Source organism: Electrona antarctica (genome assembly GCF_951216825.1).
Source record: "Electrona antarctica genome assembly, chromosome: 8".
Lineage (NCBI taxonomy): Eukaryota > Metazoa > Chordata > Actinopteri > Myctophiformes > Myctophidae > Electrona > Electrona antarctica.
In genome coordinates this window covers 40146770-40218858 of record NC_136789.1, presented here as the reverse complement: position 1 = coordinate 40218858, position 72089 = coordinate 40146770, and the positions used below count along the sequence as shown (strand labels likewise).

Here is a 72089-nt window from a genome sequence, read left to right as displayed (position 1 = left end):
TTCGAAATCGATGCAACTCAAAAACATCTCACAGATCCCCGCTGTGTACAGTGTGATGGACAGGGCAAATTAGACCCGAGCCTTTCAGCACAATGAGACAGAAGGCAATAACACATCTATCAATACAGTGTAGGAGGCGTAAGCATCTAAGTGTGTACACACACACACACACACACACACACACACACACACACACACACACACACACACACACACACACATTATCGCGCTCCAGCACTCGGAAAATTGTACACAACCTCCCCCAGTAGTCGCATGAATTGACCGGCTGTGATTTCTCCCTGACAGACTGTCTTTGTACATTATCCTAACTGGCCTTAATAATGTCTAATAAACGCATCATTTATGGAGCCAAATAGAGCTGCACATCAAAACGTCAGCTCAATCTGTTTTAGTTGCTATGAGACCCAGAGGTGAAAACAAGGTGATAGTTCTCTCTCTTCTCTCTGACGAAACGGGAGAGCAGATGGAAATAGAACAGCTGTAAATGAGTGCCTCATTAAAAGCAAAAGACAGAAAAACAATAACTTTATGTTGGTCTCGCCGAGCGAGGTGTTGCTTCCTAATCAGTCTGGGTTTTGCGTCGCTGTGTGTCGTCGCCGTCCCGGGAATTCTTCATCAGCTACTAACTAGCTTCAATAAGGCAGCGAGGCAATAAACAAGCTTTGTGTTAATCCAGGATTAATTCTCATGAACGTTAGATCAAGACGAGGGCTTTTAAACTGGGGAGAAATGTAAAAAAAAATGCTCTGCCGAGACTTGATGTGAAGTACATTCAAATTCACAGAGCGAGGGTCTCGTCGCTGGAGATGTGCCACTTTGTAGACCCGTCTTTGAAGAGTAGCCTACCGTTTAATTTGTTATATAACGTTTACAATTTAGGCATTTGGCAGGTGCTCTTATCCAGAGAGACAACAACAGGGCAAATTCTTGCTTAATTAAAAGAGATTAGCTAAAGTTCCACCTTTGGGACAGTGATTGCTGAGTGTGTAGACAACTTAAAGCATTTTGGTATGGGACGGTGAAAGGACAGATTCATATATGTTGCCTGCTCTCCTCTGAATTCGGCACAGCACAAGATAAATCATGAAATGCATAATTTGAATAGCCCTGCTTGTTTGCAATATGCCCTAGACTTTAGCAACCAGTCTCTGTTGTATAGGGTGAATCAAATGGCTTTGATTATTGCTTGCAGCCAGGAGCACACGTACGGCTCAAGAAGCTGGCAAAGCTATTAACTCCCTCCCTCCTACGAGAATCTATACCTCATATAAGACAATCATCAGGGAAAACCAGAGGGTTTTTCTGTGATCCGTACACTGAGTCCGTGCAAGAATGAAAATATACTGGTCAGATGGTGCTTTTATACACCACGATCTGTTGTGTGCAGCATAATGTTACCATGGCGATGTCTAGGGGTCTCACGATTACACATTTACGATTAATTGTCACCCAAATATTTGCGATTAACGATTGTATTGTGTTCTTTTGCATTGAACATTGGGACGTTACAATTCATATCTCTAATTTGTATACATTATTTTTCTTTCCAATTTAAAAATAAAATAAGTAAATAGTTGATCTACAAGCTTAGTTACAACACATCACGAAAGCTTGTAGATCTGCTATTTCTGCTATTTTGGGGGGTGCCCAGCAAAATGACTTACAGCAGCATCAAAATCAGTTCAAACACTTTAAACCATACAATATTTATAATGTTTTAAAATAATCTACAAACTCACAATGAATTGTGATGCGACACATTATGAGTGAGCTTGTAGATCTGCTAAAGCGATCGCACTAAATCGTTTCAAGGTTCAGATGCAGGTCTGCGAACTGCGGCCAAACGTATATTAATATTGAGAAGCACTGTGCTAAATATTGCCAAGGACATTGGCAGAGACACATTTATAAAACATTGGACAACACCATCAAATATTTTATACTGTGTATGCATATAGGCCCACACACACACACACACACACACACACACACACACACACACACACACACACACACACACACACACACACACACACACACACACACACACACACACACACACACACACACACACACACACACACACACACACACACACACACACACACACCCCCTAGCCCTGTTTTTAGGACTCGAACTTCGGCAGGAATTTTCGAGCGAACATCCAAACCATTCGTTTCTAATTGTTTCAGGGGGGGCGGCTGTGGCTCAGGAGGTAGAGCAGGTCATCCAATGATCCATGGGTCGGTGGTTCGAATCCCGGCTCCTCCTGTCTACATGTCGAAGTGTCCTTGGGCAAGACACTGAACCCCAAATTGATCCCGATGTGCTGGTTGGTACCTTGCATGGCTTCCGCCACCATCGGTGTATGAATGTGTGTGTGGGTGAATCTATGTAAAGCGCCTTGGATAAAGGCGCTATATAAATGCACCATTTACCATTTACCATTTAATTAATGAATTTCTCCGAGTGCTTTTCAGACTGCAATTCATAAATAGATCCTATGGGGGGTGAAATTGCATAGACTATCAGTGAAATAAGGGTTAAGTTCATCAGGGGTTGAAAAAACAAAAAAAACAAAACAAATGGTTCAAACCCATTAATTAAGATTCGAGTGCCAACCCTAACGAGCGAACGTTCGAACCCTGAATGTTCGGGGACAGCCTTAACACACACACACACACACACACACACACACACACACACACACACACACACACACACACACACACACACACACACACACACACACACACACACACACACACACACACACACACACACACACACACACACACACACACACACACACACACACACACACACACACACACAAAGTTGTCATTGTTATAACAAAGCATTAAAGTATTCCATATTAGTTTCAAGCCAGAACCCGGTTGATTGATCATTAAAACAAACGCGGCCCACCCATCTGACCACTTAAGACGGCAGCCTTTCAAGATTTTCAAGTGGGCCAGCCCTGACCCAGAAATGGCTGCCACCCACTGACCTATCCCCCAAATCCAGCTCTGTGGTACAGGCCCCCGGAAGACCAGGAAATGTCAGCAAGTTTCCCTCGAGTAATACTGTCCAATAAACAAGCGACCATTTCAACTGCATGACATTTGTTTACATATTTGGTGCGCTTGACAAAGTCTGAACGCTAACTGAACCGAACAAAAAAAATGCAACAATGTTGCAGCTTCAGCCCTGAATCCTATACCAAGTCTAGCGAACTAACAGGCTGGGGTGTTAAAGTGACCTGAGATACACTGTAGAATGACAAACACAAACACCACCTTACATAAATACAGGGACAGCTCTTTCTTACCACAACATGGTCTTAACTTTGCTGGTGATATCATCTGTTTCTCAACAATAACTTTCACCTGTCCCTTGTTGATTAGGTCGTCCTCGACTTGACTCACACACAGCTGACCTTCCCAATTCGATTTGATAAGAGGGTGTTTCTCAAAGCGGGTTCCGGGGACCTCCAGGGGTCCTTGAGAGAGTTTCAACTAAATGGAATTGATAGTTAGGAACCAAATACACTCTGACAGGGTCCATTTGGTTCCAATTGTGCACTCTCAGAGTCTAATTAACGCTCAAGGATTGTACAGTGTAGATTAGGCTCCCAGTCTCAGAGACAGAAATCATATCAAATGGGGTCCTTGTACAGCATACAATGGTGTACAACCTTCACTTCCATGGTGTACAACTTGTACAACCTGTACAACTTCACAACAACGCAATGAGACATGTGTTATGAACTTTTTGATCTACTATTTCCATAATTATGTTATGACATGCCCAGGATAGGAATGCTATAAGGTGCATGTGGTTAACCCCATAGACATATAAACGTAGACGACCTACGTACATCTGCTATTTTAATGTTTTAATCTTCAAGGTGTGAGAACTACTGATTTAGAAGGCATTTGTAGAATCGACCTCATGGTCTTAATGGATAATACAGCGGACAGGGCAGGAGAGGAGAGGAGAGGAGAGGAGAGGACAAGAGGAGAGGACAAGAGGAGAGGACAGGACAGGACAGGACAGGACAGGACAGGACAGGACAGGACAGGACAGGATGAGAGGACAGGAGAGGAGAGGAGAGGAGAGGACAGGACAGGACAGGACAGGACAGGACAGGACAGGACAGGACAGGACAGGACAGGACAGGACAGGACAGGACAGGACAGGACGAGAGGACAGGAGGAGAGGACAGGAGAGGACAGGAGGAGAGGACAGGAGGAGAGGACAGGAGAGGACAGGAGGATAGGACAGGAGAGGACAGGAGGAGAGGACAGGAGAGGACAGGAGGAGAGGACAGGAGAGGACAGGAGGAGAGGACAGGAGGAGGACAGGAGGAGAGGACAGGAGAGGACAGGAGGAGAGGACAGGAGGAGAGGACAGGAGAGGACAGGAGGAGAGGACAGGAGAGGACAGGAGGAGAGGACAGGAGAGGACAGGAGGACAGGAGAGGAGAGGACAGGAGGACAGGAGGAGAGGAGAGGAGAGGAGGACAGGAGGAGAGGAGAGGAGAGGAGAGGAGAGGAGAGGAGAGGAGAGGAGAGGAGAGGAGAGGAGGACCTCTCTGCCTCTGCAGTGTTTTACTCCCCGTGACCCGCAACTTTCTGGACCCATAAACTAAAAGTGACGCATCTAGGCATCCGTCGCAAGGGCAAGATCACCATCATATAATTGGTTTTACATCAAGCAGGAAGCCCTGGCCAGCGGGCGAGCGGTTCCAGGATCAATCATGAGAATCACTGACAAGACCACCAGGATAATACCTACAGTACTGTTACACCAAGCAGTGGTTCTGCTGCTGCGAGCGGGGACACACCAACGCTGTCACATCACATCCTCCCGTTCCTCCCTGGAGGCAGCCAGTTGGTTCCCCCCCCGACACCCTCCGTAATTGGTTTCCTCCACTTGAGGACACGGCTGATTTACCGAGGTATGTGCTTCATTACAGAGGTCGTGTCACTTTTTTTTTAACGCGGTACATACCGTATAAAAGTGGATGGAACATGTGTTATATGGCATGTAAAACACTTACGGTAACGTTATGATGGGGGTTTTTTTAATCCATTTCGGGCGAGGTGTAGTCAGAGAGCCAACCCATTTTCTTTCTTTTTTTCACCTGGTGCCAATGACTAAACTGTAATCCTGGGTGCTAATCTCCCTCTGCCAACCTGGGGACAGTCCCGAACTGAGCTCATGCTTCCTTCAGTGCATGAGGAGTTAAGGTGCTTCTTATCACCCCAGTAGGGTGTAGTGCGTGGAAAGAACATGGTATTCCAACCAGTTCCTTTCCCCTCCATCAGCCACAGCTGACCAGGGGGAGGCAGTATAGAAACCAGCATTACTGCATGTTTGTGAGGGCCCCTCCTATGCCCAGCTTTGTGTGTTTGTGTGTACCCCATACCGATGATTTGATTGGCTGAGCACCCCATAGTGATGATTTGATTGGCTGAGCACCCCATAGCAATGATTTGATTGGCTGAGCAATGTACATATTGAGGATTAAAAGTGAGGATGCCGCAAGTGATTAGCCGGATTGGATAAAAAGTGAGGACAGAAAAGTGAGGGTCACGCCAATTGACCACATTGGTACCCTTGCATCGTTTTAAAACCTTGGTGAGCATACAGACCCCCACAATGTGTAACTGTTTTTAGATAATTTTGAAATTTGTTTTAGCTTTTTATTTGTAATATGTAATTTCACATGTATACCCTTTGTTTTTATTTTCCTGATCTTCTGATGTATTGTGATGTTTTTCTATGTGATTGTATTACTCGACGACACTGAAAATTGTAACACAGTGTAATTTCGAGAATAAATACAACTTTAATGAATTGTGATTGGCCGAAATGTGACGATGATAAGAGCGCCTCTCACTTCACACGGGTGTGATTTTTGTAAACATGCCTTTTGCATGGAACCAGTGTGCAAAAGTGGGTAAACTGATTCAGAAGGCAGGCTGCAATGTCCTGCTCATCGTCTATCCTCAGATACTAGTGTATACAGAGACAGATACTAGTGTATACAGACAGATACTAGTGTATACAGACAGATACTAGTGTATACAGACAGATACTAGTGTATACAGACAGATACTAGTGTATACAGACAGATACTAGTGTATACAGACAGATACTAGTGTATACAGACAGATACTGTCATGAGTCATCAGTGAGCTTAGTTTGCAAAGCAACGATCATGGTCATCAAGGACATTGAAAGGGAAGACTTTGCGTTGGAACCAAGTTGGTACACACCACCGGTCCCTTGGATGTACTGGATGTACTGCAGCCACAGTGGCGCTTTACCAACCACCAGTTAATATGCAGCATAAGGTCTATTTTATACTTGGCTATTCCAAAATAGACGTACTACAAGCTCAACGCGCCTAGGTTTGTGTCACTCCACCATACGATGAAGTATAAATAGGGCTTAAGTGGATTCAATAGGGGGAGGTGATCTATTTGGAGTGAGTTTGTGCTTTATTTTAATTTAGACTAGCCAATCATTTTACTGCCCCACACATGTCTGTGTTGTCACTGCTATTGAAGTGAGGAGGCCCCACAGGGAGGACGTAGCACCCGAGTTTGTCACTTGCACTCTTAACAGAGACTTTTCAACTCGATGAGATGGACCAACACAAAGCAGCAAAACACTTAGGACAAATACTGCAGCCTTACAATTAGTGGCTCAGCGTGACATTGGGTGACATTGCTTTGTGCTTTAAATGGGTCAAAAGCAACTTTGTCTCCTTTCCTTTTCTTTTCATCTTAGAATGCCAACCAAACCAGTGAGAAGCCGAAAGGTCCCTGTGTGAAGCATCCAGGTGTATAATTTCATCTGTCCTTGTTCTGTCAACTGGCCCAAAGTGAAAGTGTTACTGGTCAACGTGTCCTGTCCTAATTACTGCTGGAGCACCGAGGAGCGCAGGACCAGATGCACTGGGAGAGCTCTGGATGCAAGAGGACTGATCTTAGACCACTCACTGTCCACACACACACACACACACACACACACACACACACACACACACACACACACACACACACACACACACACACACACACACACACACACACACACACACACACACACACACACACACACACACACACACACACACACACACACACACACACACACACACACACACAATTTGACACGTTGTGAGCTTGTTGATCGGCTAATTGAACTATTATAAAACGTTTTTCAAAAGGCAAATCAATTTAGGGATAAAACAACAGTGTCTCTTGTTGTGAAGGAAATTGTCTTCACAATGTCTATTTCAGAAATGCTACTATTGTGGGGGAATTTGGCCCTCACAAGTATAGTAATACAAGTACGCGCACGCACACACGCACACACAGGTCCATATGCAGAGGGACCGTGCATCCTTCCAGGTCATTAGCGGCTGGGTGTCAGAGGCAGAGCTGAGGAATGAGAGGCGACATGCTGTCTCCAGCCCTGCCAGATGTTGTGCTGACACTGCAGACAGACAGGTGTGGCACCAGGAGGCGCACGCACGCACGCACGCACGCACGCACGCACGCACGCACGCACGCACGCACGCACGCACGCACGCACGCACGCACGCACGCACGCACGCACGCACGCACGCACGCACACACATACACACACACGCGAAAAACGCACTTCAACCCACTTAAGCCAAAAGCCCTATATAGTGTATATATAGCCTACTTAGTCATATGACCAATAGCAAAAGAAATAGCTGATCTACAAGCTCAAGTAGGTTGGCTTTTTTTATTGCGATTCCTGAAAATTGCTGTGAAATCTACTGAATGTTTTGATTGATAATTCATATTTTAAGTATTTCTTACATTAATAGGATCAGTGCCAGACACATCAATTCCATGTTATTTATATACAGTAGGCTACATAATATACCAGTAAGACGCCTGAGGTCACGTGCACGCATCTGCCTCGTTGACGGCAGACTGCTCGGCGAGTGCTGGCACTTTGGCATGGGGGGGCATTCTGTACTGGCCATATAAGGAGCATGTATTGAGTGTACAGGGTTTGATGAGGTCAGAATCAGATCAACATATGGAATGTCAGAAGAGGTATGGAGATCTAAGGGTAGTAGTGGGGACATTCTCTTGAGTTTACAGGGTTTGATGAGGGCCCAGGTAGGGCCGGGCCTTAATTTTCGAGCCTGTTGAGAACTTTTCGCCGGCCACCAAAAAGGTTGCATTTACTATGGAATCGTGCATTTCCCGTCATTGTGTTCTCCACCTCTCCACTGCACCACCACAGTACTCCACACTTCTCCACCTCTCCACTACACCACCACAATACTCCATACTTCTCCACCTCTCCACTGCACCACCACAGTACTCCACACTTCTCCACCTCTCCACTACACCACCACAGTACTCCATACTTCTCCACCTCTCCACTGCACCACGACAATACTCCACACTTCTCCACCTCTCCACTGCACCACCACAGTACTCCACACTTCTCCACCTCTCCACTGCACCACGACAATACTCCATACTTCTCCACCTCTCCACTGCACCACCACAGTACTCCACACTTCTCCACCTCTCCACTACACCACCACAGTACTCCATACTTCTCCACCTCTCCACTGCACCACGACAATACTCCACACTTCTCCACCTCTCCACTGCACCACCACAGTACTCCACACTTCTCCACCTCTCCACTACACCACCACAGTACTCCATACTTCTCTACTGCACCACCACTGCACTCCACACTTCTCCACCTCTCCACTGCACCACCACTGCACTCCACACTTCTCCACCTCTCCACTGCACCACGACAATACTCCACACTTCTCCACTGCACCACCACAATACTCCACACTTCTCCACTGCAACACCACAATATTCCACACTTCTCCACTGCACCACCACAATACTCCACACTTCTCCACTGCACCACCATAATACTCCACACTTCTCCACTGCACCACCATAATACTCCACACTTCTCCACTGCACCACCATAATACTCCACACTTCTCCACTGCACCACCGTAATACTCCACACTTCTCCACTGCACCACCATAATACTCCACACTTCTCCACTGCATCACCATAATACTCCACACTTCTCCACTGCACCACCATAATACTCCACACTTCTCCACTGCACCACCATAATACTCCACACTTCTCCACTGCACCACCGTAATACTCCACACTTCTCCACTGCACCACCATAATACTCCACACTTCTCCACTGCATCACCATAATACTCCACACTTCTCCACTGCACCACCACAATACTCCACACTTCTCCACTGCACCACCATAATACTCCACACTTCTCCACTGCACCACCACAATACTCCACACTTCTCCACTTCAACACCATAATACTCCACCCCACTCCACTCCACTGCACTGCCACCCATATAATGGGTCCCCATTATTTTCTTGTTTCCTACATTTTTAATTATTAATTCAAACATTTTCTAAAGACATTCCCCCAAAAAGCTAAACTTTTCAATTAAAAAAATATATCATTATAATATATTTTCACTAGTTTGGGTCCCGGCCGGGAGAATGTTTAATTTCTGTTTTGGGTCACAGTCTAAAAAGTTTGGGAAGACAGTGTAAAACAACGGTACCAATCTCACAATCGGCCATTTTCTCATTTCATTCTGAAAATAAATGTCACCCATGATGAAATGCCAAGCAGGTTCAATGTGGTTAGAATGCTCTTTGTACACTTCTAGCAGTATGGGGTATAGGGAACAGACCACGTGTCTGTTCCCTATATAGAGAAAGGCCAACAGAAACCCAATACAAGGCCAATCAGAGAGTTTGGCCATTGCAGCTTGCAGCCTGGTGGCCACAGACAGTGCTGCCTCTCATCTGGAGCTACTGTATGTGCTGGCCACCGTGTTTGATGTGGAAGCCAAAGCACTATCAGGTCCAGCAGACCTGTGTGCACCACTGCAACATGTCCATTTCACTGTTTATACTGTAGCTCGTCTTCAGGATGATAAAGGTGACACACATAGTATTAAAGCCTGGGCAAAAATATGTTTGTATAATATTGATATTTAAATAAATATTAATACAAAAAATTGAACAAAAAGCAAATGAAATAATGACTGTTAAAGGACAACTTCACCCATTTTCAATCTGTCTTCATCGGTCCTCTCATGATGCTCATGATGAAATGGTACCATTTTCTTCTACTCGGTCTGTGCCTCATAGTAAAATGGTACCATTTTCTTCTACTCGGTCTGTGCCTCATAGTAAAATGGTACCATTTTCTTCTACTCGGTCTGTGCCTCATAGTAAAATGGTACCATTTTCTTCTACTCGGTCTGTGCCTCATAGTAAAATGGTACCATTTTGTTCTACTCGGTCTGTGCCTCATAGTAAAATGGTACCATTTTGTTCTGCTCGGGCTGTGCCTCATAGGAGTACCGTGGACATTTCGGAAACCCGCATACCAGTGACATCATCATTAGACAATAGACATAGTGTGTATTGTCTCCTTTGAGAAATAAGGTGTCATGTAGTGACTGCAGTGTTTGGTAAGTGTAAAGTGTTGGCTGGAAATCCTCCCAGGCATGAGTCACTCTGTGTGCTGCAGTGTGTTCATCCTGTACTACACACTCATGCATCTACAGCAGTGGTTCCCAAACTTTTTCATGTCAAGGACCCCCAGTTTGACATGAATTAGGCTACGGACCCCCATTTAATGGCATTTCTATATCTGGGACCCCAATGTATATTGTAAAATCAAAGTTAATTTAACTCTGAGAGTGTACAAATAGAACCAAACGGACCCTATAACTACTCTCAGAGTTACAGACCCATAAGGGTCCATTTGGTTCCAAACTATCATTTAGCTGGGGACCCCCTGGAACTCCCTCAGGGACCCCTGGGGGTCCCCGAACCCCACAATGGGAACCACTGATCTACAGTATGCACACGTGCACTGACACGTGCAGCGTGCACTAGATCGTATGCGTATGCAGGTGCATAGATATGCAAATACAATACGCCTATACATATGCGTGCACACATGGTGGGGAGGTGGCGTGTGATGGTATAGTGATCCAGAGCTCACAAAAAGGTCAGCGAGTCATCTCCATCAGGGTTGGTGTGTTGCGAGGTGTAGTTGTTTCATTACGTCCTGTTCCAATGACCTAATGGAGCAGTTATACTTTCACTAACTTATGTGTTTTTTTCCATCTTCAGTTGTGGCTGCTGCTCTTTTTTTTTTGGGGGGGGGGGGGGGGGGGGGGGGGGAGTCTGCATCTATTTGATCATCTCACCTCTAGACAGGCGACAGCACGATTGTAATTAATTATTACGTGATAAACATACAGCGTAGAAGATACGCCCCGTTTATGCCGAACAGATGGAAAAAGGTACCGTCCCGTGGCTCACACGGGATCTCGCACGCGACGTGGCTGTGCACTTTGTTGTTCTGTTGTTTAGAGGCGCGTTATCTTTTCCTCATGTCATCTCCAGGGTTTTAGCGGCGACGAAACATCAGGTGCCACCGCCGCCATCACAAGGTCCCATCGATACCGACGCAAATACGCCGTGTTTGTTGACGTTAGTGCAGCGAAGGTGTGATTTTCACACAGGCACCACTGACGCGCCGCGCACGGAACGTTGCACAGACGCACGTACGCCCCCCCCACGCAAACACAGACGCACACTTTCTTTCACCCACGCACTCGGCGTGCAGAAGAGTGGTTAGAGAATGTAATTTTGAAAAAGCAAAGCCCCACCGCTTGTTTGGCAAATCAACCTTCCGTGACTTTCATGCCTGCCTGTGTTCGCTCCAGCCCATGTGGGCGTGGGTGGATATTTCACCAGTGAATTTTAAGTATATAACGTTGCTGTCGGGTGGAATCCTCATATGTTTTGTTTTTTTAGTTTAGTTTAGTTTATTTGAACATCTTCACAGAACAGATTCAAGTGCATGGTTTACATCAGCAAAAGAAAAAAAAAGAATGAAGACCCGTGAAGGTGATCAAAAGGCATGGGCTGAACTCAGCTTAAAAGCTTATAAAGCTTATAAGTGCCTACTCACAGCACAGCATTAGAGATACTCAGCATAGTTATCAGTTTAACAATACATTAATCAGAGACACAAAAAGAGAAAAACAAATCCTCATATGTCTCAAACAGTTCCTTTTTTAGTTATTATAATAATATTATAATAATATTATAATATAATTAAAATAGTGCGAAGAGCTGATTGGCTATTTTCACTACTTTTGCGAGACTCTTGACACTCTTGTATGAAGAAGTAGGACATTCATTTAAAAAAAAATTGAAATATATGGAGATACAAGGTTTCTGCTTAACAGCAACAATACATGTTTGCGCACGCACGCACGCACGCACGCACGCACGCACGCACGCACGCACGCACGCACGCACGCACGCACGCACGCACGCACGCACGCACGCACGCACGCACGCACACGCACACGCACACGCACACGCACACGCACACGCACACGCACGCGCACGCACACACACACACACACACACACACACACACACACACACACACACACACACACACACACACACACACACACACACACACACACACACACACACACAGCCATTATTATTCTCACCTTGTTTCACAGAAAGGACACAATGGCACGAAACAAGGAATGAAGCCCATGGGTCAAAAAGGAAATGTCTTGTGGAGCCAGCTGGTAGTGACCTTTTCAGGACTTTCTCCCCATTGGCTGTTCTAAGCCAATGGGGTCCCCAGACCCCACTTTGAGAACCACTGATCCAGATACTATCTATACTTTCCACAAGTCTGTACACGATTTGTGCATAAATAATATTGAGATGACTGACATCATCCTTTGACATTTGACCTTCAGTGGACCCTGTACTGTAGATCTGTCATTGTTGCTGCTTTTGAAATGGAAGCCTGAAAAGTAACAGTTTTGGACATATGAGGTTTCCACCCGACAGCGACGCCCATATAATATAAACACGCACTGAGTCAGTCTATAGTCTGTTTGTGTCTCTATCTGTCAATCTGAGCTCCTCCCAGACTCCTGCTGTGCCCGCACGCACGCACGCACGCACGCACGCACGCACGCACGCACGCACACACACACGTGCAGTTATGCAAAGCTGCGCGGAGTGTTTGTCAGATCTAATTACAGCTTCAGGCTGCTCAGTGGAGGGGTTAACGACACATCAGGGTGTTTAATTAATACTCTGAAACAGACGCCACATAGTGACAGCCTGACGGGGCGGGAGGAGAGAGAGAGAGAGAGAGAGAGAGAGAGAGAGAGAGAGAGAACACTGCGCTGCGAGAGAGAGACCCCCAAATTGATTAATGTGTATATTTATGTGTGGACCAACATTTTTGAGAAAGGATTTGAAGGTTTTCAGAAAACTTTAGGTTAGGTTTTAGAAGGCGTTTTTAGAACCGTCCTCATGTCGTGTTTTTAGAATCAGCCTAAATGGGTTAAATAGGCCTATACATATTATGAATGTTTCACGTGTTTCAATATGGTTTTGGAAATGAACGTGAAACGCGTATATGTATGTGCTAAAGTGGTTAAACTAATGAACGTGAAACGCATATATGTATGAGCTAAAGTGGTTAAACTAATGAACGTGAAACGCGTATATGTTTGTGCTAAAGTGGTTAAACAAATTTTAATGCTATATTAACTAATTTTGCGGGGGACCCCATAAAGGGACCACCTCAAGGACCCCCATTATGGGTGTCCCGGAAACCCCATGCACTTTGAGAAGTAGAGGAACTAACTAGACAGGGGTGGGGGGCACACCGTGAAGGAGGGGAGGAGAGAGAGAGAGAGAGAGGGGGGGGGGGGGGGGACACCGTGAAGGAGGGGAGGAGAGAGAGAGAGAGAGGGGGGGGGGGCACACAGTGAAGGAGGGGAGGAGAGAGAGAGAGAGAGGGGGGGGGGGGGCACACAGTGAAGGAGGGGAGGAGAGAGAGAGAGAGAGAGGGGGGGGGCACACAGTGAAGGAGGGGAGGAGAGAGAGAGAGAGAGAGAGAGAGGGGGGGGGGGGGGGACACCGTGAAGGAGGGGAGGAGAGAGAGAGAGAGGGGGGGGGGGCACACAGTGAAGGAGGGGAGGAGAGAGAGAGAGGGGGGGGGGCACACAGTGAAGGAGGGGAGGAGAGAGAGAGAGAGGGGGGGGGGGCACACAGTGAAGGAGGGGAGGAGAGAGAGAGAGAGAGAGGGGGGGGGGCACACAGTGAAGGAGGGGAGGAGAGAGAGAGAGAGAGAGAGAGAGAGAGAGAGAGGGGGGGGGGGGGGACACCGTGAAGGAGGGGAGGAGAGAGAGAGAGGGGGGGGGGGCACACAGTGAAGGAGGGGAGGAGAGAGAGAGAGGGGGGGGGGGCACACAGTGAAGGAGGGGAGGAGAGAGAGAGAGGGGGGGGGGGCACAAAGTGAAGGAGGGGAGGAGAGAGAGAGAGAGAGGGGGGGGGGGGGGCACACAGTGAAGGAGGGGAGGAGAGAGAGAGAGAGAGAGAGAGAGAGGGGGGGGGGGGGGCACACAGTGAATTAGAGAAAGAGAGAGAGAGAGAGAGAGAGAGAGAGAGAGAGAGAGAGAGAGAGAGAGAGAGAGATGCTGAGAGAGAGATGCTGAGGAAACAGAGAGAGAGAGAGGAGACAAGGGAAGGAGACAGAGGAGGAGTCTAAGATCGCTCCTGGACGCTACAGTGCAGCAGAGGAAACGGTGCGAGGTGTAGAAAATGAATTGTTCTGCATGAAGCATTTCTATTTGTGTGCCAACCATGGCACAGACCTACGGGAGGGACGGCCAGAGAAGATTTTGTGTGTGTGTGTGTGTGTGTGTGTGCGTGCGCGTGTGTGCGTGCGTGCGTGCATGCGTGCGTGCGTGCGTGTGTGGTATTTACTGCAGATATGAACCTGCATCTGTGTATGCATGTGTTCGTGCACGTGAATGTGTAGTACAGGATGAACACACTGCAGCACACAGAGTGACTAAAGTCTGGGAAGATACATCCCATAATCTAACACAGCCAGCACTTTACACTCACCAAACACTGCAGTCACTGTGTGTGTGTGTGTGTGTGTGTGTGTGTGTGTGTGTGTGTGTGTGTGTGTGTGTGTGTGTGTGTGAGACAGACATTACATGGTCACTTTATTTAAATTTGAATAGCTAAGTCTGTCTATGGGTTTTATTAAGTTATTTTTAGACACACACACACACACACACACACACACACACACACACACACACACACACACACACACACACACACACACGCGCGCGCGCGCACGCTCTGCCGGGGGGTGTCGCTCCATTCTTCTGCATGGCTTTATTCGTTTTGTCATGAAAGCAAATTCTTGAAAATTGACACTTGCTGTAACGAGCATCTGTTTTGGCCATCTGCGGGCTATGCAAATCAACTCCATGAATATTCACGCAGAATCTTTTGGTTTACGGCCCTCCGCCACTTGGTGCTTGGAGGAGAGAACAGAGCGGGAGCCGGTGCTGCTAATTAATAAATAAATAATGACATGAATTAAAAACAACAACCTATACAGTTCTGTCACTGCGTTGCCCGTCTCCTCTCCCCATCCTTTCTCTTTAAGCAGGCAATATGTTCAATGAAAGCAGCGCTAATTTGGGACAATATATGAGGCGACAGACGCACATGTTGTTACTCTTGGGGAAGTGTGTGATCGTGCCAATCCGTCTTACCTACCGTATGCGGCGCAGGCGACTGCCACAAGACCAATTTATAGTCCGTTAGTACAACGACTGTGCGTGTCACTTGTCAAACACAACAGATCTGCAAGCTATTAATGTGCGTAACAATGTGTCGCAATGTGATTTGTTGTCAGCTTGTAGATCTGTTCATTCTGGCAAGTGACATCCCCGCGTAATGGAGTATAAATATACTGGTCCCTCCTGCTTCCCACCGCAAGCTCTTCTTGCTAATCGCTCCTCTCATCCTTTCCTCACCTGTTCTCCTCCCCCTGGCGTTCATCTCCTCTCTATCCTCGTGCCTTCTGTTGTGTGTGTGCCCCCCCTCCTGCCTCCTCCTCCTCATCTCTCTAAATTCTCCGCTGGCTCTCTTCTCCCCTCAGATTCCACCACTCCATCCTCTCCTCCTTGTCTGCTACAAGCTGCCACAAAACATACAGGCACTATAATGGACGGATTGACACAAAACCTGCCGAGTGCATTCATGCTCCCCCTGGAGAATGAACCCCGGTGGTGACCTTGTGGCCGTTCCTCTATCCTATGAACCATGCACCTTCAGTCCTCAATGCAGTAAGTATATACGGGGGCACGGTTCTCTCCTCCGCCTCATCAGCGCCCATACCCTATAGGTGGGGTTGGCGAAAGGTCCTGTATGTGTGGAGTTTGCATGTTCTCCCTGTGTACCCTAGGGTATTTACGATCACAAAAAACATGCAGTATTTAATCCTGGTCTCTATATTGCCTGATGGAGGGGAAAGGAACTGATTGGAATAACGTGTTCCTTCCACGCGCTACGACCTACCGGGAAAACACACCCCCCCCCCCCCCCTGTCAGGTGATGAGAAGCTCACTGCTCACTCCTCATGCATTGAAGGAAGCATGAGCTCAGTTCGGAGCTCTCCTCTGGTTGGCACTTGGCAGAGGAAGAGTTACAAAATCGAGGGGTTAAAAGAAAAAACACTCCAGTAAGTAACAGAATTCAGCTGCCCGCGCCTGCTCAGCAGTAGCCGCTCCGGAGACCATATTACACCTGTTCTCCATGACCTACACCATGGCTTCTGTCAAACAAAGAATCCACTTCAAAACACTGCTCACCACCTACAAGGCACTCCACAACCTCGCTCCGCCCTACCTCTCCGACCTCCTCCACCCTCATGTCCCCTCCCGCTCCCTCGGCTCTGGTGACGCCAACCTCCTGGTCGTCCCCAGCACTAAGCACCGAACCTGGGGCCACAGGGCTTTTTTTTCTCCACCTCCTCGTGGAATGCGCTCCCCAACCATATATGATCAGAAACACCCCCCCCCCGCCCTTGCACCTGTCAAAGCCGCTCTCAAACCCCATCTCTTCAATATTGCTTACCCCCGCTAAATGCTCAGCCCTTGTGTTATACCGTTTTACTTTTTATTGATTTTATACGCTTAGACTGCTTTTTCCTGAAGCCCAAAACAAGGCCAGGAGTGTGCGGTATACCGTGCGGGTGGCTGAAGACGAGAGACAGAGGGAGACAGAGACAGGTAGATGGGAAGAGACAGAGATAGATACAGGTATAGACAGAGAGCGACAGACCATGACAGTCTCCCCCCCATCACTGATATAACACTGTTTTCAGGAGTCCTCATGGCCAAGTGTAATTGCAAACAATCCAATACCACTTATTGACATTGCCTTCATAGAATTATGCTTGGTTTTGCATTATAGTGTCAATTAAACCTGTGCTGGTTCGGTGAAAGTGAAAAGGGGAATAATTCGCATAACTTCTGTTAAAGTGTGCATAAATGTTTTCTCCTTTGGAACATTAGCAATTGAGATTAGCGTTAACTCTAATATATGCTCTATTCAGAGCATTATGTTTAAACAGGAATTCAATGCCTCTCTACAGAGTCCAAGTACACAAATAGATAGATTCAAATACAATGTGAACCTTTCAGCAGTATCTTTTAAAAGACGCCGCACTCCTCAACATTCAGAACATAAAGGGGTAATTTTATCCACTGAGCACACTTCCTCATCAGCTGATTGACTTTGTACCCGAGCAGCTCACCGTCGCCCCCAACTGAATCAAATGGTAAACTTCCACGGTATGAACTGTACTGTAATCAGGGGTGTTACTTTTAGAACTAACACTACACAGAACTTTCCATTTAGTTTTTTTTTAGTTAATCAATTAACCAAAACCGAAAATCCTGTTTTTAGAAGTGGGGAGCGTCACTCCTCTGCGCTCCCCCTCCACTACATTTATTAGGACCACAAGGGACTATGGATTTATTAGGACCACAATGGAAGTCCCCAGCAAATGTTTGTTTTTGTCGTTTTAGTCTAAATGTCTGACTATACCTCGTGCTGTTTACACTTTGATAAAAGTCAATCAATCATGTTATTTTACAGACCTTTCAGCGAGTGCTGGGCATTTGAGGTCCAGCATTTGTGCCCCTCAAATGCGTTTGATGTTTGTCTGCGGTGCACTGAGCAGTGGGCACTCAACATGTGAATCAACAGTGTGCAAAGGTAGTAGTGCACGGAACAAGTAGATTGAAGGCTATGAGCGTTCGCCCACGGCCGTATAGTCTTGTTTTTCCACTCTCCTCCGTGCACTCTTCACAGTTCACCATGAATAATTCACGAGGAAGGTGGAACGATAATGGAAGATTAGAGGTGACGTGTGCATGCGCATGCACGCACGCACGCACTCGCTAATGCATGCGTGTGTGTGTGTGTGTGTGTGTGTGTGTGTGTGTGTGTGTGTGTGTGTGTGTGTGTGTGTGTGTGTGTGTGTGTGTGTGTGTGTGTGTGTGTGTGTGTGTGTGTGTGTGTGTGTGTGTGTGCGCGCGCGCGCGCGCGTGCGTACCAGCCAAGAGGTGACTATAAGGAGCTCTTTATCCATATAGAAGTGACACTTCTGTTTAAAGTTGCAGAGTGAGGATGCGTGACAGGCAATTTAACCGACTGGGAATGACGGAGTATAGCGATTACCGCTCAGTTGTGTCAATGTTGTCACTCCCTGTCATTGTGATTATCAGTTAAAGCTGCTTTCTGGGCAGACAAAAAGGAGAATGTCCCAATGTAACCCGGTAGCCAGGCTGTATATATAGGGCTGCAACAATCCACTGATGATCAGAGATCTCTTTTTTCAAAATGAGTTAGTAAGCACAGGCAGCCTCTTCACATACTAGAGCATGTCTGAAATAAGTGTCAGTCAGAGATGAAATCGACATGTAAATATGAAATAAATGCTTAAACATGTAGCTAGGTGTAATGTCCACCGAAGTGAACCTTTCAAGCCTGTTTTCTCAACTCGCTGTTTTCTGCAAGACATTACTCTATAAGCCATATCTCCAAAACTGGTGGGTCAAACTGAACAACCAATATGTCATTTTGATTCCCTGCTGAAAATTCAAAAGAATCCAATGGCAGTCCCTCAGTAAAGTTTAGTCACATATATGGGCATGAAAGGGACAGGACAGACAGACAGACAGACAGACAGACAGACAGACAGACAGACAGACAGACAGACAGACAGACAGACAGACAGACAGAGGTTGGGCATGCAATGTGCATTACCACCTTGCATCGTTCCGAAGTCGGCAGTGGTTCCCAAGGCTTCTTTCTGTTATACTGATAAGGAGATGTAGGCTAGAGTTAATGCGTCGTAGTGCCCATGGAACGATGAAAATATTGCCACATACAACTATAAAAGCAGTTTATTAAACGCATGATTTTGTGTGTCACCAATATGCACCACCCTCACTCACGTCATCTCCATTCAGCCCACCCCAGTGTCAGAATCCCTCCTCGATATCCCTCGGGTCCTCCAGCAAGGTATGCTGAATCTTATTCAGAGCACTTAGTTCATTCATATCTATTAATTATTCTATGGGCCATAAGTATTTAAAATATCGTTTGTTAATTCAATAAAGTAATTCTTTACCAAAAGAATGGTGGTCGAGGTGCGTGTAAATAGGTATTTAAATAGTATTTAAACCCAGCAAGACTTGCCTAAGTAGGCTAATTGCATATTAGACACACACAGCATTATAGACTAGACCAGTGGCTCTCGAACTATTCTTTGCTAGTACCCGCGCGACAATCATTCTTCAGCAGTAGCAACTTCACCAGCACAAAACATTCTTCATGAGACTGATGAGCCGGACTAACAATGGAACTAGGTGGAGCTTAAGCGCCAGGGCCCGAAGCTTGCAGGGCCCGGTACGAGCAAGGGGCCAGTGAGGCTATTCAACGTTGAAGCTCTGGGCCCTAGTGGTAGGAGGAGGGACTACAGGCGGACCCGTGGATTCATGACCGGGAAACCCCGTGCAGCTGGGCTTTAACATTGAGCGCTCGGTTGCACTTCCGCATTTGACCACCAAAATTTGGTGGGCAGTCGGCTTGTCGGCTTGGGGGGGTTCCCGACGGCTGCGCGTCGCTTCCAGCGACGCCGTCAGAAGCCCCCTCGCTCAGGAAGGCCCCCTCTCTCAGACCGACCAACGTGTGTTGTTGCTGCGACAATAACATAGCCTACAGCCTACAGTATGTAAGAGGAATATAAACACAAGACCTTGGCGCAAAACTTCATATTTACCCTGCTCTAATGCAACAAAAGTGTGTTCTTACATCCTCCATTTCACGATTTCAGCACTCGTGAGTAAATTATTGTAATTGCTAATTTGCTATTATGAAAGTTTTCAGTGACGTTGCACCCACAACTTGGTTGCATTGTCGTCAAAAATTAATCTGTCTTTAAAACGTTCTAATATTAATATAGCATATTGGCATTGTCTGTTGGTGCACACATGTTATATGGACCAACAGCACTGTTTGCAAATGTAGCTACATTTGTTGGCCACAAAGACAATTTAGACAAAACATGCTGCTGCATGTTTCCTGTTAATGACTGTATTAATAACCATAAAGTAATCTCCTAGTCCTTACATAATAGTTTAGCAGAGACTGAAGTTGGAAAGGCTGTGCCCAGTGCGGCTGTGTCTTGTGTGTCAGCGGGCAGTGCAGGCAGTAGTGGATATGCGCTAAACGGCGAAACGCATGCATGCATGTTAATGAATTAATTGGCTGAATCTGTAGGGCCTTTTGATTTGGTGAAGCGCCAGGGCCTTGAGAGGGGTTGATCCGTCACTAGAAAATCTAAGATGAAAACTATCATCACTGAGTGATGATAGTTTTCATCTTAGATTTTCTTCTGTCTAGGCGCGCACGCGCACACACGCACGCACGCACGCACAAATAGGCATAGTGTCTATTTTACGTCATGATGATGTACGATGATAAGAGCGCCCCTCACTTCACACATGTGTGACTTTTCCCTCATTAATAGCAGTATACACTGATGAAATGTCAGGAAGGTATGAAGGTAAATCAATAATAATACAGAGTACAGACACACTGTTCAGACTCAGCGTCTAGGCTGCTCCATCAACGTGAGTCTGAGGGGTCAAACTCCCACTGCATGTATCACTGCTGGCCATCAGCCAAATGCTGCCTCATCACTACACACCCTAGGGCAGTGGTTCCCAAATGCTGCCTCATCACTACACACCCTAGGGCAGTGGTTCCCAAATGCTGCCTCATCACTACACACCCTAGGGCAGTGGTTCCCAAATGCTGCCTCATCACTACACACCCTAGAAGGTCCAGGGAAAGTCCTACATTGTAGGACTAGTAGCATGCCAAAGTTTGTGCTATTGCCATTGAGAATGCATTGGGCGTTTAAGTTAAATAACTCAGAAACTACAAATCATTTCAAAGTAAAAAGTTCCAGCATTTGTCTTCACAGTAAGCTGAATTATAAAATGTGTGAATAGAGTTTCTAGGTGAAAGTAATTTTTTGACGTGTCATAGAGCTGCCATTGAGCCCCATTATAAATTTCTCAAATTTGAAAGCACTATATTTCTAAAACTATGAAACATTTCAAAGATTTCTTTTCAGGCAAACATGTCCACCGTAAGATGAACCTAAATAGGTTTGAATGGGGTTTCTAGGTGTAAGTATGTAGGACTAGTAGCATGCCAAAGTTTGTGCTATTGCCATTGAGAATGCATTGGGCGTTTAAGTTAAATAACTCAGAAACTACAAATCATTTCAAAGTAAAAAGTTCCAGCATTTGTCTTCACAGTAAGCTGAATTATAAAATGTGTGAATAGAGTTTCTAGGTGAAAGTAATTTTTTGACGTGTCATAGAGCTGCCATTGAGCCCCATTATAAATCTCTCAAATTTGAAAGCACTATATTTCTAAAACTATGAAACATTTCAAAGATTTCTTTTCAGGCAAACATGTCCACCGTAAGACGAACCTAAATAGGTTTGAATGGGGTTTCTAGGTGTAAGTATGTAGGACTAGTAGCATGCCAAAGTTTGTGCTATTGCCATTGAGAATACATTGGGCGTTTAAGTTAAATACGGGGAGGACATATTTTGACAGCAAACTGCCTGTCATAATTTCTCCCTATTCCAAAGCCCCCCCAGGTACATTATATATTTAAACTATTTTCAGCAATGGTACACTTATTCTTTTCAGTGGGTAGATCTTGTTGAGCTGGTCCTTTTGAAAGTAGATATCACGTCATAAATGTGTGGGCACCCATGTTCTAGCCCCTAGGATGACCCGAGGCCCACCACTTAAAAACCACATGCTACAGTGCCCAAATCTGAATTTAGGTGCTCAAATGAACTCAAACTGAAGCAATTCAGTAAAGGTCAACACTTCCTCCTGGGGTCATTTTAGGGGCTGGGACCTCCAGTAAAAGGCCTAAATACTCTCCAAGAGTTGGGGAACAACACATCAAGAGAGTGGAGTGGTAGGCCCTTGGATTGACCCAGGACTCACTGAAAAATAGCAGATCTACAAGCTCGTAGCGTGGCACTCGGTGCCGCACTACGAGCTTGTAGATCTGCCCAAAGTTGAAGGGCTTCAACCTTGGGTACTGGGTAGCTGAAGTTGAAGCTCTGCCCTTCAACTTTGGGCACTTTTACATGTAGGCTGACCCAAAGTTGAAACAGTTGCCAGGGGGACATCTTTGGGCCTGGGGTCCTCATCGTTGGATATGTTGTTCCCACAACCGAGAAGAGTATTTTACCCTTTACTGGAGGTCCTAGGCCCTACCATGAGGAAGCGTTGACCTTTACTGAATTGCTTCAGTTTCAGGTAATTTGACCACCTAACTTCAGATTTGGGCACCCTAACATGTGGTCTTTAAGTGGTGGGCCTGTGGTCATCTTAGTGGCTAGGAGGTCCAGTGAAAGGCCTACATACTCTCCCAAGATGGAGGAACAACATTTTACAATCTGGGAACCCTAGGCCTTTGTATGGCTACAGTGCGACTGGTTCAATCCTACCCTAAATCTAGGCCTAAGACGTGACACCTCAAAGTGGGGTACATTGCATCCACTGGTCAATCCAAGGGCCTACCACTCCACTCTCTTGATATGTTCTTTCCCAACTCTTGGAGAGTATGTAGGCCTTTCCCTGGACCTTCTAGCGGCTAGAAGGTCCAGGGAAAGTCCTACATTGTAGGACTAGTAGCATGCCAAAGTTTGTGCTATTGCCATTGAGAATGCATTGGGCGTTTAAGTTAAATAACTCAGAAACTACAAATAATTTCAAAGTAAAAAGTTCCAGCATGTGTCTCCACAGTAAGCTGAATTATAAAATGTGTGAATAGAGTTTCTAGGTGAAAGTAATTTTTTGACGTGCCATAGAGCTGCCATTGAGCCCCATTATAAATTTCTCAAATTTGAAAGCACTATATTTCTAAAACTATGAAACATTTCAAAGATTTCTTTTCAGGCAAACATGTCCACCGTAAGACGAACCTAAATAGGTTTGAATGGGGTTTCTAGGTGTAAGTATGTAGGACTAGTAGCATGCCAAAGTTTGTGCTATTGCCATTGAGAATGCATTGGGCGTTTAAGTTAAATACGGGGAGGACATATTTTGACAGCAAACTGCCTGTCATAATTTCTCCCTATTCCAAAGCCCCCCCAGGTACATTATATATTTAAACTATTTTCAGCAATGGTACACTTATTCTTTTCAGTGGGTAGATCTTGTTGAGCTGGTCCTTTTGAAAGTAGATATCACGTCATAAATGTGTGGGCACCCATGTTCTAGCCCCTAGGATGACCCGAGGCCCACCACTTAAAAACCACATGCTACAGTGCCCAAATCTGAATTTAGGTGCTCAAATGAACTCAAACTGAAGCAATTCAGTAAAGGTCAACACTTCCTCCTGGGGTCATTTTAGGGGCTGGGACCTCCAGTAAAAGGCCTAAATACTCTCCAAGAGTTGGGGAACAACACATCAAGAGAGTGGAGTGGTAGGCCCTTGGATTGACCCAGGACTCACTGAAAAATAGCAGATCTACAAGCTCGTAGCGTGGCACTCGGTGCCGCACTACGAGCTTGTAGATCTGCCCAAAGTTGAAGGGCTTCAACCTTGGGTACTGGGTAGCTGAAGTTGAAGCTCTGCCCTTCAACTTTGGGCACTTTTACATGTAGGCTGACCCAAAGTTGAAACAGTTGCCAGGGGGACATCTTTGGGCATGGGGTCCTCATCGTTGGATATGTTGTTCCCACAACCATGCAAGAAGAGTATTTTACCATTTACTGGAGGTCCTAGGCCCTAAAATGACCCCATGAGGAAGCGTTGACCTTTACTGAATTGCTTCAGTTTCAGTTCATTTGACCACCTAACTTCAGATTTGGGCATAATTACACCATTGCTTCAGTTTCAGTTCATTTGACAACCTTCTTTCAACTTTGGGCACTTTTACATGTAGGCTGACCCAAAGTTGAAACAGTTGCCAGGGGGACATCTTTGGGCCTGGGGTCCTCATCGTTGGATATGTTGTTCCCACAACCGAGAAGAGTATTTTACCCTTCACTGGAGGTCCTAGGCCCTAAAATGACCCCATGAGGAAGCGTTTACCTTTACTGAATTGCTTCAGTTTCAGTTCATTTGACCACCTATAGGGCAGTGGTTCCCAAATGCTGCCTCATCACTACACACCCTAGGGCAGTGGTTCCCAAATGCTGCCTCATCACTACACACCCTAGGGCAGTGGTTCCCAAATGCTGCCTCATCACTACACACCCTAGGGCAGTGGTTCCCAAATGCTGCCTCATCACTACACACCCTAGGGCAGTGGTTCCCAAATGCTGCCTCATCACTACACACCCTAGGGCAGTGGTTCCCAAATGCTGCCTCATCACTACACACCCTAGGGCAGTGGTTCCCAAATGCCTCATCACTACACACCCTAGGGCAGTGGTTCCCAAATGCCTCATCACTACACACCCTAGGGCAGTGGTTCCCAAACTTTTTCATGTCAAGGACCCCCAGAATTATACTCATTAGCCTGCAGACCCCCATTTGAAAATATATGCCAAGGACCCCCATAAGAGAAGGTTTTTACGGCTCTAGCAGTGATTCTCAACCATTTTCATTTCAAGGACCCCCCAGTTTGACATGCATTATGCTACGGAGTACGGACACCCATTTAATGGCATTTCTATCTCTGGGAACCTAATGTATATTGTAAAATCACTGTTAATTTCACTCTGAGAGTGTACAAACATGCCCTCTTCTGATTGGCCGGGCCCAAAAACCTGACCTCTGCTGATTGGCTGGGCCCAAAAACCTGCCCTCTTCTGATTGGCCGGGCTCAAAAACTATTATTTAGCTGGGGACCGCCAGCTAAAATCTGCACCTTATATGGGCATAGTGATGGCATCTTCATATATGGTCACCACACAACAGGGACACATGCAGACAGACAGGTATTGGAGGGCATGCATTCACTATTTTCATCGTTCACAAGTCACGACTTGCATCGTTCAAAAGTAGGTCTAGTTACAAAACTGAGTATTATTACTCAAGTGCTGCTATAGCCTACTATTCTTTATCTCAATAATTAATACTATTTTTTGGTAACGTGTTGCTCCACACTCTTGACTCTATTGTGTCTTAATCCCAGTCCTCCTCTAAAAGGTCTTGTGCATATTGTCAGGCCATCAATATTAATGAGGGTTTGTTCGGAATTCATTAGCCTTGTTAAACACAAAAATACAATTCACAGGGCTTGCTGCGTGCCTCCGAGGAACATTTCCATGTCAAACTCACCTCTGAAACACTCTCTCTCCGTCTCTGCATTGGCACTGAACACCTACATGCGTCTTTTCCCAATGAGCAGGTTGGTGTTGAGTCACTTTGGATCAAATCACCGTTTTCTTTTATTGTTTGTTCGTTTGTTGATAACATGCTGCATCAACCTAGACCCATGACAATTAAACTGAGAAGGTTATTTCTATATATTGTGTTACAGTCCAGCATCTCCTTCCTGTATAAATACAAATCAATACGGGTACAGACACACGGTTCAGACTTCACGAGACAGCGTCTCTGCTGCAACATGAGTTTGAGGGGTCAAAGATGACCATTCCTCCCATGTATCACTGCTAGGCACAGGCCAAATGCTGGCTCATCACTACACACTGTGTGGGCTATAGTTGAAGTGAATAATAGAATATAACATAAACGACACATTGTAAGCTTGTAGATCGTCTATTTTCAAATAGCCGATTTTGATACTATATTAAGTCATTTTGTTGGGGACCTCCTGGAACCTTGCCAAGGACCCCTGGGGGTCCCCAGACCCAACTTTGAGAACCACTGTTCTGCAGAAATGGCTGCCTAGTGCCTACCGATAAGCATGAGGCCCACCAGGAGTATACCTGCCATGTTCCCAGCTATCTCCCTCCCCACACTGTCGACAAATCCCGGGACTACTGACATTTCGTCCGCCAGGGCAGTTCCACGCTGGCAGAAATGTTAATCTATTTAATTAACTTGGAGTGATCAAAAGCCATGTTCTTGTTGTCTTTGTAAATGAATAAAGCTATGGGTAGGCCACAACAAAATGTTAACATTATCAATTGTTCTGTGATGATAACTCAGTTTAGTTTAGTTTCTTTCAGTAACTCAACGACTATCATCACTAATCCCATCCACTTTCAACCTGGCAGAAGTATCAGATGTTGCACGATTTGCGATGCGACGCATTGTGAACTTGTAGATCAGCTATTTTCACCATGTGACAACGTCACGCAACAACGTATAAAATAGGCCTTACGGTCAATTCTTTTGCATCTTAATTGAATTCTGAATTCTCAAAGACGCATGCACTGTGTGGAAGATTTTCATCAAGGAGTTGTTTGCAAATCGTTTAGGGTCTCTAGTATAACCACTACAGCAAAACATCAGCTGTGATGTTTTGTTTAATTACGTGCACAGACGGAATTCATCGTTGGCCCGGTCCCTATGTGATTCCTGTCCACCCCAAGTGTGAAGGAAAAGCATCCTGCGCTCTGTAACACACTGAATAGAAGATAAGTCTTCTTTATTGGCTGCTTTGGAGAGCTGGGTCTGCTAGCACGCTCACTTGCAGCCCTTCAGGGCTTCATTTAGTAAACTTACCGTCTAAGCCGCAGAAATCCATCCAGCTGGACGTGTGCAGGAGCCCAAGCAGCTGTCGTCCTGGTGCTCGCTTCTCTGCTCTCCTGCTACACCCTCCAGGGCAGCAGCCCTGAGAGACAGAGACTAACTGTCATACCGGAGAAGAGAAGAGAAGAGAAGAGAAGAGAAGAGAAGAGAAGAGAAGAGAAGAGAAGAGAAGAGAAGAGAGCAAGTGTTTAATTCATCAATAGTTTAGGTCAATCTTTCAAAGTGAAACTTTGAGCCACAAACATTTTTCAGCCACAATATATCTGCTCACATACTGTACACAGGACACATGTATAATGTGGTTCAATTTGCGTGGAATAGCCCCTTGAATTGTGTTAGTTATAAACTCTGGGTGTGGGAAGCAGACATGCAGGGAAGGCTGTCACTGGGAAGCCAGACTTGACTGTTAAGCCTTCCAGGGCTGTAATTCAATGTGTTGGAAGCTGCCCACTTGACAACTCCAACAACAAAATGTGTATGTTCTCTCGCCCAGCCTGCTTTCCCCCAATCGCCCAAGCCAGCTTTACTGGCACAAAGTCAAAGAAGCCCATAAAATATAGTTAGCATAGTTAGAGAGTTAGTTTTGGTTTCCGTTATTTAAATATTGTATACAACGCTGATACGTAATATAAGATACGTTTCGATGACATCAAACTGAAGTGTTGCTCACGTCCGTAAGCCATCATCCCACTCCAAGCTCTGTCCTCAGGCGCTGATTCATCGTCAGCTGCCTTTGCTCCTTAAAGATATACTTGACCCCCATTGACATTTTTCTATCAATTACAATCACTTAAATGTTAATGACTTCAATATACTCTCAGAGTCTAATCCAAATCTATCTTGTGTTCACTCGTATCCTCAATAACACCGGGCAAAACTGTCTCATGCAGGAATGACGCACAAGCCTGTGTGAGCACGTGCGTGAGAAGAACTCTTGCTCGCGTTGAACCCCATGGGTATGACCAGGCGTGTTCCTTCCTCATGCATTATATGGTCTACAGACACCATAAGTGATTTAAAAAGTAACAGTTTGGCCCGGGCCGGCCTAGTGGTCCGAGCACCTATGCTGGGAATCCAGCCTGACAGCATGTCGCGGGTTCGAGTCCCGACAACCTTTGCTGCGTGTCTTCCCCCCATCTCTCTCCCTGTTTCCTGCCAACCTACTACAGTATGTATCTATCAATAAAAGCAAAAAGCCCCCAAAAAGATATAAAAATCAGGCCCGTCTGAACTGAGTGGTGGTGTACTACTGTACTGTACTGTACTGTACTGTACTGTACTGTACTGTACTGTACTGTACTGTACAAGCCCTCCCTGGCCTCTCACACCCAAAATCATGTAATGGCTTCTAAAAACTCAGCTTCTCATCATGCACCTGTGCACAGTGTGAAGCTCAACAGCGCCACTTTGTCACCTGTTGGTACTCTAAAAACAGACAGACTGACATACTGGGACCCTAAACAGACAGACATAGGGAGGGACACACATTGCTGTTCAATGGAGTGGTTGCACCACATAAAAAATAAAAATATTTTCTGTTAAAAATCAGACTAACAAGACACTTATCCCATTTAGACCCAAGGCCGAAAACGCCTTCTAAATCCTGACCTATATAGCTTGAAGAGAGATGACGCAATCCAATCCAATCCAATCCACTTTATTTATAAAGCACATTTTTATACAACAAAGTTGAAACAAAGTGCTGTACACAAAGAAATACTAAAATATCAAAGAAAAAACAACAATGCATAAACAAGGCAACATAAGGACATAATGCAGTGGAAGCAGCAACTCTTAATCAGTATGTTCAAATGCCAAGGAGTACAAGTGAGTTTTCAGACGTGATTTAAACACAGGCAGATCTAACATGAGAAGCTCTAACATGAGGTGGAAGTTCATTCCACAGTGTGGGTTCTACAACGGAAAATGACCTATCCCCCCGGGATTTCAGCTTTGATTTAGGGATCTTGAGAAGAGATTGGTCAGTCGACCTCAGGGCCCTTGTCGATACTTTGGGAGCTACAAGTTCCGATATATAGACTGGTGCCAACCCATTTACAGACTTAAAAACAAACATTAAAATCTTAAACTGGATCCTGTAACGCACAGGGAGCTAGTGTAGGGAAGCAAGGATCGGATAGATGTGGTCATACTTCCGTGCCCCTGTTAAGAGGCGAGCGGCCGCGTTTTGGACTAACTGTAGTCGTGACAGACAGGCTTGGGTAACACCAACATAAAGTGCATTACAGTAGTCAAGTCGGGTTGAGATAAAAGCATGTATAAGACGTTCAAAATCATTAAAGGTTACAGACTTACAGACTTGACTTTCGCTAAAAGCCTCAACTGATAAAAACTGGATTTAACCACAGAATGTATCTGTTTGTCCAAATTAAAATCACACTCAGCTGAGTAGTTCACAGTATAAGAATATCGGGTGCACGGTTCTGGCAGGAATAATCTATAGAAAGGAATACCAGCACTCACTTTTTATCCATTTAGGATTCTTTGTTTATTATAGGTTCACCCCCAGCAGCAGAACAAACTGAACCGTACGCTACATACATCTAATGTTACAAAAAGGGGTTCCCGGATTGAAAGGTACTAGAGCGGTGCCCGTTGGGCACTGGCCTACTTGGAACGATGCAAGTTGGAAATGTAGAACGCGTGTGTCGAATTTGAAGTTGGTGGGGTGAACGGTTCTCGAGTTACGTGGATTACAACAGTACACACACACAGTACACACACACAGTACACACACACAGACAGACCTGGTGCATTTATACTTAGATAACTAAAAGGGGTTCCCGCCGCCGGTCTAAATGGGTTATAATCCAAGAGCTGTGAAAGTTGATAAACAGATTTTTTATATATGACAACAGCAAATATTTATTTGCTGTTGTCACTGGGCCCCTATTTCTTGCAATTCATCGAGCATTCTCTACTTAGTTGGGTCATATCTGATACTTCCGTGACCGCGGAGAGCAAAGGTCCGTTTCTCAGATTTATCATCTATGAAGGTTAAAAAACGAATTGGCCTAAAAAACTAATAGGGCCAGCATCAACAACCTGCAAGGCACAACAAGGCAAAATTACCTAAAATTCATTCTGCTTTAAGTAGCATGTGACATGTCAAACTAGGGGGTTTTCATGATTCTGAATCCATTCCAAGAATTCGTTTTGCACAAAAAACACTCCTTGGGCTAAAAACGGCCATAGCCGTCATCACAAATGTGATGAGGTCAGCACATTTGAGCACAATTGGGCAAGTACTATTGTGCAGCGAAAATAGCGAAAATGAGGCTTAACAATCGAGTCGTCCTCACAGAGTTCAGTGACAACAGTGACTCAGTATCTGTCTCAGGTTGAAGACATCATACCACTCGCAGCGAAGACATAGACATCTGTCAAGATGCTGAGCTGTGGTGTCAGAGTAGACACACACACACACACACACACACACACACACACACACACACACACACACACACACACACACACACACACACACACACACACACACACACACACACACACACACACACACACACACACACACACACACACACACACACACACACACACACACACACACACACACACACACACACACACACACACACACACACACACACACAATTTCTACAGGGGCTCAAACCCCATGGTGATGGAAAGAGAACAGTGTTGTAGAGCCAGAGCCTCATTCACTCTGGGCGCACGCACACAAAACCCTCCAGAGGTGGCAGTGCCACTATCCTACAGCTACCGCACTGCATAATGACCTCCAGATGAGCGTGTCAGTGTGTGCTTGTCCCCACAAACGCTGTGACGGCGTGACAGAGCTGTGAGTCATCCTGACAAGGTGGCAGCACCACCTCATCACCTCGCAGCGCAACAGATGGAGCCATCAGCCTCTACTTCTCCTCTCAACCACTCACAAGGATATATGACATGGCTTGAAATGAGCCATCTCACGAAAGCATCGCAAAACTGATTACGCCTTTTATGACCCGACAACTGAGAAGAGAATGAAAACGAGATGATGCAGTTTATCCGCTAATTGTAATTGAAATTATATTTGGGGGGGGTGGGGGGGGGGTATACTCTACTCCTCCCGCCCTGTGCCGCCAGTGTCTTCTAAATGATAACAGTTTTCTGAAAAACATAATGTTACTATACCAGCAGTGGTGCTCAAACCTTTTCATGTCAAGGAACCACGTAAAATTTAATTAATTTGTCGACGTATCCTCGAGTGATGTATCCCAAGGTCATCAGGGTTTCAGGGTTTTTTTGCACAAATTGTCAAGATTTTTCCAAAATAACAGACCTACAAGCTCATAGCGCGGCATGAAGTATCGCTTGTAGATACTTCTAGATCTGCCATCTTTGAATAGCCAAAGTATAAAATAATAGTTAAAGTCGTTATACAGATGCCCGTTTTTAATGGGTAAAAAAAAAAGAAAAAAAACTTCACGTCACTTAATTTGTCACACCACACGTTTACAGCTGTAAAACGGCGAATGAAATTATATTTTGCACATGCACAACGTGTGAATTCAAAATGTCTTCTCCCTGTTCGATTTAAAACATAAAAGGATAGTGATTAAAACATAAAAACTGCCACACAAGGACATTTCTTGTCCCAGATTGCAGATGAATATTCATGAATTCGCAGCCTCTGTCGGAGCACAGGCCATCAAAGTGTAGCGGTAATTAATCTAATCAGCTAAAGCATGTTCTCTTTGGCATTGAATGGACGGAGCGTTCCATCTTCCTTTTTCTGAAGAGAGAAAAGGAGTAACAGAGTGGGCGACACACATTACTATGCAGAGAGTTACATCCGTTTAAAACTTTAAAGCTTTTTTTATATGAATACAGACGAGTAGGCCCTCGCGAAAGCACTTGTCAAATGCCGCTGCTCCCCTTGGAGATGTTTCCAAAACAACAGCAAGCTCATTGCACACTCCCTGCAACTTCGATGCTGTGTCCTGCTCCATCAGGACTCTCTGCCTGGGGGAGATATCCAGTCTACGGTGCGCCCGTTTCTGGTCATGTAGGCTACTATTTTCAATATCCCTACAGGTAGGTAGTCTAAGTGTAATCTACAATATGAACTGTCTTAGTCGGAGCTGAGCCACACGCAAACATTTAATTTCCTCGCAGAAGTTGGACTGTGTGTAGATTTCAGACTCACTTCACTTACCCTTCCCGCTCAAAAATGCTGATGGCGATGAAATGGCATGCTGGTTCAAAGGTCCCTGCACACATCATTAACAATTAGCACCGTTTAAACATGGGGAAATCAGCCAGCCATCCAGCGAAATTAGACAAATATTCAGTCAGGCCCGCAAGGTATTCACTTCTACATGCCTTTAATAATTCCATTTCTATCCTTCATGCCCTCTTTCTCGAACTCTGGTTTATTCTATATTTCTCTCTCATCCTTTCTACCACCATATTTCGACCCTACCCCTCTCTTCTCTTCATCCTTCTTTGTGGAAAAATATGAATTTACATTAACATTAACATGAACATCAAGGAAGTGCAGCTGCCTCCGTCTTGGGGAAAATAATGAAAAATGAGAGCCAGGGTTGCTGTTTACTGTTGCCTGTGTCTCATGGTTATAAAAGAGGCACAGGCAGACAGATACAGAGATCTCCATAATATGGGCATACAAAAGGACACAGACAGACAGGTGCAACGGGTATTGCATAGCCGGGTGGGGCATGCATTCAACTTGTATTATCCCGACTTACATTGTTGGAGTAAGCTGGCATCCAAAGGGCACCGGGCTAGTTTCACTAAATTTGTCAAACTTGTTTGAAAATAGCCAGTTTTTGTAGATCCGTTTTTGAAAGTATGAGGCTTAGTGCTTAATGTATTTTTTTTAGTTTTCTAATAATCATCTAAATCTGCAACTAAAGCTATCAAATAATTGCAGTGGAGTAAAAACAAAGTTTTAAGCTTCGTTTTTAAACCTAAAACTATAGAGTATCCTATAAATGGTCGATGAATGGAAAATACTCAAGTAGAGTATACTTTCCAGCACTGTTGCAGTCCAGACAATGTGTATTCATTCACCTGAGCGCTGTGTCACTGCCCAGGCCTGATGAGTTTATTCAGTGTGTGGGCGGGTGGCACCGACCCCTCACAGAGGCAAGGGACTGAATGGGCCACCGGTGGCACGCAGGAATCTAAATGCTAATAGAGTCTGTATCTCGCCTCTGAATGCAGGACACAGTAGAAGAACGGGCGGGGAGTGGACAGACATTGTCGCTGTCGGGTGGAAACCTTGTACGTTAAAATGTTGCTTTTCAGGAGAACCAAATATATAAATACAAATAACCTGTGTTCCGGTGGTATGTGGTTATTTAGTGGCAAGCTCTTATTAATACTTTTTATTGCTTAAATATTTATGAAACCAACAGACACATTTAAAAAAATGTTTAAAAACATTTAAACATACATTAAATCATACATCGGCTATTTTATTTCGCCACTTTGGTGCAACACTGTCTTACGATGAAGTAAGGTATTAATTTATGAAAAACACATTCGAAAAATATTGAAATACAAGGTTTCCACCCCAAGAGCGACGATACGATTACACACAACTTTCACGGTAGAAAGCACACACGCAACACAGCCGTTTTTCCCTCTGTGCACAAATACACTACACACACGCACGGATGTGTAAACATAAAGACACACACACACACACCCTGTCCGTCCGGGTTAATTCCGTCTTCAGGGGGAGAGACAGACTAGTGTAGTGGCGGGGTACCCGCTACTACGTGCTCGGCTCGCATAAAACCATGGGCCGGTTGTTTGCGAATGCTGTATCACACAGTCGCCGACCACACGTTGGGTGCAGCTGGCCATTATCTGTTTCAGTGGGTTTGAATTCCACACAGCTAAAGGGAATTGGGACAGACCATGGAGTGAAGGAAGTTATCATGAATACAGATAGTTAATCCATTGAGACCTGGAACACATCCATGTCACGTTAGCGTTTAACCACATTAACCATTAACCCATTTTGGGTGGGAACCCCTTTGTGTTTTCAACATTATGTTATAATTTAGCTATTGAAAAATAGCAGATCTACAAGCTCATAGCGCGCCACCAAGTGGCGCGCTATGAACTTGTAGGTCTGCTATTTTTGAAAAATCGTTAAAATGTGCCTCAAATCTTTCCGAAAATTGTCATTATTTAGAAAACTTTTTTTTTTTAATTTTGACGTCAGGCCTGAATGGGTTAAAGCGCAGTGTGTGTGTGTGTGTGTGTGTGTGTGTGTGTGTGTGTGTGTGTGTGTGTGTGTGTGTGTGTGTGTGTGTGTGTGTGTGCGCGTGTGTAATTTCAAAGCCATGTTTGTTCTGTTAGGCCTATGATAGGTTTTTGGGTATGTGGGTTTTATTTAAATTTTTTGGGGGCATGTTTGGCATTAGCATTACTTTAAATGATTTTCCAGGGGCTGCCCTGAGGGTCCTCTGTGCCATGGGGGCTTTGTGCCGTACCATCTCTACAGCACTTTGGAGTTGGTGTGTACATTCATATTCAAATACAGTAGACTCTCAGGTGTTATCGATGGTACACTCATGTTTTGACTGTACAAAATGTAAATATGGTGGCCGGATTTTAACCACTTAAACACATTTACTAGCCGATCTACAAGCTGACAATATGTTGCACATTATTGTAGACTGTAGAGCAGCTATTTTTTGCCATGACAATTCTGAACATTGCCTATAATAGGACCACCAGTGGTTAAAGTATGCTCACATAGGCCTTCTTCTGACAGTTAATGGTAAATGGCAAGTACAAACACCAAGATAAAAATGTACTGCCAACGCACACGCTCATGCACACAAATCACTTGTGTGTGTGTGTGTGTATGTGTGTGTGTAGTGTAGAATACATGAGGGTGGTTCTCAACATTGTGGTCCTCGGGCACATTTAAAAAAATAAAAAAAACACATATTGCACGGCACACTGAAATATCGATGGCTCTGAGCAAAATGCATAAAATATTAGCAATAGCTTAGAAATATTACACAAAAGTTACATGAAATTGGATCACACCAGAAGGCCAAAAAAAACTATGGTAACAACAGGGCTAAGTAAGTAAGGGGCTTATTGTCGGTATCAGCCAGGGTGCGGGAGTCTATCCCCGTTTCAATACGCTAGACCTCTGGGAGATGGAATGCTGAGGTGGAGCACAACATCTACCATCAGCTCCCAGTACTTACCGCACGACATCAAGCTGTGCTACCCATACGTTGAGTTGGCGGTGCCCGGGATCGAACCCATGATCATGCGGTCGAAAGGCGACTTTGCCTACAATAACATGCCTAATATAGAGATGCCAGGCTGAAAGTGTTCAGCTGATGGGTGGATGTGCGTGACTACTAAAGATGCAGATGTCCCACGTACTGACATTCACACCTCACATGTGACAACATGTGTCCTGGGCGATCCCATTCAAATTGGACAGCACTAGAGAGATACCAGTTTTTCCTTCCCGATACCAATTCCAATACTGAGTACCGATTCAAAACAATCTAGGAGGGCAGTGGTTCTCAAACTGGGGTCCAGGGACCATCTGGGTTCTTTGAGGGGGGTTTCAAATGGACCCTTATAGGTCTGGAACTCTGAGAGTGTACAAATGGAAACAAATTGACCCTTATACGGGTGCATTTGGTACCGATGCTGGTATCGGTATTGGAACAACTCTGGATAGCACCGAGAAACCCTGGGTCTGGGTCACGGCACCAACGTAACGGGCAGGATTCGAGGTCGGGCCTCCTGCGTGGGAAGGGACCAAACATCTCATCCACTTCGCCGTGGGACGTTTTAGGTCATCAGGCAGATGCTCTAAGCCACTCTTCTACTTGGTCCTCACAAGTACACACACACGTGTCAAATTGTGTGTGTGTGTGTGACGTTAAAGTCTAATGCCAGGTGTAAAACAAAACTATACAATTCTCCCGTCTTGGCTTTGTCTCACACGTCTTGCATGGAAAGACTCCTGGCGCGGTGCTTTTTTCAGATCCCAGCTCCTGGACGTCACGGGGAAAGTCCATTCATCAACGCCCCCAGAGTGGAACACGCTGCCCGCGCTATGCCAAGGCTGTCGGTCATAAATCTGAAGCCTGGGCCGGCTGGCCGTGTTTCACCCTGCTGAAAGAACCCAGTCAGAAAGCACACGCCACTGCACTCGTCCTGACAGGAGCACGTGCACTGCAGACGCAGATAGGAGAATTTGATTTTCAACTGGAAAATGCAGAAATTTAATAAACATTCATACAAAAAAGAAACTAGCTGAATCGATGTAAAACCACGACTGTCCCATATAAAGCTGTGTATAATACTCGCGGTAAGCAGTATGTGGAAATGCCCATGCTGCCTCCATTGCATGGTCTTGATAAGAACATATTGGTGATTACCGGTTGATATAACATTCGAAGCGGGTGGAAAAACAGGTATGAAGGGTACATTAGGCGAAGGATGCTGAACTTGAAGAGAAGATGGCGCTGCCAGTCACAACGTTAATGGATGCGGTAAGAGAGGACATGCAGGTGGCATGAGTCACGAGGAAGACACATAAAACAAATCCAGAAGGAAAAAGATCGCAATAGGAGGCCAAAATAAGAAGATACTTCATAAATAGGAACTGCATTGTTACTACGTTGATACTACATGGTTTCCATTGTTCCAAGGTGGAACACAATCAATTGATTGTCATTGCTAAAATAACTTTTTTTTTTAATAAACATCAATTAAATCAATGCAATTAACTGTTGCACCAGTATAGTACAGACCTCAGTGGGCAGTTTAATTTGTTTTGTTTTTTTAATATAAAAACATGATTAATTCATCGTAATTGAGGCAAGGGATTGAAATAATTATGACATGGATTTGAAGTCATATGGCCCAGTCCTGCCCTCCATCACTGGCACGCATATAACTTAAAACAGTGGGTCTGACAACGTGAGACTATGGGCTCCATTTCCGTCACCACTAAACCCTTTATCCCTAAACTTCTTACTATTTTTTTTTACTATTTTGAAAAACATTTTTGAATAGTTCAACTAGCCAATCTACATTGACACATTGTGAGCTTGTAGACTGGTCATTTTAACTATTCAAAAATGTTTTGCAAAATAGTAAAAAAAGGCAAAGAAGTTTAGGGATATTAAAGGGGTTTAGCGGTGACGAAAATGGAGCCCTATATATGGACAGCTGAGACGGGCTGTGCAGCTCATCAAGATGTGTTTCACCATGTAAATGATTTTTTTCAGACCTCTAGTTCTAGGATACACAGAATGGGGGGACTTTTTTATTATTTCCACACAACAGCTCTAAGGTATATTAATGACATAGTAAAATGTTGAAAATGAGTGGAATGCCCCTTTAAGTGTTTAAAAAGCTCTTTGAGAACAGCCAACAGCATAAGTGCTTAGTCACGAGCGCAGGATTAAAACAGATGAGTTCAATGTGGGCCCGCCATCTGAAGTGAGACACGGTGAACATCAAACCATCTGGGGAGTGACAGTCTCTCAGTCACGCGTCAACACACACACCACAACACATTCTGCTTGTCTGAATATGTGGTGGGCGCATTAGGTCCGTCTGATGTTGACCAAAAATAATTGTTTGTTTTAGGATAATTAGCCTATTGTATATTTTTCCAACTCAGAACAGAAGAATATCAATATACTGTTAAGAGTGAGGCATATAAGGGTTGCACAAATTAGAATCTGGGTATTTTCCACGTATTTGAAAACAAAAAGTATTAGCCTTAGTTGCATGGTGGACTAAATTCACTGAGACCAGTTTGTTAATAACTCAAGGGAATTTTGACCTGATGGTCAAGAAGATTAAATCTGTTCCTTGAGCAAGCAGGCAGGCTCTATTACAGGGATTCTCAATCTCGGGGGCCCTGCAAATAATCTTTGGGGGGTCCCCAGTGTTTATTAAAGATAATTTTTTGAAACTGAATGGCTGGAAATTTGAAATTAAGAGTTTACATAGTACATGCTTACATAAACTTAATTTCAGTATTTATGATGTATTTTCTCCATTATTGAGATTATTGTAGCGGTCAATTTGTATTGGGGGTGGGGAGGGGGTCGCGAGACATGGCCAAAGCATTTCCGGGGGTCCCCAGCAAAAAACGTTGAGAACCCCTGCTCTATTAGATCAATTCTATTGTTGTGGACTTACTTTTGATTATACTTGAGAACACTGTGTGGTGTTGGAGGCGAGTGGATATATGCAGTCAGGAACTTTACTTTGCAAAACGGCAGGTTCACTAACATCACTTAAACAGGTCGCGATATCACAGGCTACAGGTACAGTTGGAGGCCATCGATATTGTCCTTTTCTTTTTGCTGAGGTTTGCGTGATCTGCGCAAAAGGACAGTTAACCCATTTTGGCCGGGAACCCCTTTTGGTGTTTTAAACATTATGTTATAATTTAGCTATTGAAAAATAGCAGATCTACAAGCTCATAGCGCGCCACCGAGTGGCGCGCTACGAGCTTGTAGGTCTGCTATTTTTGAAAAATCGTGAAAATATTTATTTCAGAAAACTGGAGGATTTAGAAGGATTATTTAAAATTTTGAGGTCAGGCCTAAATGGGTCAAATGATAAGGGACAATATCGGTGGCACCCAACTGTAGGCTTTCTTATAACTCACACACTACTGAGGCACTTTCTACAGTCGTTGTGGCTGTCAGCTTGGTCCCTGGCATAGGAGGAGGATAATTCATTCACTCGACGTCTATACACTCTGGGTCTGGGATCAGGAAGACAACTGAACACTCGCGGGCTGAACAGAACACAACACTGAACTCTCTGTGCCCGAGAGCCAATAGGAACACATTACACTCCGTAACACACACGATAGGCCATGGGCAACAGGCTAGCGCTGGTTCCCGCGTTTCACTAAATTAAAATTGGCTTAAGGGAGGACACGCCAGCGGACCGGCCGGCAGTCACAAAAACGTTTGACTGGAAGAGGGTACCCATCTGGTGCCGACGGTGCCATTCCGGCCAGTCAAAACGTTGGAGGCGCTCCGTCTAAAGCGGACTTGAGCCACCGCCGAGCGAGCCATTGGGAGTGAGAATGCGTTAAGCCCTATTTTATACATACAGTACGTATACATTTTATACTTATTTAAAGCATTTTAAAAAATAGCTGATCTACAAGCGGGTAGATAGAAACATTTCCACCTTATAATGGCATTCCCAAAATAGGTACCAACCAGGTTGAAAGTGGTTAATCAGAGACAGAATTGGTGCACAATCTGATGGCTCTGTTGGACTCCAAAGGAAATTACATTTTCAATTACTGCCACGAATAAATGTGCGTGTGTGCATGTGTGCGCGTGTGCGTGCGCGTGTGCGTGCGTGTGTGCGAGTGCAAGCCATGCATGTGTGTCAGTGAGCAAACTGTGCATGCATGCGTTCTCCACTGTTCCTACTCTGATTTGTCATTTTTCATTATCGGCTTCCCTCTCTTTCTCTCTTTGTTTGTGCGAGTACGCTGAATAATCAGGGCCCCATTTTAAATGCCGCCCGGTACATAAACAAACAAATAAACAAGTGCACACATACGCACACACATACCGTCATGATAAGCAACGCTTCTGCCACAGTAGCAAGCATTCAATAGCTGAATAATTGATGGGCACGGATAGAGGCAATTACTTCACAGCCCGTCACTTCAATTATACTGCTGGTGGTTTAATGGTTTAATCATCTCTCTCTCTCTCTACCTCTCTTGCTCTCTCATCTGTTTGTCATTGTACCTTAGTTCCCACACATGATCTCAACACGGTAACACCCCCCTTCCTCTCTCTCGTCTCAGCTCCTTCCTGTCGCTACACCTACATCTACACCTCTCTGCAGCTTTCAATCAAACAAACAAACTGTATTTTTATAGCATATTTCAATAGTACTGGAATTAAGGGCAACACAATGCACTGCACAAAAAAAAGAATGATTAGCCACTTAGCCCATTAAAACCTGGAAAGACATCGCAGAGTTTAGCCACTGTATACAGTACATACTGTACAGTATAGCAACATACGTTTTTCAGAAATCTCAGAGGATTTAGAGCAGTGGTTCTCAAAAATAGCAGATGTACAAGCTCACAGAACTGCAAGCTTGAAAATCAGCTTTTTGAAAAAAGTGTGTTTAAGATTTTTTTTTAATAATTTAAAGAGAGAGAGAGAGAGAGAGATTTTAAAGAGTCCTTTATTGAGCACTGCTGGGTGATACAAGCCATTACATAACCTCGCCTACATGTCTAACTTAGGTTCGAGCAAAAGGGGAACAAGTTACAGTAAGACAGAGAAGTTACATCAGAAAGAGAATAGCAGCTCATCATGATCTCCCACTGTACACAAAACTCCCTCAATTGCCCACTTTACACAGAACGCATCGAGATTGTCCACCATCTTATAGTAAGAGTCTTCTACTCTGAGCCGTGCTTTTATAAGTCCATTCATTATGAGCACCGGGTCCACACAGCCCACCTCCTGCGCCAGGTTCCTTCGAACCGGGCGCAGTATTTTGGCCCGAAAATGAAAAACTGAGAGGAGAACATCTCCCCCCAACCCCAACAATCCTAGCAACCTGGGACACTGGACTAATAAATGAAAAAAAGAGCGAGAGAGAGAGAGAGAGGAGAGATGGTGAGGAAGGAATAGAAGTGAAGGTGGTATTAAAGGAGAGGGGATAGAAACCAGGTGAAGAAAACAAAGAGGGCAGCTAGGGTAGGGGTGTGTGGGTGTTGGAGAAACGCTGCTGGACTCTCTAATCACCTCGTCAGTGGCTGACGCAGAGCAGCTTTAAGTGACTGTCTGTCTCATTAGAGTAGTGGGGCAGGGGAGGGAAGGGAGGAGAGAGAGGACAGGTCCTAGGACGCCTGGGGGGGAGAGACGTCTGTCAAACGCCCACCTGCCTCCTGAGCTGTCCTATAATGCTAGGTTAGTAGTGTACGACCGGCGACCGTGTCTCCTAGTTCACAACGTGACACACACACACACACACACACACACACACACACACACACACACACACACACACACACACACACACACACACACACACACACACACACACACACACACACACACACACACACACACACACACACACACACACACACACACACACACACACACACACACACACACACACACACACACACACACACACACACACACACACACACACACACTTTGTCTAAGCATGGCCTCACTCAAACATCACCAGATTGTCACAAACAGACAATCTGGACATGACCGTCTCTGTGGACGTTGAAGATCAAGTTCCAAAGAAAAAAAAGTCTATTCCATACACACCTTTCACCTCTGTATTGATTTCCTTTTTAAAAAAGGTCAGTATTTTGGTCACGGGGAAAGTCCCTGTGACCAAATGTCAACCTCTGTTTAATTAATAAATCAGCTAGCCACCGAGGAGAGGAGGGAAAGAAAGTTGCCTCCTTCGGGCACAAAGACCTTTACTTGTGACTAAAAGGACAACCTTTTTTAATAAAAAAAAACAATGCAGATGGGATGAAGTGTGTGCAACAAATGTTGAAATGACTCTTTCCTTTGGAATGGGTCCAAGATAACAGCCATGCGCTGGGTCCAATGGAGAGTCCCGTCTAAAGCGCAATACCAAACCTTTCTTCGGAAAGGGAGCTAGGCTATGTACAACTACAAATCAACGTTATTCCGAGTTTCGGAAAGGCGATCTCTGACTCGGAACTTTTCCTGGGAACCTTACTCTCCGAACTATCCAGTAGCTTTTCAGACAATGATTCATTGATTCTATGAATTACTGTTAATCGAATAATCGAGATGCACCTTTTTTTTCATCATTGACTTGATTTGACTTTTTTTTAGAGTGCACTAGAATAGATGATATGACTCAGTCATTGTAATTAATTCCTCCCCACACATTTTTGTGTTGCCACTGCTGTTGTGCCCTACTGGCTCACCTGCCAATGAGGAGCCCAAACCGGAAAGCCTCCATCATACTCCTCCTGTTGACAGGTGCCGCCCAAGCACGTAGGAGTACGTGAAGCGACAAAGATCCCTGCCCGGCTTTCTTTCCCCCCAAACACAGGCCAATTGTGGTTGTATAGAGGCCAAACCAGATGCATTGTGGTCGATTCGAACCACTAGACACTGCGTTGGTGGACACCTTTGGGTCGACATTTTTCAATATATTTTCAAATATCATCAAAACAATATTCAGAAATTGTGAAAATAGCTAATTTACAAGTTCACAACACACAGCTGTGAGCTTGAACATCGTAAAACCAAATGCAAAATAGGGGGTAAGAAAACAAAACCAGAGCAGCTTCTCTCAGAATCAGAGCAGAATCTACGCACATGCAGGTTACAGACTTAGCACACAACACAAAACGCCTGCACACACCAAATACGACTGCAAGCACAACCCCTTATTCACACATCAAATCAACACAGACATGCTGCAAATCTGCAGTACGTGTGGGAGGTGATAAAGTTGTTTATTGTGAGATTACCTCTACTAGCGTTCCTCTAGTTAATTAGCTTTTAGAATGGCCTGTAATTATAGCACTCAGTCATTCAGTTGTCAGGCACGTCCCGAACAACAAACTGCATCAAAGGCAGAACCAAGTTTTTAAAGTGTTCCTTTTATGCAAGCTGCTAACACAAAGTTCACCAAAGTACGACAAAGCCATCTGAGGTCTTTGCACAACCCACTCGATACGTTTTCATGTTCTGTGCTGTTAAAACGTCCTTGATAGACACCCACACAAGAACGCACACACAGCCCGTGCAAAATTAATCAATTCAAGTTATAGGGCATGGCTCTGCAGGAGGCTAGCTGTCTATAAGAGTGTTGGTCCGCGTGTCGGTCAAGGCCTTCTCAGACGGGGACCGTGTGACGCAGACGTTGTCGCTCTGGATCAACGACAGGTCTGCTCACGGCGCAACTCACGCTGCGTAAAAAAATAAACTCAGCACAATCCAGGTCTAGTCAGTCCCGGGCATGTGCACGAAATGAGCACTCGTGATACAATTTCACAGGACCACGGCTGTGTAAATACACTTGTGCTTGTGTCTCTCAATTTCTCTCATTGAAATTAATTATTATTATTATTATTATTTTTTTGGGAACTTCAGGTTATACATATCATTCAATCATAGTGTCCTTTTCTTTTTTTTAAGACAGACAAAAATAAGTCACCTACATTGAATACATCCAAAAAATATATAATAATAATAACAATAATAATAATAATAAGAGCGTCAGTCGCTCCATGTCTGAAAAGACCTTTAATCTTGCAAACCGCTGGACTGATCAGCATCAGATTTCTTGGGCACACGGCCAACTAAGCTAACTTAGTACCTCCACCACAAAATCATGAAAGTCATCAACGGAAGAAAGAAACAAAGAAACAAAGAAACAAAGAAACAAAGAAACAAAGAAACAAACAAAGAAACAAAGAAACAAACAAAGAAACAAAGAAAGAAATAATTGATAAATGTGTTGTTATAACCCTTGCTATTCCTTGCTTCACAGTGTCTGTTTAGATGTGTATCCACTACTCAGTTTGTGATTATTTATTTAATTTGTTGTGTAGGCGTACATACAGTACAAGTTCATGCTGCCGAAGAACCCTTCCACTCCATCGCTCCAGTTAGCGAACCTTCCATCGACCCCCATGGTCTCAGTAAAGACGCTAATCTATCCTAATTAATGTACAGACAACTTTGAACTTTGGACCTGTAAGGATAATCAGAGATGCACATATTTTAGATGCCATGGCAGGCTGTTACATTATTTCAGATTAATTGCATGCCAACCTAAACAACAAAATAATAAGTTTAAGCTAATAGTTGCATGCATTCAAGTGTGAAATTGCACCACAAGGTACACACCAGCAACTGAAATAGTCCAGTCATTCATGAACACAAAAGGCGATGCAGGGCTGAATGTTGCTGGAAAGGTTCAAATGTAAAGAAAGCAAGCCTGACTTTGGACAAATACCATTTGCACAGCTGTGCATAGGGCGCCCCTCAGACAAGGCCAATCTACAAGTCTGTAGATTGGATATTCTCAACAATAACAAAACAAAAACTGTTAAAATAGGGTTTAAGTGGTCTTTCACCGATCCCACCTCCTCTTAATTTCCACACATGAACAACACTTGACCTAAGCAGGCTGACTACAGTGCACGGGGAACAGGGCTGACTACAGTGCACAGGGAACAGGGCTGACTACAGTGTACAGGGAACAGGGCTGACTACAGTGTACGGGGAACAGGGCTGACTACAGTGCACGGGGAACAGGGCTGACTACAGTGTACAGGGAACAGGGCTGACTACAGTGTACAGGGAACAGGGAACAGGGCTGACTACAGTGCACGGGGAACAGGGCTGACTACAGTGCACAGGGAACAGGGAACAGGGCTGACTACAGTGCACGAGGAACAGGGCTGACTACAGTGCACGGGGAACAGGGCTGATTACAGTGTACAGGGAACAGGGCTGACTACAGTGTACAGGGAACAGGGCTGACTACAGTGTACGGGGAACAGGGCTGACTACAGTGTACAGGGAACAGGGCTGACTACAGTGTACAGGGAACAGGGCTGACTACAGTGTACGGGGAACAGGGCTGACTACAGTGTACGGGGAACAGGGCTGACTACAGTGCACGGGGAACAGGGCTGACTACAGTGCACGGGGAACAGGGCCGACTACAGTGTACGGGGAACAGGGCTGACTACAGTGCACGGGGAACAGGGCTGACTACAGTGTACGGGGAACAGGGCTGACTACAGTGCACGGGGAACAGGGCTGACTACAGTGCACGGGGAACAGGGCTGACTACAGTGTACGGGGAACAGGGCTGACTACAGTGTACAGGGAACAGGGCTGACTACAGTGCACGGGGAACAGGGCTGACTACAGTGCACGGGGAACAGGGCTGACTACAGTGTACAGGGAACAGGGCTGACTACAGTGCACGGGGAACAGGGCTGACTACAGTGTACAGGGAACAGGGCTGACTACAGTGTACGGGAACAGGGCTGACTACAGTGCACGGGGAACAGGGCTGACTACAGTGCACGGGGAACAGGGCTGACTACAGTGTACAGGGAACAGGGCTGACTACAGTGCACGGGGAACAGGGCTGACTACAGTGTACGGGGAACAGGGCTGACTACAGTGCACGGGGAACAGGGCTGACTACAGTGCACGGGGAACAGGGCTGACTACAGTGTACAGGGAACAGGGCTGACTACAGTGCACGGGGAACAGGGCTGACTACAGTGCACAGGGAACAGGGCTGACTACAGTGCACGGGGAACAGCAATTGGCCGTGCCATGGTTTTTTTTCCGACAGAGGCGGCTAAACCACTGCTTTAGGTGATTATGGATTTATCTGTCCCAGCTTCCTCTTGCCTTTTCACACATCGCAGGCTCTCACTAAATGTTTCCCTCTTGGCCACGTACGGCCCTGAGAGCTTGACAATGTTCTGGTACAGGTGGTTTCTGTGAATATGTCAACGTCCAACTGGTGGGCGGGAAAGGTACTGCAAGTGGAAATGATGGAATAATAACATTAACCGATTTAATTTAGGCCACTTTTAGACGGAAACGGGCTCCAGAGAAAACGGCAAAGTCTCGTTGCGTTCTCATTTTGTATCCATCCTTTACACGGAGACAAAGTGATTATGAACACGCTCTAGTGTGCATGCCAGGACGTGGCGTTGAGGTGAACACGCTCTAGTGTGCATGCCAGGACGTGGCTTTGAGGTGACGGACTGCCAGAAAGACCAGGCAGTGGCACGCATGTACAAGAACCACTTCTGTTAGAACCTACCTATCAGGTTTGTTTACATCATCGTTTACAGTCTTCATTTGAAAGGGCCATGCAATCCAGTAAATAGCATTTTAATATGCATTTAGTTTTTTTTAATGAAATTATTTATTTACTTTTTACACAGAAACATAATGTGTGTTGTAGAGCATCGTTTAAATGCTTAATCGATTGTTTTAATGTGAAATGAACAATTTCAAATTCAGTTTACTCTAGACGGGTACTCTTATTTTGAAGAGATCGTCTAACGGAAGTCTTATATATCTGCCAGCTAATATCTGCCAAAAGAACACTGCCTCATTTACATTCACCACAGCTTGTCGGTACATTTGTATTTGTAGGATGAGCGGGCGAGGCAGTGCTTGCTCATACGGCTCTACATCATACACATATATATAAGCGTTGTGAGCTCATGTGAGCCATGATGTCACAAGTTTTTGTGGATTCACCGTTTTGCCCGTTTACATGGAGACGGGAGGAAAAAGCGTTCACATGAACAAGATGGACCTAAGCAGGCTGATTACAGTGCATGGGGAACAGCATTATGGTACGGTCAAATCACTAATTCCCATTGTCTGAAGTAGATTAGTTTGCCACAACCGGGTGTGGGCCACGTTCTAGTGACATCATGACGAGGGTTAAATGACAATTGACTCCCACCTGCCGGGAGACTGTTTGAGGTGAGACAGTGACAAAGCAAGGATTTATGGATTTTTTCCCCTTTGTTCCCTGGAGTATTATGTTTGTCTGTGTCTTCAGTGTACTACCCGAGCTGCTACACCAACCAAGCATTGATGCCGAGGCACGTTGAACCACAGGCCTCACCCACATCATGCACCTTAGCATCCCAATTCTGTTGCATGTCATGATAGACGAACATTAGGTGAAAATAGCCGATCTACGAGCTTACAATGCGTCGCAGACAGTGCAAAACCTTGTGAACTTATCGATCTGTCATTTTTGGCAAAGGAGTTAGATGTAGAGGGGGGGGGGGGGGGGGGGAACAAGTACAGGGCCCTGTGGGACCCTGGTCAATAGGGTTTAAGTACAGTATACAGCCAAGTAAACTAGAGGCGAGTGCTGATTGACCAGAAGAATTAATCACCTGCCGGCTTCAAGGACGACTTCACCACTTTTCAACTTATCTTCATATAATTGGTCCTCACTAATGTTCATGATAAAATAGCACACATTTTTGTCATACTTGGTCTGTGTCTCATAGGAGGGCTGTGGGCAGTTCCAAAACTTTCAGCTACATCGTTAGGCAGATTTATTAATTCAACTAAAATTTGTTTTGTTTTTTATATTTCTTTTAAAAGAAAAAAAAACTCTCTCTCTCACTTGCCAGTGATCACCCTCTCCTCTGCCAATGTTGGCACCTTTCCCTAAGGTAAGGTTACCCTAAGGTTTATTTCTTTTGCTATTTTTTCCATGAACAATAATGAGGACCAAATATATAAAGAAGTTGAAAAATGGTGAAGTTGCCCTTTAAGCCAGGCAAGGCAAGGTAAGCCCTTTCCTGCATTACCCCGGCCCTGCCTCTCATAACGTAACATGTTTTATTGTGAAAATGACTCATGTTAGGCCAGCACCTCTCATCTCCTCTCTCTTATAGCCCTCCTATTGCTTGCCAAGACATCTCACTCTTAACTTGTGGCCCGATGTGGGCGATGTCAGATGATGAAAGTCTTTCTTTGACCAGTGCAAGGCATGGCAGTTGTTTTTAGAGCTTGGCTTTTAGCAGAGCGATATAAAGCACTGCTGGCTAACCCCAGCTGACAGGGAACTATATCTAATAGGCCTGTCCTTCTTGTGCCAAACCGGCTGCCGCTTTTCAATTAAGGACCTCTTAAGAACTGAAAAAGCAATATCCAACACAGAGCAGAGAACGGTTATTGTGCGTGCGGGCAAAAATGTGCATGCTTGTCCAGACACAGACACAGACACAGACACAGACACAGACACACACACACACACACACACACACACACACACACACACACACACACACACACACACACACACACACACACACACACACACACACACACACACACACACACACACACACAAAAGTTATACAACTAGGAGCAGTTTTTCTGCTAGTTTTTGTCTTTGTTAGATTTCAAGAATAGGCACAGTCAACATCAATAGCTTTGGGTCTCTCTCTCTCTCTTTCATTACCTTCCTCCAGAAAAGCCATTTCCTCTGTCCCTTGCACTCCATTGTGTAACATCAATGGCCTTGTGAGAGCAGTACAGAGGGCTTCATGCACAGAGCACAGACAACATTGGTGCATTGCACCTGTATACCAGCGATGCCCAACCTGTGGGTCGGGGCCCACCAGGATTGCATTGTGCAGGTCTAGGAGGAATCCCTGGTTAGGGGGACAAAAAGTACCAACAGTAGATTACAGGGCAAGGGGGACAAAAAGTACCTACAGTAGATTACAGGGCAAGGGGGACAAAAAGTACCTACAGTAGATTACAGGGCAAGGAAAAAAGTACCTACAGTAGATTACAGGGCAAGGAAAAAAAAGTACCTATAGTAGATTACAGGGCAAGGGGGACAAAAAGTACCTACAGTAGATTACAGGGCAAGGGGGACAAAAAGTACCTACAGTAGATTACAGGGCAAGGAAAAAAGTACCTACAGTAGATTACAGGGCAAGGGGGACAAAAAGTACCTACAGTAGATTACAGGGCAAGGGGGACAAAAAGTACCTACAGTAGATTACAGGGCAAGGAAAAAAGTACCTACAGTAGATTACAGGGCAAGGAAAAAAAGTACCTATAGTAGATTACAGGGCAAGGGGGACAAAAAGTACCTACAGTAGATTACATGGCAAGGGGGACAAAAAGTACCTACAGTAGATTAAAGGGCAAGGAAAAAAGTACCAACAGTAGATTACAGGGCAAGGGGGACAAAAAGTACCTACAGTATATTACAGGGCAAGGCGGACAAAAAGTACCAACAGTAGATTACAGGGCAAGGGGGGAAACAGTACCTACAGTAGATTACAGGGCAAGGGGGGAAACAGTACCTACAGTAGATTACAGGGCAAGGGGGACAAAAAGTACCTACAGTAGATTACAGGGCAAGGGGGACAAAAAGTACCTACTGTAGATTACAGGGCAAGGGGGACAAAAAAGTACCTACAGTAGATTACAGGGCAAGGGGGACAAAAAGTACCTATAGTAGATTACAGGGTAAGGGGGAAAACAGTACCTACAGTAGATTACAGGGCAGGGGGGAAAACAGTACCTATAGTAGATTACAGGGTAAGGGGGACAAAAAGTACCTATAGTAGATTACAGGGCAAGGGGGAAAACAGTACCTACAGTAGATTACAGGGCAAGGGGGACAAAAAGTACCTATAGTAGATTACAGGGCAAGGGGGAAAACAGTACCTATAGTAGATTACAGGGCAAGGGGGACAAAAAGTACCTATAGTAGATTACAGGGCAAGGGGGAAAACAGTACCTATAGTAGATTACAGGGCAAGGAAAAAAGTACCAACAGTAGATTACAGGGCAAGGGGGACAAAAAGTACCTACAGTAGATTACAGGGCAAGGCGGACAAAAAGTACCAACAGTAGATTACAGGGCAAGGGGGGAAACAGTACCTACAGTAGATTACAGGGCAAGGGGGGAAACAGTACCTACAGTAGATTACAGGGCAAGGGGGACAAAAAGTACCTACAGTAGATTACAGGGCAAGGGGGACAAAAAGTACCTACTGTAGATTACAGGGCAAGGGGGACAAAAAGTACCTACAGTAGATTACAGGGCAAGGGGGACAAAAAGTACCTATAGTAGATTACAGGGTAAGGGGGAAAACAGTACCTACAGTAGATTACAGGGCAGGGGGGAAAACAGTACCTATAGTAGATTACAGGGTAAGGGGGACAAAAAGTACCTATAGTAGATTACAGGGCAAGGGGGAAAACAGTACCTACAGTAGATTACAGGGCAAGGGGGACAAAAAGTACCTATAGTAGATTACAGGGCAAGGGGGAAAACAGTACCTATAGTAAATTACAGGGCAAGGGGGACAAAAAGTACCTATAGTAGATTACAGGGCAAGGGGGAAAACAGTACCTATAGTAGATTACAGGGCAAGGGGGGGAAAAGTACCTACAGTAGATTACAGGGCAAGGGGGGAAAGTAGTACAGTAGATACAGCATGATAGAGAGACATCACAGTCTACACCTTGACTGTGATGGAGAGAGATATCATAGTCAAGGCAACACCATCAGTAATGTGGCAAAATGTGTGTGTGTGTGTGTGTGTGTGTGTGTGTGTGTGTGTGTGTGTGTGTGTGTGTGTGTGTGTGTGTGTGTGTGTGTGTGTGTGTGTGTCGGGTGGAAGCCTCATATGTCTGCATATGGACCTCAATGGAAATATTAGCTGCTGGCTTTTTTTGCGTCTATCCTCCATTGATAATGGTGTGACAATGTATATCATTTACATTTGTTTTATGAAGTAATGTCGCCTCATAATTGGAAAAACTGGATAAAACACAAAAATCACGGCACTCCATCTTTAAACAAAGTATCCACGCACTTAGTTGGGAACCAGTTTCAAAGAGACATCTTGCCATCTCAAAGACATACGCTATTATTATATACTGTAGCTCAGGGAATTCAGAAGCTGTGAAATTGTTTCCACACTTCCCTCCTTTGAGCTTTTACCAAAGTGTGCCAACTTCTGCTGTGGAAACATTAAACGCATGGCATGTCTTCAGTAGGCCTGCAACTAATTATTACTTGCGCGAGCAGAGCGTGCGCAAGTGTTTTCGACTGCGTATGTCGGTGACACCCTCGGCCAATCAGGGCGCTGCGTCCGTACGCTTGTGGCTGGTGTGTTTATGTAAAAAACATGTTTAAAAGACGTATCTGGATGACGTAACCAATTTAAGTTTATAGTATATATATATATATATATATATATATATATGTATGTCAGATGTTTCAATAACTTGATTGGGGTCTGCTTATAGAGCAGTAGTTGGCAAGAGCCAGGGCGCCAAACAGAATGTAAGTTGAGAGTCAGAGATAAGGTGCGTGCTCTGCTCATGCACAAGTAGGCCATTCATGGCCAACTTGTGTGCAAAGCACAAGTTGGCAGCTCGACAGAGTGCATTTCTAGTTTTCATAGCGATTATTGTGTCGATTAATCAAATAATTGCGAAGTGTGAATGTACCGTTGCTGTCGGGCAGATCAGCAATTTTCACTATTATTTAGGCCCTATGGAAAAACGAATTATTATTATTAGACTTTTGAAACTTTTCACCCAAAATAGGGATTGATTATGAATTGATTACTTTATAAAATGATCGATTATCAGTATCGATTACATCTATTTGTTCGATTAACTGTTGCAACCCTAATCTTCAGTCAACAAATATTAATGTTAACACGCTTGTTTGTTTGTGTGAGTATATTGTAGTGTAGATGTCTTGTGCGATGGTGTGCAAATTGACTCGCGTGAATGGTTGACTGGGCTTCCCCAGTTTTCTCCAAATCAACAATCACCCGCAGAGACGTGCGCACAATACTGCAGATTCATTCATGAATATGTGCACCGCCACGACACCATTTCTCTGAATATGTGCACCGCCACCGACACCATTTCTCTGAATATGTGCACCGCCACGCCACCATTTCTCTGAATATGTGCACCGCCACCGACACCATTTCTCTGAATATGTGCACCGCCACCGACACCATTTCTCTGAATATGTGCACCGCCACGCCACCATTTCTCTGAATATGTGCACCGCCACCGACACCATTTCTCTGAATATGTGCACCGCCACCGACACCATTTCTCTGAATATGTGCACCGCCACCATTTCTCTGAATATGTGCACCGCCACCGACACCATTTCTCTGAATATGTGCACCGCCACCGCCACCATTCCTCTGAATATGTGCACCGCCACCATTTCTCTGAATATGTGCACCGCCACCGACACCATTTCTCTGAATATGTGCACCGCCACCATTCCTCTGAATATGTGCACCGCCACTGCCACCATTTCTCTGAATATGTGCACCGCCACCGACACCATTTCTCTGAATATGTGCACCGCCACCGCCACCATTTCTCTGAATACGTGCACCGCCACCATTTCTCTGAATATGTGCACCGCCACCGACACCATTTCTCTGAATATGTGCACCGCCACCATTTCTCTGAATATGTGCACCGCCACCGCCACCATTTCTCTGAATATGTGCACCGCCACCGCCACCATTTCTCTGAATATGTGCACCGCCACCGACACCATTTCTCTGAATATGTGCACCGCCACCGACACCATTTCTCTGAATATGTGCACCGCCACCATTTCTCTGAATATGTGCACTGCCACCGCCACCATTTCTCTGAATATGTGCACCGCCACCGACACCATTTCTCTGAAAAAAAATAAAAAATAAAAAATGTATCTAAATATTAGTATTAAGTATTAAGTTGTTTTTATTAGAATATGCATTCCATAGGGCTGGACCACACATGGACCTAGAGGCAATTTGCAACTCTAGAGTTGCAATACGGAGGGTATTGCAACTCTAGATTCATCCCATTATAAAAAATATATATTGACTCCCCACTCATCCAATAAATATCGTTTTGCTATAAGTTATTCATGCATCCCTCTTTTATCCATCCGGCGAGACGGGTCGCCGCATTTTAGGAGGACCAAGTAACTCCTCCAGGTATTCCTCTGAGTACTAGACCAAAAAAGTTGTGTGCACCCCTGATCATAACACAAGGTGATATTAGCTTTCAAACACGTCTCTCTCCTCCTCCCCGAGAAGGAATAGTCTTTACAACACTATGTCTGCAAAAAATAAAATGAAAAAAATAAATAAATAAATGTAACACATTTTGAGCAAGGTCTGCATATATAATATGTTAGGATTTGCGAAGCTGTCAGAGACCATATAACGTATTAATAGGTGTCATAACTTGAACCCGTAGTGTTTGACCGGACATCAGTGAAATTTCTGCTTGCTCAGATATGGCCATTTGCCGTCACATTGTGAGCAGATGGAAAGGTCAGCCTAGCCTATGGTTACGGGCGGCCTGCCAGCAGAAATACGGCACAGTGCTTCGGTGTGGAGGACAAGACACAATGGATGGATGGCGTGTGGATGGAGAACGTGCGTGCATGTGTGTGTGGATGTGTGTGTAGACGGTAGGGACAGAGCTACGGAATTCTCAGTATCAATTTAAAAGGTGGTTAAAGAGTGATATTTCATGGTTAGAATACAGTGTTTTCCTGTCTCTCCAGCTCTTCGGCGAGCAGAAAATGCATTTTCAGGTCAGGATACCAATTTGTATACAATCAGGAGAGTACAGCTCACAGGGGATAAACAAGTGGCAGAATCTTTTACAACCAGAGGGTGGCGGTTCCCTCCAAAGCTGCAAAACACTGCAGAGAATAAGCCAAATACAAGAGGGCCAATTAATGCAAAGGAAACGTAGCCTAAATATATACGGAAGGTTCCGCTCGTCAAAGAGAGGGAGATCAAAATAGCAACCCAAAACGACAGAGAGACGGAGATTGGGTCCAAGCTAGAAGACGGACACACAAGGAGAAGGAGATGGAGGGGAAGGGAAGGAGATAGGGGAGAAAGAAAAATGAATAGGGAGAGGGAGCAAGAGAGCCTATTTCAGCCACGTAATAACCCGGCCAATACTGGCTACCAAAACCTGAACACACTGATCGACATGTCAGCACAATAACCCTAGCAACGCTGGGCAGCCGTTTTCTCATGCCATTAAAGCCCTTTGAATTGAATTGAATTGAATTGAGAGAGAGAGAGAGAGAGAGAGATCAGAGACACATACTGTACTTCCCACAGATTACAATCACCCATGGAGATTTTGTAAACATGATCACTAATGACAAAAAAAAATCCCATATCTGCTGGGCGATGTACAACAATGTGCACTGCAAACACAGCAGCAAGATTTGTGAGCTGCTGTGATAGGAGAAGGATATCAAATGGAACACAACCACCCCTCGATACATAGAAATTGATTTATTGGAGATTCAGATTTTTGTTCCACTTTTTGCTTTGGCAATGTAAACATATTTGTTTTCTCATGCCATTAAAGCCCTTTGAATTGAATAGAGACAGAGAGAATCAAATAGACAAATTACAGCTCAAAAAATGTCCTGAGCAGAAGATGAGCGAGACAAATTACAGCTCAAAAAATGTCCTGAGCAGAAGATGAGCGAGTAAAGCTTCGCCTTTTAGAGATAAAACAGCAAACACGATCGACTCATCTGACATGGCAACAAATATGTAAAACAAATAACTAAAAGGCAAGAGCAAGTTTGAGGTTAATATCACAAGGATTAAGTAATCTTGTCTCTCAAACCACTTTTGAGATAATCCAGATTTAGATTATTTTTCTCTTTTGTTTTAAAAGGATTGCTGTTTATTTGAAGGTAATTGTTCATTGGAGGGAGGGAGAGAGAGAGAGAGAGAGAGAGAGACAGAGACACAGACAGAAAGAGAGGACTTGAAAAACAGAAGGAGACACAGAAAGAGTGACATTTCAGAGAGCGCAGGTAGTTGTGATGTGACAGGTTCTTAGAGGCTCTCAAGTGAGGTCGCGCTGGCTTCTTAAAATAGACGACACCGCCAGTCCCGTGGAAGCCTAATTGGACCACACACACACAGCGACGGCTGCGACGCCAGTAAGGAATAATATTCCTTGGCTTAGATCATATTATGATCGGAAACAGAGAGAACGATGAGCTGTGTCGATAAAGCTGCGCAAGGCGAATGCTATACGTCAGATCTACACAAATTACAGTATAGGACACTATATGTGTGTGCTCGTATGTGTGAGTCTACTGACTCACACATACGAGCATGGGGAAATTCACTATCCACATGTAGAGGGTCATGATTACACAGTGCCTTGCTCAAGGGCAGCTAGCTTGTCAGTTGGTAGTGAGGAAGGAATCACTCGTTCAGTCTTCCTCCAGACCCCCTGAACGTTATTTCTCTAAATCAGTGTCAATATATGTTTTATTTCTGTTCTGATTTGCACTACAATTGTAGCTCGCAATGGCATGCATTTGGAACTTGTGGATAGGCTATTTGGTGTAAGTAAGGGAAGAAAAGAGGGGTCTAAATATCCTTTGGGGTACCGGGTGTAATGTGCAAGGACACTTAAAAATAGTCACTCTATAGTCTATTTTGGCAAGGTATACAACCCAAACCTCTCTTTGCACTTGCAAGCTGAACTAACTTCAACTACTGTACTTTGGCCACCGAATAAAAATGTGACCTCGCCTCATGAGACAGGGGTTGGACTCAGTTCACTCAATTCAATTGAAAATAACGATTGAGCCTTTAACCTCTAATATATATATTGTTTTTTTGTCGTGGGAAGTTTTTGGGTGCAAAAGAGCAAGACCAAAAGTTGCAGAAAATATTCCTGAATTGATTGAATACCATTGACCCCGTCCCACCCACCTTCGTTCCTGCTACCTGACGCCTTGAAGAAGTCTACATGTTCCAGGAAATGAAGTGAAAAACAACTTTAGCCTTCGGCAGCAGCCTTGTTCTCAAGTGGGAACCTGCTATGGATGCATGTCAATTCGGGAATGACGTCTCTTTGACCTCTCCCATTCAGGAGGCAACTAATAAGCCAGGCCGCATGGATCTGCAGGCTGTGGAGACTCTGGAGAGACTGTGAGGTGAGCTTTGATAAGCCCTGGCCATAACCCAGCTGTTTTATCTGCCAAGGATCACCACCCAGGTCACTGCACGTTCAATATATATCGACGTGCCTGTGGTGAGTAGCCACCCGCTGGTACGGCCTGGCCAACCTAATCCACCCGGCTGCTGAAAATACAGAAATTATGACAAAAGGCAAAACTGTTGAAGCGTCATCTGGGCTGTCCTTCATGCCTTCTTCAGATCAATTATTTGTTGTCTGTGTGAAGTGAAATGATATGGGGGGGGGGGGGGGGGGGGGGGGGGGGCTGTCGTTGGAATGATTTGCCCTTTCTGGGTGAAATGTGTTTGATTTGTTGTGTGATCAAAGAAACAAAGGGGTAAATTAGCTTCTCTAAAATTGCACCCAATAGTGTCCGATTGGTGTGAAAGGCAGAGGAAGAAATGCCACCATTTTCACATTGGCAACGCCATCAGGAGGCCCATTTTTGCAAACACTTTTTAATATATAGAATTCCTACAGTTTTTGCCCAAACATCATGCAAATCGGTACATACTGTATGCATGTGATCGAGACGGATCTGTCAAGAGTGTCGACTTGTGCACTAACTTTATCAACCCGGCCTCAACTTCTACAAATTCCACTCACCTCTATGACTGAATTCCCAACATTGGTGGCCCACAATAACCTACCTGACCTGGCGGAGATCTGTGCTCTAGGAACACTTTTTCTAGTTGTTGTTGTTTTTTTTGTCATTTGCTTATTTTCTGATCTGTAGAATTGACTTGTTTAGCCTTTCTTGTTTTGACTGTGCTTTTGACTGTTCACACACACACACACACACACACACACACACACACACACACACACACACGCACACACACAGTCTTTTCCAAACTAGCTAGGTTTTTCCAAACAAACATGCTTTTCCAAACTTCCAAAGCCCAACTACTTTCAGAAATCAGTCACTGTGTGTTACGTGTGTAGAAACATATCACATCAAAGGTTTTTGAAACGTTACCTTTGCGGCTGCGGAGAAGGACGCTTCGTCAAGCACTGCAAAATTATCATTGACCTTGTGTTAGCCTAGAGTCAATAATGTTAATCAAAACTTAAAAAGTCAGGTTCCATCCACAGTCAAAGCAACAGTAAGACAAACTCTAGTCTAGTAGTAGCCCACAGGGAGCAGAGTTAACGCTAAGCATGTAAACTTAATGGCTGGTTTGAAATGCAATCTATTCGTGCGTGTTTGCTGCCATCTAGTGAATAAATAACTTACTACATCTGTGCCTCAATTAATGGTGATGACGCACCAACCTGCACAATCAAACGGCATGAATTGATACTACAGTACGATCGCATATACGACCCCCAAATAATGGCATAAAAATATACGTCATTTGTTGGTGAGATTGCCATTATTTGCTTAATACTGTAGAGGTGGTAGCCTAGCCTAGGGAAGCTGAGTGGGAAGGTCCAAGAAGAGCACTTTTTATACACCGTTTAGAACATTGCTTTAAAAATGAAGTTTCTTATTATTAAGGGCACCTATGTAATTTTGTCTAATTTCTTCCTCCATTTTGCTCTTTCTAAACACCCCTCGGATGGCTTTGATCGTTTAAAGCATCACAGAGTAAGACCAGAGACAGACAGATGCTTTCGCTATATACTCCTTTCTTCCTTTTATTTCCTTATCTTTGTAAACTGCCCCCAGTGGCTTTGAACTTTTCATTGGTACAGACTGGCAGAAAATGTACAGTAGATGCATCTGTCAACTGGTGCACTCATCCACTGTCCACCTGCCTGTGTGTGTGTGTGCGTGCCTATGTTGTATTATATGTAACATACTCTAGAGATTGATTTAAATAACATTCTATTCATTAACATAAGTTCTGGATTGCAGCCTTATAAGCAAGACAATTGGCAATATTTGTTCAACATCAGACATGAAATGAGACAGAACATGTGAGAGATCCATACACAATTGTGCTTTATTGACCAAAACAAAAATGAAAAAACAAGATTGTATTTCTACATTTGATTGCAAAAGCAGTGTACAAACACCATCATCCCTTCTCCCTCACAGCTACAGTATACTGTATGGCACCATGCCACTCCTGACATGAAGTTAAAATATTCAACACACTGCTTTTCCTTGTGCCTCAAAAACATTACTGTAAATAATTGGCAGCGTCTGAATTTTGGAAAATGGATCCATGTCACAGATTTGACATTTTGATCCTTTTTTCAAATGAAGGCTTGTGACAATAAGACAAACTGGTCTGGTGACACGGAGTACAACTAAGAGTGACAAAATGACAATGACGTCTATTTCAGTGCCAACAATGCCAACAAGCACATTAAGGCGGTGGTTCTCAACACCCAGGAGTCCTTGGAGGGTTCGCAGAAAGATGAGGATCCAGTTAAACACAAAAATCTTTTCTACTGGGGATCTGCGGCCAAATACATAATCAATTTGGGGGTCCTTCAGATGAAAATGTTTGAGAACCACTGATATTGTATAAGGAGTGCAACATCTCAAATGAACTAAGAGTTTGTTTGAGTCATAGTACACAGTCAAATCCAAAGGGTTAATATAACTCTGAAAATATACGAATTTACCCGTAGTTTTACTGTGTTGGAGGTACCTGAATGACAACCCAAACATAAACACTTCTCCGTGAGAGTGAGGGAACTCATTTATCAGCATGAAGACTGCAATAAAATGACAGAGACTTCATCGAAGTCATAAACAAAGAGGGCCAGCCTTGGGATTTGTGCATAGCAACAATCTGGACAGTTAAATTAGTAGTAGTAGAGGTACCACTTAATTAAATAAAAAGGTGATATACTGTATGTCATTAGCAAGTCCTAATCGTGTCAAAAATAGGTATCCACTTAAATAGCTTGAGCATACAACTCATCCCTTCAGATACGCACATTTCAATCAATGATACATGATTTCACAACACTTGATTTCATGCACACTTTTACACAAAGTGAAAAAGAAATCATTGGACTTTATGTTCAGGTTAATATGGAATGGGAGTGAGTGTATGTCATCTGATAAAAGTATCCACATTCCTATTTATATGAATTTGTTACTAGTTACTTTTATCTTTTAGTAAGGAGTTGTCAATGCCATTTCAGAGACCACCAATGACAAACATCACACCTGAAGCAATTGGGCCCAAAGACAACTGAAAGTAATTTGGCTTTCTTTTAAAGTACAAGATATGCATGTTATATAGCACAACTAAACGTCAAGGGGGTTGTATACCTTTTGGAATGACTATGCATTCCGTTTGCTATTTCTGTATTGCTGCTTTGAAGAATTTGCTGTGCCAAAGTGTGCATCACACCCTGTTACCTCACATGGAGTTGATTTATGGATTAACAGTTACACACAGAACTGTCTTGTGGTAGATAAAAACAAAACATGTATTAAACATTATATTATTAATATTATATTATCTAAAGATTATATTTACACATATTCATAGCTACTATATTTGAACATAGGATAAAATAAAATGTGCAAAGAAACAGGCATGTAGAAGAACCGTAAGGCTGAAACACTCTTCCCATTAAGACAAATAAAAATCCCCTCAAAAGCAAATCATATCAAAATCAAAATAAAGTCATTCATTTAGAATTATCCTTTTGTCCTATGGGTATCACTATCAAATAATGTTACTTAGAACTCTTTAACAAGTACCAATGACAGAAGGGTTTGAAAATAAAATGGTGCCATTCTACACAGAGAAAAACAACTTGATCAACTTTACCCCGTTCTCAGGGTTTGCCTCGAAATTAGAACAAAGTGCCAATTTGAGCTTTATAGGGCTAAAGCATAGAACAATGTGTCCGTCCAGCCAGGCCGGAAAGGCTAAAGCCCACTTCATACTCGGATCGTACGACAGCGGTGAGCGACGAAAATAGCTGAACTACGAGCTCACAACGCATCGTGGATACGCTGCGTTGTGAGCTTGTAGGGCTGCCGTTTACGGTGCGCGGCGCTGTCGTGCAACATAGCATAGTAGTATAGGCCAACTAGCTTTGTTCAGTCTTAAGTTTCCTCGCCGCGAATCAAAAAATGTAGTCCCGCGTCATCTTGAGGGAGGGCATGGCCTCGGCGACGTTCTGGTCCAGGCGGTGGTACTCCACGTTGTTACGAGAGCACAGACTGTCCCTCCAGCGACGACTCTGGGCCAGGAGGAAGATCTGGAGCGCAGAGAAAGAGGAGAGTAGGGGTGAAAGATACGAAGAGAGACGAAAGTCAAAGGAGTTAGATGCTGCTGATTCTAGAAGAGGTAGAATGGCTGCTGACTTGAAGACACAACACTCATTTGATGACATTGGAATGGGCAGTTACGCAACCGATGTGTCCCGGTTTTAACCACTTTCTACCTGGCATATTAATATGAATGCATTTTATTTATTTTGTGGTAGCAGCTATTTTCACTACGAATACAGGGATGCCTTGTTGAGATTTTAACTCCCCATTAGTGTGCCTTGCCCTTGGGCCTGCAAACCACTGTCCCCGGATTACAAGATAATTTACACTGTGTAAGTAAGTGCTGGGTTTTCACGCGCTCTCTCACCTTCCTCTTGTTGTGGTAGGTGATGTAGACGATGGCCACGAGGAAGGCCAGAATGACCAGGTGAAAGAAGAAGTGCGAGTCCTCGTCCTCGGTGTTGTAGACGGTGGTGGCCTTGTAGCGCGTCACCTCCATCCTCCCAGAGTCCTGCTGGCTGAAGGCCACCAGATCTTTGCTCTGGTCGATGCCGTCCACATTCGGGTCAAACTCGTCGTCGCCGCCGTCGTCGTTCGCGCCGCCATCGTCGTTTGCGCCGCCATCGTCGTCCCGGTTGATCGGGCTCAAATTGTCGGGGTAGTCTTCTTCGTCGTCCTCGTCGTCATCGTAGTCGTTGGAGCGGGGCTCCTCGATTGTGGCCTGCGGGACGTCCGGAACGACATCCTGCTCTGTGGACGGGTCTTGGACGTCGGTTACCACTTTGGAGTCGGACACGTCCGCCTGGGTCGGCTCGACCGGTTCGGGAGCTTGGACAGTGGTGAGCACTTTGGGAGGAGTTGTTGTAGACACTTTCGGAGGCTCGGCGTCAGGAGACACAGGTAGAACTGGTGACTGAACAGCTTCATCTTCTGCCCCCTCCGGTGTGTGGTCTTTCGCCTCGTCTGGACCGTCTTGGACCGGTGTGTTTTGGCTGACAGACGGCTCTGGTTGTTTGTCATCAGATGCGCCGATAATGACAGGTGCTTCTTGCTCCACCAGGTCTCCTGGAACTCCTTGGGGTTCTGGAGTTCCTTCGGGTGCCGGGGACTGAACATCAGGCGACACCTCCATGACTGCTGCCTTGTCTCCATCAAGAGCCGTCGTCTGACCCTTGATGTCGGTTGTATTTGCAGGATTGGGCCCCGGCGCCGATTCTGGCTTCTGCTCATCCACAGTCACTTCTGACGGAGTGTTTCCGCCAACAACAGCACCTGGCTCCTCGGGCGTCCTTCCATCATTGAGGGCCACAGCTGGGTCTTTGTCTGGAGTCGTCATGGCAACAGCTGCGGTAGTGTCGCCCTCATCCTGGACGCCCGCTGTTAAAAAGAAAAAAGGTGAAATCAAAAGGTTAAGTCTTCACGTTTCTGTACACACAAAACACAACTCGCATAAAATATTAAAATGTTTGTGCACTGTGTGCAGAGGCCCAAATGGTACACTGTAAAAATCATGTGTTCATTTAACTTTAAATATTGACCCAAACATTTAAGCAATACAGTTGTTCATTTTCAATCAGAGACAGAATGCCATCCTTACTGACTTAACACTTTTAACACCTTCTTTTCTAACATCCTAAGTGAGTGAAGCTATTGAGAAATGCATGAATCCTCACTGCTCAATCAATACATCAGCCTACGTTTTCTTCTTTTCCAAGCCATTAGATGGCGGGCCAGAACTCAATCAATGGCCTCACGAGGGGAAAATAACTATATTGCTATAAACGTTAATAAATAGGTGTGCGTGTGGTGGTGTACTAACTACTAATATAACTGTGTGTAAGCAAATGTTAGGTGTAGATAGAAACCCTAATCATTTTGTACAGGCTGCATCCTTGGAATGTTGCACTTAACAGTACATTTAGTTCATCATAACATAACAAAAGTACATTTTATTTGGAGACAGACACTCATACATACTCCTTTTCAAACAAGATCTCATTCATGATTCAAGGTCTCCTCTTAAAACGGAAATAAACTGCGTTTTGTTTAAAACATGTGAACCACACTTTTTTTTTTTTAAACAAAGTTTTTCATCCAAAAGTCAAGAGTAGGCCTAAAGTTGACAGTGAAAACAGAACATTCAACAAAGAATGGAAAGAGAAGTGCACGTTCATCCTACTCTGTTTCATCATAAACTACATGACTTCAGCTTGTGACTGCAACTTGTTCCTGTTCGTGGATGACTCGGCACTGCTGGTCTCAGACAGAAACAGGCCCTCAGCTCTGAACTGGGTAGAATCTGCACCTGGCTCGCTGACAACAAACCATCACTACACCTGGGAAAAACTGAATCCATTCTCTTTGGATCAAATAGTAATCTCAGCAAGGCCGACAGCTTCTCAGTTAACCCATTCAAATCAGGATGGAAACCCCTTTTGGGGTTCTTGTTGCTACACAGTATATATCAACATAACATTTCAGTCCTAAATGGGTTAAAGTGGGTGACAATATTATCACAGGAAAGATGAAATTACCTACCTAAGTTCCATCCTGGAGGCAAATCTTTCCTGTGATAAAATGGCCACCAATGTAAGCAAACAACTCAACCAAAGAACAAGATTCCTTTAGGCTACAGGATATCCTCACTGGTCAACAAAATAACCTTGAAGACCCTAACAGGAGCCCTCATACAAGGTTTCTTCGACTATGCATGCACCTCATGGTACCACTACCACAGCACCTCAAAGGCCCTTAAAACAAGGCTCCAGACTTCCCAAAACAAACTGGTCACACTACTACTTGGCCTTACTCCGAGGACCCACCTCACCCCTGCTCATTTTGATAGGCTGGAGATTTTGGAATGGCTTAGAGTTGATGACAGAGTACAGCAACTTGCAATGGGCCTGGTCTACAAGATCCGCAACACCACTAAGATACCCATGTACCTGTCAAAATACTTCCTAAAAGGTCAACAAAGTCCACAATCACAACACCAGAGGGAGTTCAACAAACCACGTGCAACCCAGATTCGGCTCAAACAAGGGTTTAAATAATTTTCGCTAAAATGTGGAATGCCCTACCAACAGCAATGTGAGAAATGTGAATCCCTAGACTCCTTCAAAACCACTCAAAGAGCACCTATGGGCAGCTGAAACTGGCCCCTGTAAAATAAAGACACTATACAGTCAAATCTGGGCCTGCAACAAATATTGAAAATACTGTATACGTCTTCCTAATAATCGATTAGTGAGTATTAAGTATAGAGCTATACGTATGCTCTATTCTTTTTTTATTCAAGCAAGTGTTAAATAACTATATTAACCCATTTTGGGTGGGAACCCCTTTTGGTGTTAGCATTATGTTATGCTTTAGCTATTGAAAAATAGCAGACCTACAAGCGGGAAATATTGAGAACCACTCAATTCACCATTTTTCAAAAATAGCAGACCTACAAGCTCGTAGCGCGGCACTCAGTGCCGCGCTACGAGCTTGTAGGTCTGCTATTTTTCTATAGCTAAAGTATAACATAATGCTTAGTTAAAACACCAAAAGGGGTTCCCGCCCAGAATGGGTTAAGATAATTATTGCTATATAGAGCATTTTCTAAGGGGTCTCCCCGTCTCTCCAGCTCTTTAGTGAACAGAAAGTACATTTTCAGGTTTCATTTTCTGATATATTTATCAGGGGAGAGAACCCCTGATAAATATATTTTATAAATTAATATACATTACTTAAATATATTTTCTGTGAACTAAAAAGCTGGACAGATGAGCAGACCCTCACCCAAAAAATACATCACTTAAACTTCCTTGATCTACAAATCACAATGAGATTGTTGTAGATCATCTATTATTTTCTATAACACTTTTGAAAATATACAATATACTTTCTTCCCTCCTTCAAAAATAGCCGGGATGCCAGAGTTAATGTGGTTACCGGTAACTGCAGTGATTGTTTTAGGGAAGCTGTTCAGTGGCTTTATTTTTTTCCCAAGACCATTTGTTGTACTTTTCAGCTCCTGGTCGTTTCCTTACAACTTAAAACGATTCCCCACAGGGCAGCATTGTAAAATAGAACAACTTAACGATGAAAAGACCCAATGCAACAGATGGCCGCATCCCACCCAGTGCTAAAACACACTCCATTATTGCAGTTTCTTTGTATTCGACTTCATCTTGTGCTTTTTAGCAATGCCGTTTAGCCAGGCATCCAGAACAAATGACACCATTTAATTAACAAACAAGAGTCAACATTATTTTGCGGCTAGAAGGCGTTGCTTGGTCTAAGATGGGAGGAGAAACTCATGGGATTTGAGGTCCTTAGCTAGAAGCGCCTCGAGAGAAGAAAGACACTATTCATTCATACCGATGGGCCACAGCCAGCATAAATACTCAGGATAAACAGGAGACCTTTGTGAAGGCAATGGTCACAAATGTGAGCTGTGTGTGCGTCAATATGGCATTAAATTCTGCTTGTAAGAACCAGGTCAGGCATTTGCTATGGCCAATACATTATATGTGTGAATCTATATCATATACTGTATAATATATCATATCATATAAAGTATAGTGTACAGTATATCAAATATCACATAAGACCGAGGTCATAGGCATTAGATATGGCCAATACATTATATGTGCGTATATAGAGTATAGCAGTGAGCGTATATGAAATGTATGATATCGATATGTATACAGTATAGTCTATACTGGATATCGATATCATACTAGTATATCATCAATGATGACATTGAGGAACGCCATATTTGAGCAGGACAGATTGGTGGTTTGGTGGATTTTTCTGTGCATTTGTAAAATGTTCTGGGATTTATTTCCTTGGCCTACTAGCTGCGCTGCGTGCACAAAAATGTGATCGAATCAGTGCTGTGGTTTGAGATTAGTCACGGACACACAGATGGACAAAAACATAATCTCCCCCTTCATAATAGCTAGCCTAGATCGTCCGCAGTATAGGCTACTTATATTAATAAAGTTGGCTCTAACTAACGGTACAAGTACTTAACTAGGCAACATTATCAGTAATGTTTGCTCTAATAGTGCATATGCATCACACAGATGGTCTGGCATTTATGAGGTAATACGATCAACTCGTAGAGACTTGAAACATCATCCAACATACTTGTTGTCAAAGTTGCGTAGTTAGTTACTGTATGTTAATGCATCTTAAAGCCAAAACTAGACCCAGGATAAGATTGATATGAACAAAAACAAAAAAAGTGAAAATCTAAAGTAAAGCCTTGTTTATGAATGACATAAGACCTCAGCTATGAATAGACAAGTATGTAGTGATGTCACTATCGTCTAACACTTAAGCCCTAATCATATCACAAATAGCTAAAATATCTACAAGCACACAGCGATTTGCAAAGTGACGTTTTGTGAGCTTGTAGATCTGCTGTTGTGTGTGCCTATGCCGAAATGACGGTCCCAAAATAGGGGTTAGGTAGAATGCAGAAAGTGGTTAAACCCATCAGACTAGTCTGACGCAGGTGTAATTTAGCCTATTATGGTGGCTCATGTGACAACTAAGCAACTATACCAGACCCACCCTGTGTAACTAAAAACAACAGAAAAGAGTCTACAGTGGCTTGCAAACAATGAATGTATAGGGGGAACATGTTAAGTCCGTTAGGGTGTCATTTCCTTCCCTAAACCTGATAGTGAGCTCGCCTTTACACTACAGTTTAATGTTATCTTCTCCCAGTTATCTTCTCCCAGTTATCTCAACTGCGGTCATTTGAGAACAATAATTGTCAGAAAAGGAAGTTACTCAAAAAGGTTCTATTGGATATTGGGGGAGATTCCAGGCAACAACAAAAATGTCTTTACAATCAGAGAACTTCATCATGAACTAAAATCAGATAGCGAGCGACTTATATGTCAGAAGACACAGCAATACGACTTGATTTTCTGCTATTTTCAGTCTCTCTGTCTTTCAGTCTCTCTGATGGGAAAAGGATAAGTAACCCAACATATGTGATCAAATGATGATGACCGATTTGAATACTTAATTAGTCTGAAATGTAAACAGCACGTGGTAACCATGAAAGGCTAAAACGATAACACAAAAAGTCCTGATATGATTCGAGCATCCACACTGTTGACCGATAGCTGTATGTTGAACCTGATGCCCTGTAAATTCTGATTTCTCTGTCGTTTATCAAAACTCCCTGAATGTGATCCTAATAATATCGTTCACAGCTGTCGTTATGGTTGTGTGGTGTGTGGACTATTTTAAAACATATAGGGCAGTATTATGCGTGTCTTAAGTACCAGGTCTTATTACTTAATTTAAGACCTGGAGGCGTGATCAATGCCCTTTGGCTATTCTGAGTGGCCAAACAGCATTGGCCACGCCTCCAGGTCTTAAGTTAAGTAATAAGACCTGGTACTTAAGACACGCATAATACTGCCCATAATGTCACAAGCCATAATATATATATATATATATATATATATATATATATATATATATATATATATATATATATATATATATTGTTCAGCATAAGAGATCAGATTGGTATTGGTCCGGATATTATAAACCTGGTACTATGCCAGCCAGTCGCCACCTACAATGAGGTCAGTGTGATGCTGTAACCATCATGGTTATGAACAGGAAAGAGGCCAACATGTCCCCACTCCCCACTGCTGCAGACACGCTCTAACGTCAATATGACTTGATTTTCTGCCATTTTTCCACACATAACATGGATGGTACGCGTATCATTCTGGATACAACTCAAGTCAACATGTCTGATCAAATAATGCCAAATTAAGGCCTACATTGTTCAGCATAAAAGATGAATTGTATTGGTATTCAGTAGTTATTACATAATGTATTCCTAGTATTTACACAACAAGCGTATGCTACGCTAGACACCTACAGTGGTTAGTGTGATGCTGTAAGTATCTATAGCACTGTTATGAAGAGGATAGAGTCCAACTTTCAGTCAATACTAGCCGAGGCAGACATGCATGTTGCAACTTGATAAGTTCCCCCAGAGGTTGTCTATCTTTAGTAACAGTCGTTCTGTGTAACAAAACGCAGCATCTACTGTAGGACTAGCGCTCAACAACAACAATCCAAAACTCACTACCATTTCATTTCAAGTGGGTCAATTTGGTTCCATTTGTACACCGTCAAGAGTTACACGATATACATTTCAAACCCCTGTGGGCTCCCTGGACCCCACTTTATGAGAGCCACTTCTCTACGATTTCCTCCAACACGGCAATTCCTGGCCTGAGGCCAGTGTTTATAGGTTTCAGTGGGCTGACTCACTAAAGGAGACCCTCACCCTACAGGTCTGACATAATTCCTGTTTCCAGAGGGCCACGACTCCACAGGTCAGCTTCAAAGGGTCTCTTAATGAGGGCCCAGCCCACTTATCTAGACAGGGTAATTATTATTAGCTCAGATATATGACATGGACATCTGGGACAAGTTCTCTCACACACGCACGCACGCACGCGCACATACACACACACACACACACACACACACACAAGACGCCCCTAGGCATCAAGTCTTGACCAAATGTATGTGGTAGAGAGAGAGAGAGCGTAGTCATTCAACTTCACTGTCTACCTCTACCACGAAGCATTTACTATAACAATAAATCACATCTAGCTACAGTAGCCTACAGCCTATGTGTAAACTGTAGTTGTTTTGTGTTGTCTGTCATTGTGAGGTACTGCTAGCCATAGATATCTATGCTGCTAGCTATAGCAATCGACTTATTCGGCCAAAAACAAATACTTTTTTCTCAGTTGGATGTTATTTCAGTCTAAATGTGACATACCTGTCCCGTTGCCCGTCGGAGCTGACACACAGCCGCTGAGGAGCAGATGGAGCACAATAAAAACAGAAAGAGCAAAGATGTTGCTCCTGCTACGTCCCATCGTTGTGCACGCCGCCATCTTGGTGTGAGAGTGACTGTAGAGGCGTGGTTACTACGGAGGAACACGCACACTGGTTCTATTATATATGAGGGAGAGGGAGAGAGAGAGAGAGAGAGAGAGAGAGAGAGAGGGAGAGGGGGGGCTAAAGGGAGAGGGCGCTAGAGAGAGACAGAGAGAAAGAGAGAGCGCGCGTGTGCGTGTGTGTGTGTGTGTGTGTCAGTGTATGTGAGAGAGAGAGAGAGAGAGAGAGAGAGAGAGAGAGAGGGGGCTACTGAGAGGGGGGGGGGGGGGCTAGGAGGAGGCTGAGAGAAACTCATTCATTTTCTAAACACGACTAATAAATAACAAAAAAATAAAGTCCCATATCTGCTGACTGCAACAGCAGAAAGATGTTTGAGCTGTTGTATTGAGGTGTGATACTACAATGGTATTAAATCATCATAGCATAAAGACAAAATTGAAACTGAAAGGGTAGCCTACATAAACAGAGCAGTTGCCTTGCTATCTGGATACATTGGCAAATAGTGCTGACATTTTTCTAATAATGGCTCAAATTAGTTAAGGGCTATTTTTAAGTAAGGGATAATAATGTATGGCTGCGTGGTCATTGTTCATAGATAAATCACAGACAGTGTGATTTATATGTCAACAATGACCACGCAGCCATACATTATCTCGCTTATTACATGGCTACTTATTACACAAATTCATAAATTGACCCAAAATTACGGTAATGAAAGTATTCCAAGTTGGCCCCCAGAGGCAACTTAGTCACCTCGGAAACAACAAAGTGAGTGTTGATCAAATGGAATACATTTTCGGGTAGAGCATTGTCTATTTCTCGCTTCAAATGTTTACTAAAACATTATTGAATGCATGTTGTTTAGTTAAATGACATTGTGTGTTAGTTTACATGGCTGTCACATGGGGTACAGGCTACAGCATAAAATCCAAGCAGCGCAGCGGCTGCAGCCAGGTGCTCCGAGCGTTTGATTAGACAGTGGTCTGTTATAGAGCGGATCGGTCATTATCCAGAAATAACACACCACTGAATTTGGCGATTGACCAATCAGAATCCAGCATTCAACCAAGCCGTGTAATAATTTAAAATAACAAATGTCATGATTTGTTTATGACCTTCATTTGCTTGACCCAGTACACACATATGTGATGAATCACAAATCTACGTAACGTAAGTGTATTTGAAACCCATGATACGATGACCATCAACCACTTAATCAGAGACTGGCGTCTATGCACAATAAGAGATGCATGTTCTGTTCCTATCCATTGTGTTCTTCTCCTTGTCTCATATCTTCTGGTCACATAATGTTCCCACTGTCCAATACTGTATATATACTTTAGTGTGTATTCAGAACTTGTCATGTCGTGTGATATAGTCAAGGCCTAGCCGCCTATACTGACTTTTAAGAGAAAAGTACTGCCGTAGCAGACAACCCGCAGCACTCCAGGTTCAAACAAAATCCTTCTAGTTGCAAGGCTCGAAGATATAAGTTGAGGTGAAGAAAATATACTGACTTTTGTCAACATGTTCTCCGCTGTGCACGCCACTCAACTGAAACATCACCCACCAGTTGGGGACCACATGGTTGGTCAACCAAAATCACAGTAGGGCTTACGTGGAAGCCAGTTTGGAGTCGTCTGGAACTCCAAACTGCAAATATTTGTACTGGATATTTGGGCAAACCTTTGGAAGCATACCATACATACAGACGGTAGCGTGGCATTAAGGGCAGTCCCCCATACGGTAATACATAGCCGTATACGTGCTGTAGCCTACATAGAGGCCCATGCTCTTCCAGATGGCTGAAACACAGGCAGAACCATGAGGGGGCTAGGCTACTGACACTAATGAAGTGAAACCAATTACTGGATAACAAGGAGTGAAGACAATGTGATTGTGGTAGTATTAGCCACAAGAAGGGCTAATGAGAAACAGGTGGCAGTAATAATACAATGGAGATGTTGATCTCTGGAATGGGGGTGTGGGCTTGGGTGTGGCATACACAAAAGGTATTGGTAGTAGTAGGGCAAGCACAGTTGTTACCAATTAATAACCAGTTTAATTCCATTCCATTCCATTCAGGTCAAAGAGAGTCATGGTGCTGCTATTGTGCATAATATTGGCTCGTTCATGTTGGCTCTTCTCAATGGTAACATCTGTGTTTAACCAACAATTTCATGACTATATCAATGAATCAATCAACTTTGTTGTCTCTAACCAGCTTTCTCTCCATCTCTCACAGAACAACCTGCTGGATCCCAACCAGTCAGGATTCAAGAAGGCACACTCCACGGAAACTGCACTCCTCGCAGTCACAGAAGCACTACATGCTGCCCAGGCTGCTTCCCACTCTGCAGTCCTGATTCTCCTAGACCTATCGGCGGCATTTGACACAGTGAACCACCAGCTGCTCCTAGGCACCCTAGCTGATCTAGGCATCGGCGGGACGGCGCTGAAGTGGTTCTCCTCCTACCTCTCTGACCGGACTTACCAGGTTTCTTGGAAAGGTTTGCTATCATTCCCCCGCACCCTCCAAACTGGGGTCCCACAGGGATCTGTACTTGGTCCCCTCCTCTTCTCACTGTACACTAAATCCCTTGGCACCATCATCTCTGCTCACAACATATCCTATCACTGCTATGCCGATGACACACAACTGTTTCTATCCTTCCCCCCCTCTACCACCCAGGTAGAAGAACGCATCACTGCATGCCTGGCTGACATCTCACAGTGGATGTCTTCCAACCACCTCAAGCTGAACCCAGACAAGACTGAGCTTCTGTTCTTCCCAGCTAAGTCCTGCCCTATGCGGGAGCTAACTATCTCCGTAGACAACGCCCTGGTAAAGTCTGTCCCGACAGCCAGGAACCTTGGTGTTGTCCTGGACAGTCAGCTCTCGTTCAAAACACACATCACAGCTGTCACTAGATCCTGTAGGTTTACACTCTACAACATACGACGAATTAGACCGTTCCTCACCCAGGAGTCAGCCCAGCTCCTAATCCAGACAACAGTCTTGTCAAAACTTGACTATTGTAACTCCCTCCTTACTGGCCTACCGGCATGTGCACTTAAGCCCCTCCAACTGATCCAAAATGCCGCAGCCCGCTTGGTCTTCAACCAGCCAAAATTCTCACACGTCACCCCCCTTCTCCGCTCCCTCCATTGGCTCCCGGTCGCTGCCCGCACAGAATACAAAACTCTGATGCTGGCATTCAAAGCAACCAAAGGCATGGCCCCTCCATATCTCACAAGTATGATCGTACCCTACAAACCCTCCCGCGCACTCAGATCAGCCAACGCAGGGAAGCTGGAGGTACCTTCACTAAAAACGCCGGGACAACGCTCCACACGTCCCAAACTCTTCTCCCTTCTGGCTCCAAAACTATGGAATGCACTTCCCATCACAGTCAGAACTGCAGCCTCACTCCCAATCTTCCGCCGTAGTCTGAAAACCCACCTCTTCAGACTCCACCATGGCCCGTAGCACTTGCCCTAGCCTAGCCCCTTAGATAGCACATTATGTAGACTTAGATAGTATTTTAAACAGACTTATAGCTTGTTACGTAGACAGCTCTAGAATTGCACTTTATGTAGTCATAGCACTTTATAGTACACATGTATAATATATTATATAGTATAGTATGTATAGTTTACATAGATACTCCACTGTTACGTTCTTAGTCTACGCATGATTCATGATAACTACTTTTTATATATGTGATGTATGCCATGCTTTTGTTATTGCTTAATGTAAATCGCTCTGGATTAAGAGCGTCTGCTAAATGCCTAAATTGTAATTGTAAATTGTAAGTGAGGTGAAACTCTTGTTTGTGCAGGATTTCATGTTTGCAGTTCAAAGAGTAAAAATATAATTAGAAGTAAAAGAAAAATCACACCCGTGTGAACTGAGTGGTGTAAGGCCTGTCTGACGTAATGAAATCACACCCGGGTGAACAGGGTGAACATAGCAACCATGCTCATTTTTTCTGC

General features: G+C 44.4%; 1 protein-coding gene across 1 annotated transcript; it reads right to left on the bottom strand.

The window, feature by feature from the left end:
- Positions 1–57875: 57875 nt before the first annotated feature.
- Positions 57876–68110, bottom strand: LOC306928367 (uncharacterized protein). The gene is made up of 3 exons (XM_079508418.1): positions 67972–68110; positions 60514–61523; positions 57876–60133 (listed from the first exon to the last, which is right to left on the bottom strand). The coding sequence occupies exons 1-3, from the start codon at positions 68087–68089 to the stop codon at positions 59999–60001; spliced, it is 1263 nt and encodes a 420-aa protein (XP_079364544.1). The 5' UTR covers positions 68090–68110; the 3' UTR covers positions 57876–59998.
- Between the last annotated feature and the right edge of the window lie 3979 nt (positions 68111–72089).

What these genes read in the sequence shown, in the direction of transcription:
- LOC306928367 (XM_079508418.1), bottom strand. Translation starts at nt 68,089, where the DNA reads ATGGCGGCGTGCACAACGATGGGACGTAGCAGGAGCAACATCTTTGCT. An exon ending in TCCGACGGGCAACGGGACAG is followed by an intron (nt 61,524 to 67,971) that starts GTATGTCACATT and finishes TCTTTTTAACAG; the next exon opens with CGGGCGTCCAGGATGAGGGC. An exon ending in CCTACCACAACAAGAGGAAG is followed by an intron (nt 60,134 to 60,513) that starts GTGAGAGAGCGC and finishes TCTGCGCTCCAG; the next exon opens with ATCTTCCTCCTGGCCCAGAG.